This window comes from Moschus berezovskii, chromosome 23 (genome assembly GCF_049115385.1).
Source record: "Moschus berezovskii isolate FMDL1 chromosome 23, NW_MosBer_1.0, whole genome shotgun sequence".
In the NCBI taxonomy this organism is placed as follows: Eukaryota; Metazoa; Chordata; class Mammalia; order Artiodactyla; family Moschidae; genus Moschus; species Moschus berezovskii.
The window spans coordinates 13,389,560-13,461,648 of NC_142482.1; positions in this window are offsets into that span (position 1 = coordinate 13,389,560).

A 72,089-nucleotide genomic window follows, 5' to 3' on the forward strand; every position below is an offset into this window, starting at 1 on the left:
TAAAGTCTGTCACTGTTTGCAATGTTTCCCCATCTATTTGCCATGAAGTGATAGGACTGGATGCCATGATCTTAGTTTTTTGAATGTTGAGTTTTAAGCCAGCTTTTTCACTCTCCTCTTTCACTTTCATTAAGAGGCTGTTTAGTTCCTTTTTGTTTTCTGCCATTAGGTGGCAGAAACCTCATCTGCATATCTGAGGTTATTGACATTTTTCCTGCTTGTGCTTCATCCAACCCGGCATTTCACATGATAGACTCTGTACTGTGGTGCTGGAGAAGATGCTTGAGAGTCCCTTGGACTGCAAGTAGATCAAACTAGTCAATCTTAAAGGAAATCAATCCCAAATGCTCATTGGAAGGACTGATGTTGAAGTTCTAATATTTTGGCCACCTGATGCAAACAGCCAACTCATTGGGAAGGACACTGATGCTGGGAAAGATTGAAGACAGAAGGAGAAGATGACAGCAGGAGATGAGATGGTTGGATGGCATCATGGATACAATGGATATGAACTTGGGCAAACTCTGGGAGATGGTGAAGAACAGGGAAGCCTTGCATGTTGCAGTCCATGGGATCATGAAGAGTGGGACATGACTTGATGACTGAACAACCCTACATTCAAGTTAAACAAGCAGGGTGAAAATATACAAACTTGATGGACATTTTTTTTTTTATATACAAATTTTGAACAAGTTCTTTGTTCCATGTACAGTTCTTACTGTTACTTCTTGACCTGCATGCAGGTTTCTCAGGAGGCAGGTAAGGTGGTTTTGTATCCCCATCTCTTTAAGAATGTTCCACAGTTTGTTGTGATCCACAAAGTTAAAGGCTTTAGCATAGTCAATGAAGCAGAAGTAGATGGTTTTTTTCTGAAATCCCCTTGCTTTTTCTATGATCCAAAATATTATCCAATTGATTTCTGGTTCCTCTGCCTTTTCTAAATCTAGCTGGTACATCTGGAAGTTCTAGGTTCAGGTACTCTTAAAGCCTGGCTTGAAGGATTTTGAGCATTTCCTTGTTAGCATGTGAAATGAGTGCAATTGTGTGGTCGTTTGAACATTCTTTAACATTGCCTTTCTTTGGGATTGGAATGAAAACTGACATTTTCCAGTCCTGTGGTTACTGCTGAGTTTCCCACATTTTCTGGCGCATTGAATGCAGCACTTTAACAGCATCGTCTTTTAGGATTTTAAATACTTCTTTTAAAAAGTCATTTGATCTCTCTCCTCCTATTTTAAAAGTTTCATTAATTTTCTTGGCTACTGGGAAATAATTGATTGAAGCTCAAGATGTCAGGATTTGCTGACTTTTCATCCAAACTATTGAAGAACTGGTTTATGATGTCCTTCCATGGTTGCCTTTTTTTTGTAATTATATATATATAAAGAAAAAAATCCTTTACACTGCTTAGTAACAAAAATATGAAATTTTAAGATATGAGCAAGTTAAATAATCTCCCCCCACCATCAGATTTACTGAAATATCTCTCCAGCAAGTCTTTCATTTTTACATTCACTTTTTGGTTGACCTCTTCCCACCTCTTGAATCTGCATTTGTCTTAATATAAAAATTTCTATATTTTGCAAAAGTAAGAACTTCAGTACTCAAAAAAGAGTCCAAGAACCTGTTTTTAAAGGGATACACTGAGAAATAGTTTTATTAAGAAAATTCACACGTGCAGTGAAAGTTACCTCCAACTGTGACCCAGATGTTATGGATTATGTTACCATGTACAACAGAAGCTGAGTCATCTATCACTGTGTTAGCCTTCTCTGTTTACCCAGAGGGTTGTGTTGCTGAATCTAGAGACTTTAATCTCTCTGTGTTAAGAATGATATCCACTACCTTTTAACAGATAAATTAGCATTCCTTCAGAACATCTTAGGAAAATAGGACTAAATGCTCAGGGATTATTAAGCAAGATGAAAGTCTGTTAGATACACGGGCATCTATGAACTAACTCATTAATACAACATTCAGAATGTACTTCTTTCTCTCTTTTTTTTTTCTCCAGCAGTTTTGAAGTTAAACAATATAACAGTGCTCTTAAATTAGGACTGTGGGTCATGAATTATCAATATATTTATCATGAACTGTTAAAGGTTTTTCTAAGACACTATGATTATAGTAACTTTAATGATATAAAAGATACTGTCTCCCCGTTTAAAGTAATTTTTAAAATGATAACGGTTATAAGCCACCAATGGAAATTCCCTCTGGATTTAAAATGATGAGAAGATTTCATTTATTCATAGATTTAAAATGATGAGAAGATTTCATTTATTCATAGAGCAGCAAAAAATTTTTTTTTTCATTTTCCTCACTCCCTCCCACACTACCCTTCCTTTCTTTCTTCTTTCCTTCCTTCCTTTTTTCTTTCTTCCCTTTTCTTCTTCCTGATCTTCTTCTACCTCATCCTTATCTTTCTCTTCTTTATCATCCTCTTCCTCTTATATTTCCTATTTCTTTTCATTTTTCTTTTAATTCTACTAACATCATGACAAAATTAATTTTGTAATGGAATCAGCACAGGAGTGATATTACCAAAATACCCATCCCCCCAATATAATTATAAAATTATGATGGACATCACAAACTTGAAAATTGTGAAATGAGGACTTGTGATTACTGTGCTAAAATGTAACTGTGAGTTACTGATATTTTTGGAAAATATAGACATTTCTCGGAGTTGCTTTTAATATTAAGCAAGCTATAACAGGGGATAAAGTATTTCCAGAAAACTGGAAAGGATAATACTATTTTACCTCAGTAGGAAGAGGGCTGGGGAAAATCAGATGGTTCTGCAGTGGGATCTCAGTGGGCCTGTCAGCTGGTTAATTACTGCCACATTGGAGAATAGAAAGGACAGGAGAGTGTGAGAACCAAAGAACTTTAGTTGAAAGGTATTTCTTGGCTTTGGGAAACAAGGTATGAAATATCTGTACCATGAAATCCAATTAACCCCATATATGTATGGTAATTCCTAGTAAAAGGAGTGTTAATTTATTACTTTAAATCTGAAACAATCAAGAACATGTCAACTGCTAAATGCAAGAAACCATCTGTGAGGTATGAGGTTAGAATTTAAATACTAAGTAAAATTTAAAGGTCTCATCATAAGAAATTTGTAACTAGGTATGGTGATAGATGTTAACTAAATTTATTTTGGTGATCATTTTTCAATACATACAAGTATCTAATCTTGTGTTGTAAACTGTATGTTGCATACCAATTATATCTCAAAAAAGCAAAATACTAATTCTCATGATATTCACATAGTGTTATAGTGAAATAACCACTATTACCAAATCCTTTTTTTCCCCAAAAAAAGAAAATTTTGCGTAAAATATTTACAAAATAAGAGGGATGTTAAAAGAAAATTTTCAAAAATAGATAAATCATAATTATCACACACATAAAAATAAACATGCTAAACTTTTAACTTAACTCAGCAATGACTAAACTAGTAATGTGTAACAACTGATTAAAAGGAGAACCCAAACAATAGGCATTATTAATCTAGAATATTAAAATGAATGGGCAAATGTCCACAGTTGAGGATGGAAGTCAATTTTTTCTATGCTGTACAGAATTGCATGTCTTCAGGAAAGTATTATTTTGCATTGTCTAATAACTCCCATATAAACATAAACAGAAAATGCACCAAACAATGCATAATTTTCCAATGAAACACAATTTTTCCTTATACTCTAATGTTTTTGTCAGTACAGTTGTTTCATAATATATGTGATAAATAAGTAGATTAATGAGAAAAATTATGAATAGAAGAATAAGGGAATGAATGAATAATAAAAGTTAAATGAACTAATAAGGGTCTCTGGAAAGTGTCCATATATTTTTCTGTTAGCCAATCATCTGATTTCACTCTTTTGCTTCCATTTCATGTTTGTTCTCAATCTTTTTTATTTTCCAATCATATGTTTTCTTCCTGTACTTCTTTATAACAACTACTTTTATTTCTGAATGATTCAATGGCTGAGGGTAAAAATATGAAATCACCTAAAACTTCAAAATATATACAGTAAAAATGAAATCTTAAAAGAGATAGTGTTCCCACACTCTTTTTTCCTTATGCTAGTTTTTATTCTTTTTTATATGCATTTATCATTCATTCATTTACTTTGGCTACATTGGGTCTTAGTTATGGCATGTGGGATTTTTATTGCATCATGCAGCAATCAAGTTTAGTTGTTTTGCAGCATATGAAATCTTTGTTCCCCAACCATTGATCAAACTCATGTCCCTTGTATTGCAAGGTGAATTCCTAACCACTGGATCACCAGGGAAGTCTCAGTTTTTCTCTTTTAATTAAGCATATTTTCTGTTCTCTAAATACTTTTAAAGTTCTCTTTTTACTATTGAAATGCTATGTCAGGAAACCTAAGTTTAAAATAACTTAATGTTAGAATGAAGAGTAACAAGCTAAGAGTATTACAGGAACAGTAGAAGAAACCTGGATCCTTGTGTTACTTATCTATAGATTTAATTTATATGAAATAGAAACAATGGGCCTTTTAGATTGACATGTATATGCTGCTACATTTAAAATAAAGAACCAAAGATGGCAGAGGAGTAGGTGGAATTTGAGTACACCTCTCTCCATGGATGCATCAGGAATAAATCTTCCAATGCAGAAAATCTTACAGAATACCACCTGAGAGCTGGCAGGAGTCCCTGACCTCCAGAAAGTAATATATAGATCCATGCAAAAGTTGGTAAGATAAAGGAAGCAAGGGAAAAAGAGGAGGAGAGTGAGAATGGACCTACACACAAGGTGGAGGAGCTGAAGCAGGGGTGAAAGCCTCACATCAGGGGCAATTTGTTGGGACAAAAGGGAAGCATTTGAGGCTGTCAGAGAGTGAAGCAGCAGATCTGTGACAGTCTCAATGGAATGAGAACCATACAATCTGTGCTATAGCCCTATGTACCTCAGACAAGTTCACCAGAATGTGCAGTGACTGGGAGCTGGAGCATAGGGACAGGAGAGCAGTTCCAAGGTAAGGACTGCTGTTGGCTGCAAGGAGGTGGTACAAGGGGTCAGGAGGGATGAGAATATGGTGGGGAATGCCTTTGGAGGAAAGAAAGGCAGCCATGGAGGCAGGGCACTACTGCTGAGCCATGCACAGGAGGTGGAACCATCTCTGTAGACTTTCTCTCCCCACACACCAGCATCAGCAACTGACCAAAAGAGAAAACCCCAGAGAAGGTGGTCCTTTAAGTGCATAATGCACTGAGCAACAGAGAAGGACTAGTCAAGCAAGCCCTTTGAACACCAGCTGCCAGAGGCTAGAAAAAGATTCTAATATTGTCTTATCTCCTGTACCCAAGACTGCTGTCTTTCCTGCATACCTAGCACCACCAGACTACCCACAATCCAAGCAGCCACACCACATCCACACTCAGTCTTCACTGGGGCAGAGCTGTCAGAGACCAGAAAGAGTCCTAATAATTCCATATTTCCTGTGCCCAAGGCCTCTGGTTTCCCTGTCCACCTCATGTCACCAGGGTCTATGTAATCCATGCCACCTCCACACACGTTCTCACTGCGGCAGACCCAAGTCCTCCAAGGCAACCTCGGGAGCAAACTCCTGTGGATGACCCACATGCAGGTGGGGATAAAACTGCAACTGAGTTCCATGGATGGAGTGGGTAAAGAAGAAAATTTAAAACCTTTCCACCAGCTGTACAAGCCAGAGATTAAATCAACATGACCAACTAGGTAGACTCTGTGTCTGTGGAATATATAAAAGGATAATGCATGTTCTCACAAAATAAAATGCCCTAGTTTTGACAGCTGTGGACGTTGGAGGCAAGTGCACTCAGGAGTAGGGCCAGATTAGTGTCTGAACTGTCCCCACAGGAGGTCCAGAGACCACACAACCCTCAGTGTTGGAGGGCCTCTGAGGGAGACAGAGATGTTCTGTGGCTCACAGTGGAGGAAAGAATGCTGACAAGTGATACCTGAGAAAAACATTCATTATTATTCTTATATTTGATTCATTCTGTATTTGCTTCTGGATTTTTTCCTCTTTTTCTCTGTGCTGCTATAGTTATTGTTTTATTATTACTGTCTTACTATCTCTATTTAAGCTTTTGAAATCTTTCTCTTTTTTTAAATCACACTTTTTATTTCCTTTATATACTTCTATACCTTCATTGGCTTTATGATGTTCCGTTCTTGCTTTCTTTTTTGATGTTATTTTTGCTGTAGCTATTTTTTAATATACAAAAATCTTTTATACACTTCTATTTGCCTTTGCTTTTCTATTTTTTCTTTCTTTCTTCTCACCATGTTTGCTAGTTTGTTTTGTTTTCTTTGCTTGATTCTTCAGTTGGCAATCTGTTTTGGTCTTATTTTCTGGTTTTTTGTGTGTGTATTCTTTGTTTCTATTTGTCTGAATTTTGCATTTACCATTTGTCTAGGGCTTGCTTTTTGTTTCTTGGGGTTTTCTGTTTGTTTAAATCTCCTTTATTACCATAACAAACGGTTTGTGCAAAGTTTGTTCCCTGATCAGAAAGCTGGCCTGAACCTCTGGAGTGGGATTGCTGAGTCCAGGACACTAGACAGCCGGAAAATTCCTGACCCAAAGGAATATTAATTAGTGAGAACTCCCATGAAGGTCTCCACCTGTATCCAAGACCCAGCATCAACCAACTGCTGCAGCACCCTGTGCAGACCTCACCCAAACAACAAGCAAGGCAAAAACACAAACCTAATCACCAGCAGATAGGCTTCTCACAGACACCCCAAAACATACTATCTTACATAATCCTACCCATCAGAAGGGAAAAAAAAAAAAAAAAAACTTACCTCTTCCCTCCAGAACACAGGTACAAGTTCATCCTGACACGAAGCCTACACAAGCCACTGGGCCAAACTTGCCCACAAAGAGAAGAGAGCAAAAGCAAGAGGAACTACAACCCTACAATCTGGAGAAAGGAGACCTCAGTCACAATACTTTAGATAAAATTAAAAGTCAGAGAAATATTGTGCAAATGAAGAAACAAGGTAAATAATCACAAGACCAAATACATGAAGAAACAATAGGCAAACTACCTGAAAAATAATTTAAGGTAATGATAATAAAGATGATCCAAAATCTCAGAAACAGAATGGAAAAAATGCAAGAATCATTTAACATATTTAACAAAGACCTAGAAGAAACAAAGAAGAAACAAACAATAAGGAACAGTACAATTAAAAATATTCTAGAAGGAATCAATATCAGAATAACTGAGGCAGAAGAATAAATAAGTGAGCTGGAAGATAGAATTGTGGAAATAACTGCTGGAGAGCAGGCTAATGAAAAAGAATGAAAAGAACTGAATATAGTCTCAGAGACTTCTGGGACAATATTATAAGCACCAACATTCAAGTTATAGGCGTCTCAGAAGAAGAAGAGACAAGAAAGAGAAAAAAATTGAAGAGATTATAGCTGAAAACATCTCTAACATGGGAAAGAAAAGAGTCTATCAAGTCCAAGAAGCACAGAAAGTCCCACACAGGATAAAGCAAGAAGAAACATGATGAGACACATAAGAATAAAACTAACAAAAATTAAACACAATTAAAAAAATTAAAAGATGCAAAGGAAAGGTAACAGGCAACATACAAGAGAAACCCCATATGGTCAACCACGGATGTTTCAGCAGAAACATTGCTGGCCAAAAGATAATGGCAGGATATATTTAAAGTAATGAAAGGGAAAAAACTACTATCAAGATTATCCAGCAAAAATTTCATTCAAAATTGATGGAAAGATTAAAATCTTTACAGACAAGCAAAAGTTAAGAGAAGTTAGCACCTTCATGCAAGCTTTACAAAAATGCTAAACGGACACCTATAGCCATGAAACACAAGAGAAAGGAAAGACATTCAGAAACAAACCTAAAACAATTAAGAAAATACCAATAAGAATATATATAATTATTTGAATGTAAATGGATTAAACCCTCAAACAACAATACACAGACTGACTGAATGTGTACAAAAACAAGACCTGTGTATAGACTGTCTAAAAGCACCTCAGTTCAGACCTAGAGACATGCAGAATGAAAATGAGAAGATGGAAAAAGATATTCTATGCAAATGAAAATCAAAAGAAAGTCAAAGTAGCAATTCTCATATCAGACAAAATATACCTTAAAATAAGGAAAACTGCAAGATATAAGGAAGGACACTGCATAATGATCAAGAGATCAATCTAAGAAGAAAATAAAATAATTATAAATATTTATGCACCCAACAATGAAGGCACACACTAGCTGACATGAAAGGGGAAAATGACAGCAACACAGTAATAATACAGGATTTTACTACCCCACTTATCGACAGATCATCGAAACAGAAAATTAATATAGAAACACAAGCCTTAAATAACACATTAGATCAGATGAACCTAATTGATATCTTTAGGACATTCCACACAAATACAGAAGAATACACCTTCTTCTCAAAAGCACATGGAATATTCTCCACGATATTTTATTTTGGGTCAAAAATCAAGCCTTGGTAAATTAAAAAAAAAAAAAAACTGAAATTGTATCAAGCATCTATTCTGACCACGACACTATGAAACTAGATCTCAATGAAGCAAAAAAATAAAAGCCTGTAAGAAAATATAAACACGGAGATCAAACAATACATTTCTAAATAACTGACAGTTTACTGAAGAAATCAAAGAGGGGATCAAAAAAAAACCCTAGAAACAAATAATGAAATATGATGTCTCAAAACATATGGGAAGGAAACCATAAATGTCAAAGAAGAAATGAAGAAGGAATGAAGGAAACAATATCAACGATCTATTTAATTAAAAGTTGGTTCTTTGGGAAGATAAATGAAATTGAAATACCATTGGCCAGAGTCATCAAGGAAAAAAGGAAGAGGATCAAAATCAACAAAATTAAAAAATAAAATGAAAAAGGAGAGGCTACAATGGACAATGCAGAAATACAAAGGGTCATAAGAGACTATTATAAGTATATGCCAACAAAATGAACAACTTGAAAGAAATGGAAGATTCTTTAAAAAGTTCAATCTTCCAAGACTCAACCAGGAAAAATAGAAATTATGAATAAGCCAATCATAAGTACTGAAATTGAAACTGTGATCAAAAAAATCTCCCCATAAAACAAAGTCCAGGGCCATATAACTTCACAGGTGAATTCTATCAAATGCTAAGAAAGAGCTAAAGCTTATCCTTCTCAAACTCTTCCAAAAAATTGCAGAGGAAGGAACACTTCCATAGTTTCTATGAGACCACCATCACTCTGATAGCAAAACTAGACAAAGACATTACAAAATAAGAAAATCAGAGGTTAAAATCCCTGATGAACATAGATGCAAAAATCCTCATCAAAATTCTAGCAAGCAAATCCAACAACACATTAAACAATCATACACAATAATCAGGTCAGATTTTTCGAAAAGGTGCAAGGATTCTTCAATGTACATAAGTCAAACAGTATGATACACCATATTAACAAATTAGAAGACAAAAATCATATGATAATTTAATAGATGCTAAAAAGCTTTCACAAAACCTAGCACCTATTTATGATAAAAATAAAGCTTTTTATAAAAGAGACATAGAAGGAAAAGATCTCAACATAATAAAGGACTTATATGACAAATCCACATCAAAAATTCTTAACTTGAAAAACTGAAAGCATTTCCTTTAAGATCAGGAATAGGTGAAGTGTGCCCACCCTTGCCACTATCATTCAACCTAGTTTTGGAAGTCTTAGCCATGGCAATCACAGAAGAACAATAAATAAAAGGGATCCAGATCAGAAAAGAAATTAATTTCTCACTGCAGGCAGCATAGTATTACACATAGAAAATCCTAAAGACACCATAAGAAAATTGCTAGAGCTAATCAGTATTGAGTAAAGTGGCAGGATACAAAAACAATACACAGAAATTCCTTGCATTCCTATACACTAACAACAAATATTAGAGAAATTGAGGACTTAATCCCATTTATCATTGCAAAAAATAAAAGAAGGATGAAATACCAAGGAGTAAACCTATTTAAGGAGACAAAAGAGCATATCTGACAAACTATAAGACATTGGTGAAAGAAATCAAAGACAGCATAAACAGATGGAGAGATATGCCATGGTCTTGGATTGTAAGAATCAATATCATGAAAATGATTATACTACCCAAAGCAATTCACAGATTCAGTGCAATCCCTATTAAATTCCCAATGACACTTTTCACAGAAATAGAAAGAAGCTTCACATTTTGTATGGAAACACAAGATATCCCAAATAGCCATTGTAATCTTGAGAAAGAAAAATGAAACCAGAGGAATCAACCTTCCTGACTTCAGATTATACTACAAAGCTACAGTCATCAAGACAGTATGGTATTGGAACAAAAACAGAAAGCCCAGAGACAAACCCATGCACCTATGGGCACATAATATTTGACAAAGGAGGCAAAACTATACAATGAAGAAAAGATAGTCTATTCAGTAAGTGGTACTGTGAAAACTGGACAGCTATGTGTAAAAGAATGAAACTATAAAACTCCCTAACATTATACACAAACATAAACTCAAAGTTGATTAAAGATATAAATGTAAGAACAGAAAATATAAAACTCAAAAAGACAACCCTCAGAATGGAAGAAAATGTTTACAAACCCAGCTCCTGATAAGAGATTAACCCCAAAATACAAACAGCACATGCAACTCAATCTGATAAACAAACAACCCAATCAAAAAATAGGCAGACCTAAACAGAAATTTCTCCAAAGAATATATACAGATGCTCAACATCACTTATTATTAGGGAAATGAACATAAAAATTACAGTGAAATATCACCTCACATTGGTCAGAATGGCCATCATCAAAATATCTACAAACCTTAAATGCTAGAGAGGATGTGGAAGAAAGGGAATTCTCTTGCACAGTTGGTGGTGTAAATTGATACAGCTATTATGGAGAACAATATGGAGATTTCTTCAAAAACTAGGAATAAAACTACCATATGACAGAGTGACACCACTACTGGGCATATACCCTGAGAAAATTGCACTTCTAAAAGACATGTACCCTAAGTTCATTGCAGCACTATCTATAATAGCCAGTACATAGAAACAACCTAAATGCCCATTGGCAGACAAATGGATAAAGAAGTTGTGGTACATATATAAAGTGGAGTTTTAATCTACTATAAAAGTGAATGAATTTGAATTAGTTCTAGTGAGGTGGATGGACCTAGAAGCTATTATACAGTGGGAAGTAAGTTAGAGAAAAACAAATATCATATATTAATGCATCTATATGGAATCTCGAAAAATGGTACTGCTGAACTTACCTGCAGGGCAGTTATAGAGACACAGACATAGAGAACAGACTTATGGACACATTCCATAAGTCTGGAAGGAGAGGGTGGGACAAAATGAGAGTAGCATTGAAAAATATACATTAGTGTATGTAAAATAGATAGCCTGTGGGAGTTTGATGTATGAGGCAGAGAGCTCAACCCAGTACTCTGTGACAATCTAGAGGGAGTTGAAGGTAAAACAGAGGTTCAAGAGGGAGGGAGGGAGGGAACAGAGGTATACCTATGGCTGATTCATATTGAAGTATGGCAGAAAACAACACAACATTGTAAATCAATTATCCTTCAGTTAAAAATAAATAAATACTTTAATGTTCAAATAGCAAATCAAATTCGAATTTATTTAAAAGTTTCTGTTGGCTTTCTAAAAATATGAATGGAAGAGAGAATTGCAATTGGGAGAGAATTGCAATTAATGAAAGAAAAACAAAGACTATAAACAGATGTCAACTGTTTACTTCCATTTTCTAAGAGATACAGCATGATGATTTATGTACACACACACACACTGTGATGTAATTATCAAATTCAAGTTAATTAACACATCGAACACTTCATATATTTACCGTTTTATTTTGTGTTGAGAAAAGTTAAGGTACATCCCCTTGACTAATTTCAGATATAAAATCCAGTATTATTAATAAAAATCACCTGCTGTACTTTTCTTGTTGTTCAGTCACTAAGTCACGTCTAATTCTTTGAGACCTCATGGATTGTAGCAAGCCAGGCTCATCTATCCTCAACTATCTCCCTGAGTTTGCTCAAATTCATGCCCATTGACTTGTAATGCTATCTAATGCATCCTCTACTATCCTTTCTTCTTTTCCTACAGTTTTCACCAGCTTCAGAGTATTTTCAAATGAGTCAGCTCTTCATATCTGGTGGCCAAAGTATCGGAGTTTCAGTTTCATAGACAGTCTTTCCAATGAATATTCAGGGTTGATTTCCTTTAATATTGACTGGTTTGATCTTGTGGTCCAAGGAACTCTTGAGACTCTTCTCCAGTACCACAACTTGAAAGTATCAGTTCTTCAGTGCTCAGCCTTTTTTATGATCAAGCTCTCATATTCATACATTATTACTGGAAAAACCATAGCTCTGACTATACGGACCTTTGTAGACAATGTGATGCCTCTGCTTCTTAATATGCTGTCTAGATTTCTCATAGCCTTCCTCCCAAGGATCAAGCATGTTTTAATTTCATGACTGCAGTCACTGTCTGAAGTTATTTTGGAGCCCAAGCAGAGAAAATCTGTCACTGCTTCCAATTTTTATCTACTATTTGTCGTGAAGTGATGGGACAAGATGCCATAATCTTAGATTTTTTTTAAATGTTGAGCTTTAAAACAGATTTTGCAGTCTTCTCTTTCACCCCCATCAAGAGGCTCTTTAGTTACTCTTCACTTTCTGCCATTAGAGTGGTATCATCTGCATATCTAAGGTTGTTGATACCTCTCCCAATAATCTTGATTCCAGTTTGTGATTCATCCAGCTGGGCATTTCACATGATGTATTCTACATATATGTTAAATATGCAGGGTTACAATATACAGCATTGCCCTTTCCCAATTTGGAACCAGCCCATTGTTCCATGTCTGGTTCTGTTACTTCTTGACCTGCATACAGGTTTCTCAGGAGATAGGTAAGTTGATCTGGTACTCCCATCTCCTTAAGAATTTTCCAGTTTGTTGACATGTACACAGTAATGTTTTCATGTACTCAATGAAGTGGAAGTAGATGTTTTTCTGGAATTACCTTACTTTCTTCATGATGCAATGAGTGTTGGCAATTTGACCTCCGGTTCTTCTACATTTTTTATTCCAGCTTGTACAATCAGAAGTTCTCAGTTCACATACTGATGAAGCCTTGCTTGAAGGATTTTGAGAATAAATTTACTGACATGTGAAATGAGCACAATTGTCTGGTAGTTTGAGCATTCTTTGGCACTGCTCTTCTTTGGGATTTGGATTAAAACTGACCTTTTTCCAGGCCTGTGGCCACTGTTGAGTTTTCCAAACTTGCTGACATGTTGAGTGAAGCACTGTCATAGCATATTTTAGGATTTGTAAAAGCTCAGCTGGAATTCTATCACCTCACCTAGCTTTGTTCATTGTAATGCTTCCTAAGGCCCACTTCAATTCACACTCCAGGATGTCCTGTTCTAGGCGAGTGACCATACCATCATGGTTATCTGGATCATTGTAATCTATCCTTACTACTTCTATCCTTTGTCATGCCCACCCTTGCATGAAATGTTCTCTTGATATCTCCAGTTTTATTGAAGAGATCTCTGGTCTTTCTCATTCTACTGTTTTCCTCTATTTTTTGCAGTGTTCATTGAAAAAGGCATTCTTATCTCTTCTTGCTTTTCTCTGAAATTCACCGTTCAGTTGGGTGCATCTTTTCCTCTCTCTCTTGCCTTTTGCTTCTCTTCTTTTCCTCATCTATTTGAAAAGCCTCTTCAGATAACCACTTTGCCTGCTTGCATTTCTTTTCCTTGGAGAATATTTTGGTTACTGACTCCTATATATGTTATGAACCTCTGTCCGTAGTTCTTCAAGCACTCTGTCTACATGATCTTAATCCACTGAATCTGTTAATAACTTTCACTGTATAAGAGTTTGATTTAGATCGTACTTGAATGGCCCGGTGGCTTTTCCTAATTTCTTTAATTTAAGCCTGAATGTTGCAATAAGGAGCTATCTGAGCCACAGTCAGCTTCAGGCCTTGTTTTTAGTGACTGTAAAGAACTTCTCCATCTTCTGTTAGCCTTTGCCCTGCTTTATTTTGTATTCCAAGGCCAAACTTGCTTGTTACTCCAGGTATTTCTTGACTGTCTACTTTTGCCTTCCCCTGTGATGAAAAGGGTGCCTTTATTTTTGATGTTAGTTTTAGGTCTTCATAGACCAGTCAACTTCAGTTTCTTCAGCATCAGTGGCTGAGGCATAGACTTGTATCACTGTGATGAATTTTAAGACTTTTTTTTCTGCATTAAGCTGGAAACCACCATTGTAGTTTTCACAGAAATTGAATTTGTTGTGTAGATCATTTTGGGTAGCATAGACATTTTCAAAATATTGTCAAATCCTTTTTCCACATTTGTTGAGATGTTTGCTATTATTCAATCACTAAGTTTTGTCCAACTCTGCAACTGCATGGACTGTAGCACATTAGGCTTCCAGTCCTTCACTATCTCCCAGACTTTGCTCAAATTCATGTTAATCGACTTGGTGATGCTATCTAACCATCTCATCCTCTGCTATCCTCTTCTCCTTCTGCCTTTGATCTTTCCCAGCATCAGGGTCCTTTCCAATGAGTTTGCTCTTAACATCAGGTGGCCAAAGTATTGGAGATTCAACTTCAGCGTCAGTTCTTCTAATGAATATTCAGGATTGATTTCCTTTAGGATTGATTGGTTTGATCTCCGTTTGGTTCAAGACTCTCAAGAATCTTCTCTAGCACCACAATGTAAAAGCATTGATTTTTCAGGACTCAGCCTTTATGGTCCAACTCTCAACTCCTTACATGAATACTGGAAAACCCATAGCTTTAGCCAAAGCTAGAGTATGGACATGTGGACCTTTTTCGGTAAAGTGATGTCTCTACTTTATAATATGCTGTCTAGATTTCCCTTCCAAGAAGGGAAATATTCATATTTTTCCTTCCAAGAAGCAAATGTCATTTAATATTGTTGCTGCAGTCACCATCCTCAGTGATTTTGGAGCCCAAGAAAATAGAATCTGTCACTGCTTCTACTTTTCCCCTTCTATTTTCCATGAAGTAATGGGACTGGATGCCATAATCTCACTTTCTTGAAGGTTGAGTTTTAAGGCAGCTTTTTCACTCTCCTCTTTCACCCTCATTAAGAGGCTCTTTACTTTCTCTTGACTTTCTGACATTAAAGTGGTATCTGCATATCTAAGGTTATTGATATTCTCCAAGAAATCTTGACTCCAGCTGAGGATTTACTAGCCAGGCTTTTCACATGATGTACTCGGCATTCAAGGGAACATTTCATGCAAAGATGGGCTCGATAAAGGACAGAAATGGTATGGACCTAAGAGAAGCAGAAGATATTAAGAAGAGGTGGCAAGAATACACAGAAGAACTGTACAAAAAAGATCTTCATGACCAAGATAGTCACGATAACGTGATCACTGACCTAGAGCCAGACATCTTGAAATGTGAAGTCAAGTGGGCCTTAGAAAGCATCACTCTGAACAAAGCTAGTGGAGGTGATGGAATTCCAATTGAGCTCTTTCAAATCTTGAAAGATGATGCTGTGAAAGTGCTGCACTCAATATGCCAGTAAATTTGGAAAAATCATCAGTGGCCACAGGACTGGCAAAGGTGTCTTCATTCCAATCCCAAAGAAAGGCAATCCCAAAGCATGCTCAAACTACCGCACAATTGCACTCATCTCACATGCTAGTAAAGTCATGCTCAAAATTCTCCAAGCCAGGCTTCAGCAATATGTGAACCATGAACTCCCAGATGTTCAAGCAGGTTTTAGAAAAGGCAGAGGCACCAGAGATCAAATTGTCAACATCTGCTGGATCATGGAGAAAGCAAGAGAGTTCCAGAAAGACATCTATGTCTGCTTCATTGACTATGCCAAAGCCTTTTACTGTGTGGATCACAATAAACTGTGGAACATTCTGAAAGAGATGGGAATACCAGACCAGCTGACCTGCCTCTTGAGAAACCTGTATGCAGGTCAGGAAGCAACAGTCAGAACTGGACATGGAACAACAGACTAGTTCCAAATAGGAAAAGGAGTACGTCAAGGCTGTATATTGTCACCTTGCTTATTTAACTTATATGCAGAGTACATCATGAGGAACGCTGGGCTGGAAGAAGCACAAGTTGGAATCAAAATTGCTGCGAGAAATATCAATAACCTCAGATATGCAGATGACACCACCCTTATGGCAGAAAGTGAAGAGGAACTCAAAAGCCTCTTGATGAAAGTGAAAGAGGAGAGTGAAAAGGTTGGCTTGAAGCTCAACATTCAGAAAACAAAGATTATGGTATCTGGTCCCATCACTTCATGGGAAATAGATGGGGAAACAGTGGAAACAGTGTCAGACTTTATTTTTCGGGGCTCCAAAGTCACTGGAGATGCTGATTGCAGCCATGAAATTAAAAGACGCTTACTCCTTGGAAGGAAAGTTATGACCAACCTTGATAATATATTAAAAAGCAGAGACATTACTTTGCCAACCAAGGTCCGTCTAGTCAAGGATATGGTTTTTCCCATGGTCATGTATGGATGTGAGAGTTGGACTGTGAAGAAAGCTGATCACCAAAGAATTGATGCTTTTGAACTGTGGTGTTGGAGAAGACTCTTGAGAGTCCCTTGGACTGCAAGGAGATCCAACCAGTCCATTCTAAAGGAGATCAATCCTGGGTGTTCATTGGAAGGACTGATGCTAAAGCTGAAACTGCAATACTTTGGCCACCTCATGCGACGAATTGACTCACTGGAAGACTCTGATGATGGGAAAGGTTGGGGGCGGGAGGAGAAGGGGATGACAGAGAATGAGATGGCTGGATGGCATCACCGACTCTGTGGACATGAGTTTGATTGAACTCCGTGAGTTGGTGATGGACAGGAAGGCCTGGCGTGCTGTGATTCATGGGGTCGCAGAGAGTCTGACACGACTGAGCGACTGAACTGAACTGAACTGACTCGGCATTCAAGTTAAATAAGCAGGGTGAAAAATACACAGCTTGTCACATTCCTTTCCGATTTTGGAACCAGTCAGTTGTTCCATGTAAAGTTCTAACTGTGCTTCTTGACCTGCATGCAGGTTTCTCAGGAGACAGGTAAGATGGTCTGGTATTCCCATCTCTTTAAGAATTTTCCAGTTTGTTATGATCCACATAATCGAAGACTTTCACATAGTCAACAAAGCAGAAGTAGATGTTTTTCTGGAATTTCTTTTTTTTTCTCTTTGATCCAACAGATGTTGGAAATTTTGATCTCTGGTTACTCTGTCTTTTGTAAACCCAACTTGTACATCTGGAATTTCTCAGTTCATGTATTGCTGAAACCTAGCCTGAAGGATTTTGAGCATAAACTTATTTGCATGTGAAATGAACACAATTGTCCAGTAGTTTGAACATTCTTGGTACTGCCCTTCTTTTGCATTGTAATGAAAATTGACCTTTACCTGTCCTGTCGACACTGCTGAGCTATCCAGAATTTTGGCATATTAAGTGCAGCACTTTAATAGCATCATCTTTTTAGAATTTGAAATAGCTCACCTGGAACTCCTTCACCTCACCTAGATTTGTTCACAGTAATGTTTCTTAAGCCCCACTTGATGTCACACTCCAGGATGTCTTGCTCTAGGTGAGTGGCCACACCATAAATGGTTATCCAAGTCATTTGAGACCATTTTTTGTATAGTTCTTCTGTGTAGTTTTGTCACTTCTTAATCTCTTCTACCTCAATTAGGTCCTTACCACTTCTATCCTTTATCATGCCCATCCTTGCACGAAATGTTCCCTTGATATCTCCAATTTCTTGAAGAGATCTCTATTCTTCCCCATTCTATTGTTCTACCTTTTTGCATTATTCTTTGAAGAAGGCCTTCTTGCCTGTGCTGTTCTCTGGAACTTTACTTTGCTTTTCCCTTGTCTTCTTTCCTCAGCTATTGTAAAGCCTTCTCAGACAACCACTTTGCCTTCTTGCATTTCTTTTTCTTTGGGATAGTTTTGGTCACTGCCTCCTGTATAGTGTTATGAACCTCCATTCAAAGTTCCTCAGATACTCTGTCTACCAGATCTAATCCTTTGAATCTATTCCTCACTTCAACTGTATAAGGTATTTGATTTATGTCATACCTGAATGGCCTATTGGTTTTTCCAACTTTCTTCAATTTAAGCCTGAATTTTACAATAAAGAGCTCATGATCTGAGCCACAATCATCCTTTTCAGGTCCACTGTATAGAACTTTATCTTCAGCTGCAAAAGTATAATCAATCTGACTTCAGTATTGACCATCTGGTGATGTCCATGTGTAGAGTTATCTCTTGTGTTATTGGAAAGTGTGTTTGCTATGACTAATGTGTTCTCTTGACCAAACTCTTTTCTTGCTTCATTTTCTATTCCAAGGCCAAACTTGCCTGTTACTCCAGATATCTCTTGACTTTTTACTTTTGCTTTCCAATGCCCTATGATGAAAATGGTGTCATTTTTTATGTTAGTTTTAGAAGGTGTTGTAGGTTTTCATAGAGCCTGTTGACTTCAGCTTCTTTGGCATCAGTGATTGGGGCATACAGTTGTATCGCTGTGATGTTGAATGGTTTGCTGGACAGAGATCATCCTGTCATTTTTGAAGTTGCACCCAACTTCAAACCCAATTTTGGACTCTTCTGTTGACTACAAGGGTTAATCCATTTCTTCTAAGGGATTCTTGCACACAGTAGTAGACATAAGGGTAAACTAAATTAAATTTGTCCATTCCCATCCATTTTAGTTCACTGATTCCTAAGATATTGATGTTCAATCTTGTCACTTCTTGCTTGAACACATCTATTTTACTTTGATTCATGGACCTAACATTCCAAATTTCTGTACAATATTGTTCTTTACAGCATTGGGCTGTATTTTCACCTCCAGATACAACCATTACTGAGCTTCATTTCTGCTCTGGCCCAGCTATTTCGTTCTTTCTGGGGATATTATTAATTACCTTCTCTTTCCCAGTAGTATATTGAACACATTTAGACCAGGGGAGGTCATCTTTCAGCGTCATATCTTTTTGCTTTTTCATGCTGTACATTAAGTTCTCACTGCAAGAAAAATGGAGTGATTTGCCATTCCCTCCTTCAGTGGGCCACATTTTGTCAGAACTCTCCAATATGACTCATCTATCTTGGGTAGCCTTGAAACAGCATTGCTCATAGCTTTATTAAATTATACAAGCCCCTTTCCCATGACAAGGCTATGGTCCATGAAGGGGACATTGAGATGATCATATGTTTTTTATTCTCTTAATGTAATGTGACATTTAGTGATATGTGTATTTTGAGCCACCCCCTTATCACAGAGGTAAATTGCAAGTGATCATGGTGTAAGATGCTTTCAATATACTGCTGAATTTGATTTGCTAGCATTTTTTTGACATTATTTGAATTTAGGTTCATCAGGGATATTGGCCTGTAACTTTCTTTTCTCCTAGTGTCCTTATCTGGCCTTGGTATGTGGACAGAATTTGTTTTGTAAAATTAATTTGGAAGAGTTATCTCCTCTTCAATCTTTACAAGTATTTCAAGAAGATCACTCATTCGCGTCCAACTCTTTGTGACCTTATGGACTGCAGCACGCCAGGCTTCCCTGTCCATCACCAACTTCTGGAGCCTGCTCAAACTTATATCCATCAATTTGGTGATGTCCTACAACCATCTAATCCTCTATCATCCCCTTCTCCCTTCCTTCAATTTTCCCAGCATCAGGGTCTTTTCCACTGAGTCAGTTCTTCCCATCAGGTGGCCAAAGTATTGGAGCTTCAGCTTCAGCAGCAGTTCTTCCCATGAATATTCAGGACTGATTTTCTTTAGGATTAACTTGCTTGATCTCCTTGCAGTCAAGGGACTCTCAAGAGTCTTCTCCAACATCACAGTTTAAAAGCATCAATTATTCAGTGCTCAACTCAATCCCCTTACATGCTATTGATATTTCACATTTTATCTTTCTTTATAATTGTCTTGGATGATTGCTTGTTTCCAGGGAATCATTTCTTCTATATTTTCCAATTTATTGGCATATAATTGTTGATAGTAGTATCTTATGATTATTTGTATTTCTGTGATATCAGTTTTATTTCTGACTTCACTTATCTGAATCTCCTGTTTTTTTCTCTTGATTAGTCTTGTTAAAGGTTTGCCCATTTTGCTCATTAAAAAAAAAAACAAACAACTCACAATTCTTATTGTTGTTCTTTTAATTTTTTTTTTCCTATTTCATTTACTCTTGCTCTATATTTATTTCATTCATCCTGTTAACTTAATGCTTAGTTTTTTGTTATTATTTTCTGGTTCCTTGAGTTGTCAAGTTCAGTCATCTATTTCAAATCTTACTTCAAAAAAAATAAAATCTATTTTCCATGTTCCTAGCTCTCCAGACTATTCAGCCATGATGATCTTGTCAGTGTTCTGGGTGGGGAAAGAAAGAACTGGGCGTCTTGGGCTGCATCTATGTTCATTTTCTGCTATGGAAGAAATCACAAGCCAAAGAAGTCTCTCTTGATATTGAAATTTACTGTCTTAGATAATGGATGATGCTGGTAAAGTGAAACAGTTCTTCCTATTCTCTTTAATTACATTTGTTTTGTTCTTTGATTTTTTTGCACTCTATTGACATGCTGGACCCCCAGATTCGCACACAGTTATTCTCATCTGCCAGTGGTTGCAAAATTGTTGTTTCCCTGGGATGAAGTCTGAAAACTCCTATTTTGACATATTGATGTCATCCAAGTGTGGATTTTTAAAAAATTGAAATAGTTGACTAGCTAAGTGTTTCTATTTTATTTTATTTATTTATTTATTATTTTACAATATTATATTGGTTGGTTTTGCCATGCATTGACATGAATTCGCCCCGGGTTTACATAAGTTCCCCCTCCTGAACCCCCCTCCCACCTCCCTCTCCCTTTATCCTCCCTCTGGGTCATCCCCGCATGCCAGCCCCGAGCATCCTATAACATGCATTGACCCTGAACTAGCAATTTGTTTCACATATGACAACATACGTGTTTCAATGTCATTCTCCCAAATCATCCCACCCTCACCCTCTCCCACAGAGTCCCAAAGACTGATATATACATCTGTGTCTCTTTTGCTGTCTCGTATACAGGGTTATCATTTCCATCTTTCTAAATTCCATATATATGCATTAGTATACTGTATTGGTGTTTTTCTTTCTGGCTTAATTCACTCTGTATAATAGGCTCCAGTTTCATCCACCTCATTAGAACTGATTCAAATATATTCTTTTTAATGGCTGAATAATACTCCATTGTGTATATGTACCAAAGCTTTCTTATCCATTCTTCTGCAGATGGACATCTAGGTTGCTTCCATGTCCTGGCTATTATAAACAGTACTGCAAGGAACATTGGAGTACATGTGTCTCTTTCAATTCTGGTTTCCTCGGTGTGTATGCCCAGGAGTGTGATTGCTGGATCATATGGCAGTTCTGTTTCCAATTTTTTGAGGAATCTCCACACTGTTCTCCTTAGTGGCTGTACTAGTTTGCATTCCCACCAACAGTGTAAGAGGGTTCCTTTCTCTCCACATCCTCTCCAGCATTTATTGCATGTAGACTTTTGCATTGCAGCCATTCTGACTGGTGTGAAATGGTATCTCATTGGGGTTTTGGTTTGCATCTCTCTGATTATGAGGGATGTTGAGCATTTTTTCATGTGTTTGTTAGCCATCTTTATGTCTTCTTTGGAGAAATGTCTGTTTAATTCTTTGGCCCATTTTTTGATTGGGTCATTTATTTTTCTGGAATTGAGCTGCAGGAGCTGCTTGTATATTTTGGAAATTAATCCTTTATCAGTTGCTTCATTTGCTATTATTTTCTCCCATTCTGAAGGCTGCCTTTTCACCTTGCTTATAGTTTCCTTTGCTGTGCAGAAGCTTTTGATTTTAATTAGGTCCCATTTGTTTATTTGTGCTTTTATTTCCAATATTCTGGGAGGTGGGTCATGGAGGATCCTGCTGTGATTTTTGTTGGAGAGTGTTTTGCCTACATTCTCCTCTAGGAGTTTTATAGTTTCTGGTCTTACATTTAGCTCTCTAATCCATTTTGAGTTTATTTTGGTGTATGGTGTTAGGAAGTGTTCTAGTTTCATTCTTTTACAAGTGGCTGACCAGTTTTCCCAGCACCACTTGTTAAAGAGACTGTCTTTTCTCCATTTTATATTCTTGCCTCCTTTGTCAAAGATGAGGTGTCCATAGGTGCATGGATTTATCTCTGGGCTTTCTATTTTGTTCCATTGATCTATATTTCTGTCTTTATGCCAGTACCATACTGTCTTGATGACTGTGGCTTTGTAGTAGAGCCTGAAGTCCGGCAGGTTAATTCCCCCAGTTCCATTTTTCTTCCTCAAGATTGCTTTGGCTATTCGAGGTTTTTTGTATTTCCATACAAATTGTGAGATTATTTGTTCTAGTTCTGTGAAAAATATCGTTGGTAACTTGATAGGGATTGCATTGAATGTATAAATTACTTTGGGTAGTATACTCATTTTTACAATATTTATTCTTCCAATCCATGAGCATGGTATATTTCTCCATCTATTAGTGTCCTCTTTGATTGCTTTCAGTAGTGTTTTATAGTTTTCTATGTACAAGTCTTTTGTTTCCTTAAGTAGATATATTCCTAAGTATTTAATTCTTTTCGTTGCAACAGTGAATGGAATAGTTTCCTTAATTTCTCTTTCTATTTTCTCATTATTAGTGTATCGGAATGCAAGGGATTTCTGTGTGTTGATTTTATATCCTGCAACGTTACTGTAATCATTGATTAGCTCTAGTAGTTTTCTGGTAGAGTCTCTAGGGTTTTCTGTGTAGAGGATCATGTCATCAGCGAACAGTGAAAGTTTTACTTCTTCTTTTCCAATTTGGATTCCATTTATGTCTTTTTCTGCTCTGATTGTTGTGGCCAAACTTCCAGAACTATGTTGAATAGTAGTGGTGAGAGTGGGCACCCTTGTCTTGTTCCTGACTTTAGGGGAAATGCTTTCAGTTTTTCACCATTGAGGATAATGTTTGCTGTGGGTTTGTCATATATAGCTTTTATTATGTTGAGGTATGTCCCTTCTATTTCCACTTTCTGGAGCGTTTTTATCATAAATGGATGTTGAATTTTGTCGAAGGCTTTCTCTGGATCTATTGAGATAATCATATGATTTTTATTTTTCAGTTTGTTAATGTGGTGTATTACGTTGATTGATTTGCAGATATTGAAGAATCCTTGAATTCCTGGGATAAAGCCCACTTGGTCATGATGTATGATCTTCTTAATATGTTGTTGGATTCTGATTGCTAGAATTTTGTTAAGGATTTTTGCGTCTATGTTCATCAGTGATATTGGCCTGTAGTTTTCTTTTTTTGTGGGGTCTTTACCAGGTTTTGGGATTAGGGTGATGGTGGCCTCACAGAATGAGTTTGGAAGTTTCCCTTCCTCAGCAATTTTCTGGAAGAGTTTGAGTAGAATAGGTGTTAGCTCTTCTCTAAATTTTTGGTAGAATTTGGCTGTGAAGCCGTCTGGACCTGGGCTTTTGTTTGCTGGAAGATTCCTGATTACAGCCTCTAGTTCCATGCTTGTGATGGGTCTGTTCAGATTTTCTATTTCTTCCTGGTTCAGTTTTGGAAAGTTGTACTTTTCTAGGAATTTGTCCATTTCTTCCAGGTTATTCATTTTATTGCCATATAATTGCTGATAGTATTCTCTAATAATCCTTTGTATTTCTGTGTTGTCAGTTGTGATCTCTCCATTTTCATTTCTAATTTTATTGATTTGGCTAAAACAAAGGCTGTGAAAAGAGACAAAGAAGGAAACTACATAATGATCAAAGGATCAATCCAAGATGAAGATATAACAATTATAAATATTTATTCACCCAACATAGGAGCACAGCAATATGTAAGATAATTACTAACAAGTATGAAAGGGGAAATTAACAATAATGCAATAATAGTGGGAGATTTTAATACCCCACTTACATCTATGGATAGATCAACTAAACACAATTAGTTGTGTTAATTAGTTAACACAATTAGTTAACACAAAATTAACAAGGAAACACAATCTTTAAATGATACAATAGACCAGTTAGACCTAATAGATATCTATAGGACATTTCACCCTGAAACAATGAATTTCACCTTTTTCTCAAGCGCACACGGAACATTTTCCAGGATAGATCACATCCTGGGCCATAAATCTAGCCTTGGTAAATTCAAAAAAGTTGAAATCATTCCATGCATCTTTTCTGACCACAATGCAGTAAGATTAGATCTCAATTACAGGAGAAAAACTATTAAAAATGCCAACATATGGAGGCTGAACAACACGCTGCTGAATAATGAACAAATCATAGAAGAAATCAAAAGAGAAATCAAAATATGCATAGAAATGAAAGAAAATGAAAACACAACAACTGGGACACTGTAAAAGCAGTGCTAAGGGGGAAGTTCATAGCAATACAGGCACACATCAAGAAACAAGAAATAAGTCAACTAAATAACCTAACTCTACATCTAAAGCAACTAGAAAAGGAAGAAACGAAGAACCCCAGGGTCAGTAGAAGGAAAGAAATTGTAAAAATTATGGCAGAGATAAATGCAAAAGAAACAAAAGAGACCATAGCAAAAATCAACAAAGCCAAAAGCTGGTTCTTTTAGAAGGTAAATAAAATTGACAAACCACTAGCCAGACTTAGCTAAGTGTTTCTATATGAATTATGTGAATCCCCTGTTTCTCTTTAGAGGCATACATATTAACCACAGTAATTATTTGTGTTATCTTGCCTGTTAAGTGGTAAAGTAGCTTTAAGTATTGAGATGAATTCACAAGATGGTATTTAGATACACATTTGCAGATTATCCTCTTTCCATAAAAAATCCATTTTTGTGTACATAGTAGTGAAAGATAATTTTTCCCAACCTACCTTTGGTCACTTCTGTTATTCACAGTTTTAAACAAAATTAGCACTGTGTTTTGTTAGTAGCAATTGAGGGTTGGTGTTGACTTGTGCTGCCATCCTCCACTTGCGATGAGAGTAATTAAAAATATATATACAGATATTTAATACATGGTTCATTCCACTGCACTGTAATTACTTTTTGAATTCTTATTTTTAGAATTTGTTATTATACATCATTTAAATTTTTCATTAATTTTGAATGAAAGCATATCATATTTTCCCCTACTTTCTTCTCTGAGGGACAGATTGACATGTATTTGTTATAAATGCAATCATTCAGAGACTATTTGGGGGAAGATATATGCTCAATATACTGGCAAAAATGAAGACAATATCTTCCAGAAGAGAACCTATATATTTTTAGAGCACCCAATTTTTATAAACTCTGAAAATAAACCTTCATAAAATATCATCTGGGATCAGGTTTTTAGAACTTGGAGTCTCGTTTTGCTTCTTGATCTTTTTAATGTTGTTCAGTCCTATCCAGTTTAATGAGTTTGGCTGTGATGGAAATGCACAAATTAAGGATACAGTTAGTTTTCTCTCATAGTCAGTGAAAAACACTGAGGTATGAAAGCAACATGAGAAGTCAGAGTTACTTAAAAATATATATTACTAAAGAAATGTCCTTGTATATTTGAAAAGTATTCATCTTCTCTCTTATCCACCCACATTTTCAGAAGGAATTAAAATGCAGCTGTGGGAGGAAAGTTTTATATTTATTAAAAAAAATTAACCCTAGTATTCAGCAATTATGTAGGTATAATAGTAAGATTATACACATTTCAAACAAATTAATATGTTCAACACAGGTTTCAGTTAATTCATTAAAAAATTTCACTTAACTGTATTATTGATAGATGGCCTTCAGGTAGTAGGTAGGCTACATGGGAAACACAAATCATTAGAGTGCATAAAATCTTAGTGACATGTCTACTAGCTTAGAGTTTGTGCTGATTGATATCTTGTAGGTACCTGGTAGATCAGATAACCTATTATAGGTACCTGGTAGATCAGATAACCTAAAACATACATACAAATCAGTAAGACTGGGGCTAGTTTGATATCAGACAGGATAAGAATATTAGAAAAGTTAATGCATCTCTTTGAGGATAAACCAAAGAATCAGCTTAATCATAATTATATGATTTATCATGCATATTATTTTAATGGTGAATGCAACACAGTAAAAAAGACAAAAGTAGTACCCTACTTAAAGTACATGTAGATCACTAGTTTCAAGTTCTATCAATAAAGAGGTGAATCTGCCCTAGGTAATTAGCCTCCAATTAAAATAAATAAATTTAAAAAATAAAAATAAATAAAATTTTTAAAAAAGTATAGTTACTATATAATATTTAAAAAAGGAATAAAGAGGTAAAATTTGGGTTTAAATAATCACTTTAAAACTTAATAGATGTATGGTTATTTTTAATTTGCAAAAGTTCCCTGAATTTGTTTCTTCATTTTTGAAATGTAGACAATACTGAATTTTTAAACTTATTGTGAGAACAAATAATATATGTAAAAGTGTTTGGTGCATGCTTACACTCGATCCAAATGATACTCTTTATAACTACATAGAGGTGTCTTCTTTCCATAAATTTGCTGATTAAAACAGTATGTCCTTTATGGCAATCTTGAAAATCTATTCTATAGCATAGTCAGGGTCATTTCCATATTTTATTCTCATTCTCTCTACCTATAAGGCTATAAAAGTCTATGATAAGGCTAAGTAACTTTCATAATTCCAACTTTCCCTTTTGTTGTCTGTATATTTTTATAATTCACAGCCTGAAAGCAAGATAGAAAACAAAAAATGAAAGGAATCTTCTGAAAGAACTCTCACTGTACTGTTTTATGAATACTTCATCTCTATATTTATTTATTTTTTATTGGAGGCAAATTGCTTTGCATTAATATATTGGTTGGTTTTGCCATACATTGACACGAATCTGCCCCCGGTGTACATGTGTTCCCCCTCTTGAACCCCCCTCCCACCTCCCTCTTCCCCATATCCTCCCTCCAGGTCATCTCCATGCACCAGCCCCAAGCATCCTATATCATGCGTCGAACCTGGACTAGTGATTCATTTCACGTATGATAATATACATGCTACAATGCCATTCTCTCAAATCATCCCACCTTCACCCTCTCCCACAGAGTCCAAAAGACTGTTCTATACACCTATGTCTCTTTTGCTGTCTCATATACAGGGTTAAGGTTACCGTCTTTCTAAATTCCATATATATGAATTAGTATGCTGTATTGATGTTTTTCTTTCAGGCTGACTTCACTCTGTATAATAGGCTCCAATTTCATCCACTTCATTAGAACTGACTCAAATGCATTCTTTTTGATGGCTGAAAAATACTCCATTGTGTATATGCACCAAAGCTTTCTTATCCATTTGTCTGCAGATGGACATCTAGGTTGCTTCCATGTCTTCGCTATTATAAACAGTGCTGCAATGAACATTGGAGTACATGTGTTTCTTTCAATTCTGGTTTCCTCGGTGTGTATGCCCAGGAATGCGATTGCTGGATCATATGGCAATCTTGAGGAAGAAGAATGGAACTGGGGGAATTAACCTGCCGGGCTTCAGGCTCTACTACAAAGCCACAGTCATCAAGACAGTATGGTACTGGCATAAAGACAGAAATATAGATCAATGGAACAAAATAGAAAGCCCAGAGATAAATCCACGCACCTATGGACACCTCATCTTTGACAAAGGAGGCAAGAATATAAAATGGAGAAAAGACAGTCTCCTCAACAAGTGGTGCTGGGAAAACTGGTCAGCCACTTGTAAAAGAATGAAACTAGATCACTTCCTAACACCATACACAAAAATAAACTCAAAATGGATTAAAGATCTAATAAGACCAGAAATGATAAAACTCCTAGAGGAGAACACAGGCAAAACACCCTCCGACATAAATCACAGCAGGATCCTCCATGACCCACCTCCCAGAATATTGGAAATAAAAACACAAATAAACAAATGGGTACCTAATTAAAATCAAAAGCTTCTGCACAGCAAAGGAAACTATAAGCAAGGTGAAAAGGCAGCCTTCAGAATGGGAGCAATTAATAGCAAATGAAACAACTGACAAAGAATTAATATCCAAAATATACAAGCAGCTCCTGCAGCTCAATTCCAGAAAAATAAACGACCCAATCAAAAAATGGGCCAAAGAACTAAACAGACATTTCTCCAAAGAAGACATATAGATGGCTAACAAACACATGAAGAAATGCTCAACATCCCTCATAATCAGAGAAATGCAAATCAAAACCACAATGAGATACCATTTCACACCAGTCAGAATGGCTGCAATGCAAAAGTCTACATGCAATAAATGCTGGAGAGGGTGTGGAGAAAAGGGTACCCTCTTACACTGTTGGTGGGAATGCAAACTAGTACAGCTATTATGGAGAACAATGTGGAGATTCCTCAAAATACTTCATCTCTTTAATGATTGCCTGATTTATTTACTTTTGTCAGGGTTCCTAACAGAGATAGATTACCCTTCATTCCTCCTTGGTATCCATAATTTAAAGCCTAATTCTTAGTTCACTGTGACCTTCCTCTTTTCTGCATGTTATTACCTACATGGAACACTTTAGTGAACACTATCATCTGTGGTTTGATATATTCAAGGGTTGAAAGAAAAAAATAAAACCAGCAAACAATAATATTATACCCAGGCTTCCCTGGTGGCTCAGAGGTTAAATCGTCTGCCTCCAATGCGGGAGACCGGGGTTCGATCCCTGGGTCGGGAAGATCCCCTGGACAAGGAAACGGTAACCCACTCCAGTATGCTTGCCTGGAGAATCCCATGGACGGAGAAGCCTTGTAGGCTACAGTCCACAGGGTCGCATAGAATCGGACACGACTGAGCGACGGAACGGAACGGAAAGCTGCCCTTCAAAAATGAAAGGGAGAAAAAGATTTTTGCAGACAAAGATTGAGGAATTTCATCACCACTAGACCTATCATACAAGAAATACTAAATGGTAGTGCTTCAAGCTGAAATGAAAGCAAAAACACGAAAAAACTGTAAAAGTATAAAACTCATTGGTAAATGTAAACAGACAGTCAAATTTTGAGTGCTTTAATACACTAATGGTGGTGTGTAAATTACATTTAACTCAGCACAAAAAATTAAAAGTGTTAGAAATAACTAATAGCTATAACTATAATAATTTGCTATTGTTTATAGTATATTAAAAGCTATTATTTTTGACACCAATAACCTAAAAATTGTGGGGGAGAAGTAAAATATACAGTTTTTAAATTGTGACTAAAGATAAGTTGCTGTCGGTTTAAAATAGACTGTTATGTTTTGTGTAAACCTAAAGGTAACCACAGACTTCCCTAGTGGCTCAGATGGTAAAGAATCCAACTGCAATGCAGGATACCTGGGTTTGATCCCTAGACTGAGAAGATCCCCTGGAGGAGGGCTTGACAAACCACTCCAGTATCCTTGCCTGGGGAATTCCCATGGGCAGAGGAGCCTGGTGGGCTATATAGTCCATGGAGTTGCAAAGAGTCGGACATGACTGAGCGACTAAACACAGCACATGGTAGCCACAAAGAAGAAATTTCAGTTATATACAGAAAAAAAAAAATGAGAGAGAGAGAGAAAGAAATACATATATACCACTTCAAAAAAATCAGCAAATCATAAAAGATGATAGCAAGAGAGGAATAAAGAAATAAGACATTATAAAGCATCAGAAAACAACAGAATGGCAATAGTAAATCATTACCTATCTTATTTAACATTACTTTAAATGTTATTAGTTTGAATTCCCCAATCAAAATATGAATTAAGAAGCAGGATACAACAATATGGTGCCTAGAAGAGACTCACCCGTACTTTAAGGACAAAAAGACTGAAAGTGAAGGGATGGAAAAAGATATTTCATGTAAATGGTTGCCAAAAGGTATCGGGGTCACTATATTTATATTACATAAAATAGACTTTCATTCAAAAATCTGTTACAAGACACAAAGAAGTCACTATAAAATGATAAAGTGATCAATTAATCAAGAGAATATTTTAACAAGTGTAAGTGTATATACACACAACATCAACCTAAATATGTAGAGCAAATATTAACAGAACAAAAGGAAGAAATAGACAGCAATACAATAATAGTAGGGAGCTACTTCAACATTCACTTTCAAAAAAGGATAGATCATCCAAAGAGAAAATCAATAAGGAAACTGCAAGCTTGAATAACACCACAGAACAAATGAACCTACAGACATATACAGAAAATTCCACCAGAAGCAGCTGAATATACTTTCTTCTAAAGTGCATATGAAACATTTCCCATGAGAGATCATATGCTATGCTGCAAAGTAAGTCCTAACAAATTTGAGAATATTTAATCTATACTCCAATAGTGTGAAACTGAAGATCAATAATAGGAGGAAAATTGACAAATGTATGGGATTAAATGGCACACTTCTACACAATCAATGGGATAAAGAAGAAATCAAAATATAAATCAAAAGTATCTTGAGAGAAAAAAAAACTAGAAACAAAACACACTGAAATGTATGGGATGCAGCTAAAGTTGATCTTAGAGGGAAGCTTATAGTTGTAAATGCCTATGTTATGAAAAAACAAAGATGAGAAATATATAATCTAAATTTACACATAGAAAAAGAAGAACAAACTAAGCACAAAGTTATCAAGAGGAAAGAAATAACAAATATTAGAGCAAAAATAAATGAAATGGAGACTAAAAAACAATAGAAAAAAATCATTGACAGTTTTTGCAGCGATAACAATATTGCCAACCCTTTAGCTAAGCTACCAAGAGAGAGATCAGATAGATGACATCAGAACTGAAAGATGAGACATCACTGCTGATACCATAGAAATATAAAGGATCATAATAAATTACTATCAACAACTGTATGCCAATAAATTGGAAAACCTAGAAGAAATGAATTCCTGGAACCATACAAGCTCCTCAGACTGAATTACGAAGGAAGAGAAACCGTGAACAGATCAATAATGAATAAGGAGATTGCCAAGGCATGAAAAAAACCTACATTTTTTCAGTGGATGAATGGAAAAGGAAAACGTGGCATATACATAGATATACATGTATTTAGCTTTTGTAAAAGAAGGAAGTCCTGCTTTTAGTAACAACTTGGATGAAACTGGAGGACTTTATCCAAAGTGAAATAAGCTAGGCAGAGAAAGACAAAGGTTGAATGATTTCACTTATGTGTGGAATCTTAAATTTTCAAATGCAATTAAAAAAAAAAAAAAGAGTAAAATGGTGATTGCCAGGGGCTGGGAGATTGGATGAAGGAAGAAATTTTGAGCAAATGGTACAGAATTTCTATTATGCAGAATAAATGAGTTCTAAATGTCTGGTGCATATCATGTTGACTATAGCTAATAATATAGCACTGCATGCTTGAAATTTACTAAGGGAGTAGATCTTAAATGTTCTAAGTAACAAAAAAAGGCAACAATGGTGAAGTGATGTCTATGATAGTTAACTTGATTGTGGTAAACGTACAAGTATATCAAAACATCACGTTTTACACTTTAATATATGTTGATTCTTACCAGTCAATTGTACTTAAAGCTGGGTAAATAATACAATGAAACACAATAACAGTATAATACTTGGGCAATATAATCAAACAGATTTAGCTAATTAAAAGATATATTCTTACTTGGGTATGTACTTCAGTTCTCACTTTACTTTTGAGAGTAAGCAAAACATATTTTAAGAAAAATAAACTTTTTATTTTTGCTGTGAATGTGAATGGCATTTTATTTTTACTCTTGAGTTTCAGATAATTATTCATGAATTAAATTGAAGGATGATCTTCTGCTTGGAAGACTTTATAAGATACAATTTTGTGATTTACAAGTAACGAGATTTATGTGATCACTATAGCTTGTAATTTTAATAGGTAATTAAACTCACACATTTAGTTTAACAAAAGATAATGAGATTAAACAATGCTCCATCTCCTTCCAGTGGTATAATGACAATTACTTTTTTCTCCCTGGTTGCTTTAACATCCCCAAAATGATTTTTCAATTATATACACATACATACATATATATGTGTGTGTGTGTGTGTGTGTGTGTGTGTGTGAGAGAGAGAGAGAAATAACATGGGTTAAATTAGATTTCCCCTTAATTAAAATAATACAGTTTCAGTAGAGTTCAACTTAAAGATTTCTTACAAACCTATTTTTGGTTAGAATAAATAGTATCTCTTTTGATAAAACTTAACCATATATTCATGTCAGAAATTCTTCCAGGGTCTCTAGTGTTTGTCATCATAAGATAGCCCTATAGACTAAGTATATAGCTCTCTATCCATTTCTTTACTGCTGAATGAAAAACCTGGACAGATCCAGTGCTGCAGGAATCCTTGACATAACTGACAGAAGGGCTCTCTTGTACAAACTTTACAGGTGTTAGGTTTGAGCTTCAATTCAAAGAGTCGAGAGCATTCTGTGAGTGACAGAAAAACAACTTTACAGAAATGTGGTGTCTGCTCACACACTTTTTGTAGCTATATGTTGGTAAGAAAGGAAAAGCACTCTACATGTCTGTACAGTATCCCTGAAGTGCTTCTCCTTGGTGGGGGGAAGGGGAAAGAGTAGATGATACATTACAAGGTAGGGGTAAGAGAGGGAGAGTGATGTGTGCTCTTTTCCTCCCACATAAAAATATGGTATGTATCCCTAAGTGGCTTCCTACCTACAAAGTTTCCGATCTTTCATAGATGCAGTAAATAATGGTAGTGAAGGACATTCTTTTCTTTCTTCTCAACTCCTCATAAATGACTTTGCTTTTGCAGAAAGTACACAGATAGCTGACTTCCTGCTAACAGTCATCCTAAGGCTCCATTTACAAGAGCTTGCCCTTTCAAGGGTGAATACTTTTTCATTGAATATATGAATTGGATGGAATACTCTTTTGCATAGAGCTAATTCCCAGAAATATTTAATTTATACAACCACAAAATGATCCTTTGAGGGACATTCTCTTTTGGATAAAATGGTGAACATGAGGCAACAAAAGAAAAATGACAGCTGCCCAACTTTGTGTGCATTTATTATTTGATAAAAACACCAGTACCATTTATTTTGGGTCCTGAGCATTTATAGATAAATGATTTAATTGACTTCATTTTCGCTATCAACAACATTGATGCAAATATACTAATGGTGTTGAATAGCTCCTTCTAGTGTTTAACCAGGGAGAAAACTCTTATTTGGCCAAAGCCAAGAAGACAAGACCCAGATAATCACGATGGTGTAATCACTCACCAAGAGCCAGACATCCTGGAATATGAAGTCAAGTGGGACTTAGGAAGCATCATTCCAAACAAAGCTAGTGGAGATGATGGAATTCCAGTTGAGCCATTTCAAAGACCAAAAGATGATGTTGTGAAACTGCTGCACTCAATATGTCAAAAAATTTGGAAAACTCAGCAGTGGCCACAGGACTGGAAAAGGGTCAAGTTTCATTCCAACCACAAAGAAAGGCAATGTAAAAGAATGTTCAAGCTACCACACAACTGCACTCTTCTCACATGCTAGTAAAGTAATGATCAAAATTCTCCAAGCAAGGCTTCAACAACACGTGAACCGTGAAATTCCAGATGTTCAGGCTGGATTTAGAAAAGGCAGAGGAACCAGAGATAAAATTGTCAACAGCTGTTGGATCATCAGAAAAGCAAAAGAGTTCCAGAAAAACATCTACTTCTGCTTTATTGACTATGCCAAAGACTTTAACTACGTAGATCACAACAAACTGTGAAAAATTCTTCACTAGATGGGTATATCAGACCACCCAACCTGCCTCCTGAGAAATCTGTATTCAGGTCAAGAAGCAAAAGTTAGAACTATGTATGGAACAGCAGACTGGTTCCCAATCGGGAAAGGAGTATGTCAAGGTTGTATATTGTCACACCACTTATTTAACTTACATGCAGAGTACATCATGTGAAATGCCAGGCTGGATGAAGCACAGGCTGGAATCAAGATTGCTGGGAGAAGCATCAATAACCTCAGATATGCAGATGACACCACCCTTATGGTAGAAAGCAAAGAAAAACTAAAGAGCCTCTTGATGAAAGTGAAAGAGGAGAGTGAAAAAGTTGGCTTAAAACTCAGCATTCAGAAAACTAAAATCATGGCATCACTTCATGGTCCCATCACTTCATTGCAAATAGATGGGGAGACAATGCAAACAGTGACAGACTTTCTTTTGTGGGGAGTCCAAAATCACTGCAGATGGTGAATGCAGTCATGAAATTAAAAGACAAAAGAAAAAGCAACCTAGACATCATATTAAAAAGCAGACGCATTACTTTGCCAACAAAGGTCCATCTAGTCAAAGCTATGGTTTTTCCAGTAGTCATGTGTGGATATGAGAGTTGGACTATAAAGAAAGTTGAGCAGCAAAGAATTGATGTTTTTGAACTGTGGTTTTGGAGAAGACTCTTCAGAGTCCCTTGGATTGTAAGGAGATCCAACCAGTCTAAAGGAAAGCAGTCCTGAATATTCATTGGAAGGACTCATGTTCAAGCTGAAATTCCAATTCTTTGGCCACCTAATGTGAAGAACTGACCCATTGGAAAAGACCTTGCTGCTGGGAAAGATTGAAGGCTAGAGGAGAAGGGGATGGCAGAGGATAGGATGGTTGGATGGCATCACCGACTCGATGGACATGACTTTGAGCAAGCCCCAGGAGCTGGTGATGGACAGGGAAGCGTGTCATGCTGCAGTCCATGGGGTCGCAAAGAGTTGGACAGGACTAAGTGACTGAACTGATGTGAACAAAGTAGATAAAAAAGTAAGTAAGAAACTGTCTCAGGTGCCTCAGAGCTAAGGCGAGAATAAATGGAATTGTTTTCATTGGAATGTCTTCATAATTTGGCCATATTATGGAGGGTATCATTGGAAATCTCTGTCTTTCCTGGAAACCACTAAGAGGCTCTGAGTTAGCACTGGGCTCCTTGTTACCAGTTGTATTATGACAAATAAACTATTCAGTCAGCTACTGTGAGATTCAAATCAACTCCTCAGTGATCCAGTCCTACCTTGTACTTTCCTAACTACACTCAAACAGAAGATAAGAGAGTCGGGAAGATGGAAAATCATGAAAGAGAAAAGAAACCAAGGAAAACTCAAAAAAGGATTTAAGAAGAGATATGAAGAGTTTCAATGTGGTTATTTCTTCTTTTTTACCTCTTCATTAGTTTTTCACAAATGAAGTATTGTCACAAAGGTCATAACATCCATTTTGTGTTTATTGAAATGTATATATGGTCAGTATGTTTATTTTTTGTGACTTGTATATCTATATTTAAGATCAATTTTATGTTCTCTATATTCAATGCTAAACATTAGCTCATTTAATCATCTATCAGTTTTATCAGTTAAATATTACTCCAACTTTATAGAAGAAGAAATTAATATAGGTTGTATCATTTTCTCATGCAACTCATACATTAAGATTGGAGCCTGAATCTGTTAGATGCCGAAGCCCCTGCTCTTTCCACCATACAATGCTTCTTCTTTCAAGTGTCAAGATTTATGCATAAAGTTTCCTTTAAAATCATGCAATGGTTGCTGGGAGATTTTCCCCACCTTTTTTCACTTTCCACTCCTTTATTTACTTTAAAGCACCAGATACACTCAGTGATAAGGCTACTAATTTTGATGACAGTTGACATATATTCTGCATTTTCATTCTGTTAATGTGAACTGTTTCAATTTGTAACAAAATTTTGATTTGATATCAAGGACCATGATGTTTTCAATGTTTTTCCTATATAATAAAAGAAAAGAAAAAATGATTACTTTATAGAAAGCTGACTCTGGATTCATTTGATATCATTTCCATGCAGAGACCTTCAGAGATTTCAAATGATGAGGTTAAGTTTATAAGCTTTGCCCCAGTCTGGCCTTGAGGATTGGAATTCCTACTTTGCTACTAATAACCATGTGACACCCACAGCTTGTTCCTGGTCTGCAAAGTTAGCATAATGACTATACTAACATTTTAGTATAGTAAATTAAGTGACTTGAGATTAAAGTGTTTAAGCAATACCTGGAAACATGATAAAACCACACTAAGTATTTATATTAGAAATAGAGACACAGTCATAAAATAAGTTGCCAAGTGCACAGAGCTGAATAAATGTCGAAGCTTGGATTTGGAAAAAAATATGATGCTGTATCTAGGCTGTGAAGCTGAATTATTGCTCAGCATGTTTAGCAGAACACAAGACCATTTTGGAGTTTCACTCCTTTATTTAAACATAAACAGTTTTTATTGTTTTATTTTCTATCACTGAAGAAGTTCACTCATGTTCAAAATGGCTGAAATAGAATCCAGCTTGAAATGCAGATATTTCAAGGTCACTGGAGACATCGCCTACATCTTAGTAGTTGAGCTCTTTAAAAAATGCCCCTCCCCCTCACACAAGCAATCAGTGGTTGAGGTAAATACGCAATGAAAGTTCAGCTAATCTGTAGGACACATTCAGAATAAATCTGTATTGAAAGCAGATTCAAGAGTGCTTCAAATAGCAACAACTTTTGAACAAATGTGTACACTGATGCTGTGCATCTCTGGCCAGAGGATGAGATGGTTGGATGGCATCACTGACTCGAAGGACATGAGTTTGAGCAAGTTCAGGGAGATGGTGAATGACAAGGAAGCCTGGAGTGCTGTAGTCCATGGGGTCACAAAGGGTTGGACATGACTGAGTGACTGAACAGCGAAAGTTTAAATAGACTTTTCTGAAACGTATTATAGAGATGCAAGTTCAAATTTGTAGATATGTACATTTCCTATAATAAACAATTCCTTTTCTGGCCTTCCACTGGCCAATTTCATCTAAAGTTAGATTTGATACCAATGAGAACTATACAGTATTTTCATTTTCAGTTTACTTCAGATCTAATGCATCTTTTCTGTAATTTATATTTTTTGAATTCACAAAAAATATGGGTTAGGTAAGTGAAATCCACACAGAGAAAAATTATTTGAGGGAAAAAAATCCTCCCACAGAAACATGTTATATTTGAATTATTTTCAAAAAATTTTGAAAATTGATATCTCAACACCTTGAATGTAAAGTCAAATGGGCCTTAGGAAGGATTACTATGAACAAAGTTAGTGATGATGGAATTCCAGTCGAGCTATTTAAAATCCTAAAAGATGATACTGTTAAAGTGCTGCACTCAATATGTCAACAAATATGGAATAACACAGCAATGGCCACCGGACTTGAAAAGGTCAGTTTTAATCCCAGTTCCAAAGAAGGGCAGTGGCAAAGAATGTTCAAACAGGTTGATTCCTCCAGTTCCATTCTTCTTTCTCAAGATTATTTTGGCTATTCGAGGTTTTTTGTATTTCTATACAAATTGTGAAATTATTTGTTCTAGCTCTGTGGAAAACACCGTTGGTAGCTTGATAGGGATTGCATTGAATCTATAGATTCCTTTGGGTAGTATACTCATTTTCACTATATTGATTCTTCCGATCCATGAACACAGTATATTTCTCCATCTATTACTGTCCTCTCTGATTTCTTTCACCAGTATTTTATAGTTTTCTATATATAGGTCTTTTGTTTCTTTAGTAGATATATTCCTAAGTATTTTATTCTTTTCCTTGCAACGGTGAATGGAATTGTTTCCTTAATTTATCTTTCTATTTTCTCATTATTAGTGTATAGGAATGCAAGGGATTTCTGTGTGTTGATTTTATATCCTGCAACTTTACTATATTCACTGATTAGCTATAGTAATTTTCTGGTGGAGTCTTTAGTGTTTTCTGTGTAGAGGATCATGTCATCTGCAAACAGTGAGAGTTTTACTTCTTCTTTTCCAATTTGGATTCCTTTTATGTCTTTTTCTGCTGTGATTGCTGTGACCAAAACTTCCAAAACTATGTTGAATAGTAGTGGTGAGAGTGGGCACCCTTGTCTTGTTCCTGACTTTAGGGGAAACACTTCAATTTTTCACCATTGAGGATAATGTTTGCTGTGGGTTTGTCATATAAAGCTTTTATTATGTTGAGGTATGTTCCTTCTATTCCCGCCTTCTGGAGGGTTTTTATCACAAACGGATGTTGAATTTTGTCAAAGGCTTTCTCTGCATCTATTGAGATAATCATATGATTTTTATTTTTCATTTTGTTAATGTGGTGTATTACATTGATTTGTGGATATTGAAGAATCCTTGCATTTCTGGGATAAAGCCCACCTGGTCATGATGTATGATCTTTTTAATGTGTTGTTGGATTCTGATTGCTAGAATTTTGTTAAGGAATTTTGCATCTATTTTCATCAGTGATATTGGGCTGTAGCTCTCTTTTTTTGTGGCATCTTTGTCAGGTTTTGATATTAGGGTGATGGTGGCTTCATAGAATGAGTTTGAAAGCTTACTTTCCTCTGCAATTTTCTGGAAGAGTTTGAGTAGGATAGGTGTTAGCTCTTCTCTAAATTTTTGGTAGAATTCAGCTGTGAAGCCGTCTGGACCTGGGCTTTTGTTTGATGGAAAATTTCTGATATGGAATTTAGAAAGATGGTAATGACAACCCTGTATACAAGACAGCAAAAGAGACACAGATGTATAGAACAGTCTTTTGGACTCTGTGGGAGAGGGCGAAAGTGGGATAATTTGGGAGAATGGCATTGAAAATGTATATTATCATATGTGAAACGAATCACCAGTCCAGGTTCAATGCATGATACAGGATGCTAGGGGCTGGGGCATTGGGATGACCCAAAGGGATACTATGGGGAGGGAGGAGGGAGGTGTGTTAAAGATGAGGAACACATGTACACCTGGGGCAGATTCATGTCAATCTATGGCAAAACCAATACAATATTGTAAAGTAAAAAAAAAAAAGAACCATACAGTTGTACCCATTTCACATGCTAACAAGGTTATGCTCAAAATCTTTCAAGCTAGGCTTTAGCAGTACATGAACTGAGAGCTTTCAGATGTATAAGCTGAGTTTAAAAAAGGTAGAGGAACAAGAGATCAAACTGCCAAAATTTATCCGATTCTGGAGAAAGCAAGGGAATTCCAGAGAAACAGCTCATGCTTCATTGACTATGCTAAAGCCTTTTGATTGTGTGGATCCCGACAAGCTGTGGAAAATTCTTAAAGACATAAGACTAGACTGCCTTACCTTGAGAAACCTGCAGGGGGTTAAGAAACAATAGTTAGAACCAGACATGGAACAATTGACTGGTTCCAAATTGGGAAAGGAGTACGACAAGCTTGTGAGTTGTCACCCTGCTTTTTTAACTTCTATCAGAGTACATCATGTGAAGTGCCAGACTGGATGAATCAAAACTGGAATCAAGATTTTTGGGAAAGGAACATACAAAAGGGCAAGAATAGTCTATTCAATAAGTGGTGCTTGGAAAACTGGACAGCTACATGCTAAAGAATGAAATTAGAACACTTCCCAACACCATACACAAAAATAAACTCAAAATGGATTAAAAACATCAATATAAGACCAGAAACTAGAAAACAATTAGAGGAAATTATAGGCAGGACACACTATGACATAAAATGCAGCAAGATCCTCTAGTATCCTCCTCCTAGAATAATGGAAATAAAAACAAAAATAAAAATCTGGGATCTAATTAAACTTAACTTTTGTACAGCAAAGGAAACTATAAACAAGGTGAAAATACACCCTCAGAATGGGAGGAAATAATAGCAAAAGAAACAACTGAGAAAGGATTAATATCCAAAACAAACAACCCAATCAAAAATTGGACAGGAGACCTAAACAGACATTTCTCCAAAGAACATATACAGATGGCCAATAAACATGAAAAGATGCTCAACATCACTCATTTTTAGAGAAATGCAAATCAAAATTACAATGAGACCTCACACTGGTCAGAATGGTCATCCTCTACAAGCAGGAAGTGCTGGAGAGGATGTAGAGTAAAGGGAACCCTCTATGAAAGACAGTATGGGATGAAGAAGCTATGGTACATATACAATGGAATATTATTCAGCCATAAAGTCAGTTCTAATGGGGTGGATGAACTTAGAGACTATTATGCAGAGTGAAGTAAGTCAGAAAAAGAAAAACAAATAACATATACATATATATGGAATCTAGAAAACGCACTGATGAAATTATTTGCAGGGCAACAAAGAAGAAACAGACATATAGAACAGACTTATGGACGGGGGCAGGGAGGAAGGAGAGGGTGGAAGGTATGCAGAGTAACATGGAAATGTATTTTACCATATGTAAAATATACAGACAATGGGAAATTTGCTGTGTGACTTAGGGAACTAAAACCAGGGGCTTGTAACAACCTAGAGGGGTGGGACAGAAAGGGAGATGGGAGAGAGATACAAAAGGGAGAGGGCATAGGCATACCTATAGCTGATTCATGTTCATGTTTGGCAGAAACCAACACAAGACTGTAAAGAAATTATCCCTCAAATAAAAATATATAAATGTATAAGAGAAAAGATTGCTGGGAGAAATATCAACAGCCTCAGATATGCAGATGATACCACTGCAAAGAAAAACTTAAGAACCTCTTGATGAGAGTGAAAGAGGAAAAAATGAAAAAGATGGCTTGAAACTCAACATTCAACATTCCCAAAACTAAGATCATGGCCTCCAGTACCATCACTTCATGGCAAATAGAAGGGAGTAAAATGGAAGTGGCAGCATATTTTATTTTATTGGGCTAAAAAATCACTGTGGACACTGACTGAGCCATGAAATTAAAAGATGCTTGCTCCTTGGGAAGAAAACACTAGACAACCTATTAAAAAGCAGACATCACTTTGCTGACAAAGGTCTATATAGTTAAAGCTATGATTTTCTCAGTAGTCATGTATGGATGTGATAGTTGGACCATAAAGAAGGCTGAGTGCTGAAGAAGTGATTTTTTGGAACTGTGGTGTTGGAGAAGACTCCTGAGAGTCCTTTGGACTGCAAGAAGATCAAACCAGTCAGTCCTAGTTGATTTATAGTGCTGAGTTTGTTTCAGATACAGCAAAGTGATTCAGTTACACATTTACATGTATCCATTCCTTTTAAAATTATTTTCCCATTCAAGTTGTTACAGAATATTGAACAAAGTTCCCTGTGATTGTTGGCTATCTATTTTAAACACATCTGCGTGTACTTGTCAGTCCCAAACTCCTTAACCATCCCTCTTCGTCAACCCTTCCTCCCTGGTAACCATAAGTTCATTCCATAAATCCATTAGTTTTTTTCTTCTTTATAAATAATTTAATCTGTTTTATTAATTTTTAGATTCATATAAGCCATGTCTGGCTTCTCAGGAAGTGCTAGAGGTAAAGAACATGCCTGCCAATAGAGAAGACGTAAGAAATGTGGGTTCAATCCATGGGTTGGGAAGGTCCCCTGGAGGAGGACATGGCAACCCACTCCAGTATTCTTGCCTGGAGAATCCCATGGACAGAGGAGCCTGGCAGGCTACAGTTTGTGGGGTCCCAGAGAGTCGGATACAACTAAAGCGACTTGGCACACATGAACGCATAAGTAAAATCGTATTATTATTGCCTTTAATGGGAGGAAGGAAAATATCAGGAGGACAAAAACAAACTAATATTCCTCCAACTTATCCCACTCCCTGGTTTGGAAGGGGAACTCAGACACAAGTGAAAGAGGACAGTATATTAGTCGCTCAGTCTGCCGACTCTTTGAAACCTCATAGACTGTAGCCTGTCAGGCTCCTCTGTTCATGCAATTCTCCAGGTAAGAAGACTGGAGTGGGGTGCTATTCCCTTGTCCAAGGGATCTTCCCAACCCAGGAATTAAACTTCTATCTCCCACACTGCAGGCAGATTCTTGACCACTGAACCACAAGTTTGAACTAGGACAAGACTACTCTAAAGCTCTCTGTGCAACACTCTTCTTGTTTTGTTGTTAGTGAGGGATGATTGCTGAAAGCCAAGCAAAACCTTGCAAGTGGAAATATTACAAGGAACTTACATATGCTTTTGCAGGAACTTGATCTCTTAAGGAGTATGTGATACTTACCATAAAAATACTACAATACACAATATCTGTTCATTCATTAATCTATTCATCAAGTAAATATGCTATGAATGTATTATGTTAAGTACAAAAATACTCAAAGTTGAAATTATCTGTAGAATAAGCTCCTTAAAGGAAGGCAGCCTCTAGAACAAGTGATCCTCAATGATCACCACCTCCTGGTAGCTGTGCTATGTGTAACCCCTGGTCTTTACTTATGCTGGATGCACTGACTTGCCTCTAATGAACATAATTTGTCTGAGGGGATGGGAAGACACTTACAGGTGAGGCTGGAAATGGACTGTGGTCTCTGTTTTGGGCACTGTCTCACTCTCTGTTCACTCTCCCTGAAGGAATACAGCTGTCTTTTCAAAAAATACCTGAGCAGGAATGTGGTAAACCTGATGGTGGATGGTGGATCCTCCCTGAAGTTGACTTATAGAAGGACCCACAGTCCCACCTACAGCTTGACCACCTGAGACATAAAACAGAGACACTCAGTTTGTTGTGTCTGAATTTCTGACCCCCAAATATGAGATGATAAATATGCGTTAACCTGCTAGGTTTGGGAGAAAAATATTAAACAGCAATTCCATCTAAGACACCTTGGCTTATACCAACAGAGTTCTAAGCTCTCAAAATAGTTTGTTAAATTTAAAAAAAAAAATGAGGAGGAAAAACTTGAAGATTACTGAAGTATAAATATAAAAAATTAAAAATATAAAAAAAATTAAAAATACAAAATGATTACAATGCATGATGTCTCAATATTGGCACTTTTTATTCAGGCAAGCAATTTTTTTAAGCCATACTTTCTTATCATTGGACACATGCAGAGAACAATTAAATAAACATGAATTATGGAGAAATATATTTCTATATTGATATGTAATATTTTTTTCTAAATTTAAATCTTTATATCTCAGAACATTCTACAAGAACTTGATTTGGTCTTAGCTTGAGACCAAGCGGCCTGTTTTGTTACAGGAGATTAGACGGTGTCACACTTTGATAGTAAACAACTAGTCCTTCAGCAATCTTGATTCCAGCCTGTGCTTCATCCAGCACAGCATTCCACATAATGTACTCTGCATATAAGTTAAATAAGCGGTGTGACAATATACAGCCTTGATGTACTCCTTTCGATGTTTGGAAACAAGTCTGTTGTTTCATGCATAGTTCTAACTGTTGCTTCTTGGCCTAAACACAGATTTCTCAGGAGGCAGGTAAGGTGGTCTGTTACGCCCATCTCATGAAGAATTTTCCACAGTTTGTTGTGATCCACACCATCGAAGGCTTTGGCATAGTCAATAAAGCAGAAGTAGATGTTTTTCTAGAAATCTCTTGCTTTTTGGATGACACAACGGATGTTGGCAATTTGATCTCTGTTTCCTCTGTCTTTTCTAAATCCACCCTGAACATCTGGAAGTTCATGGTTTATGTACTGTTAACGCCTTAGAATTCTGAGCATCACTTTCCTAGCGTGTGAGATGAGTGCAATTGTGTTGTAGTTTGAACATTCTTTGGCATTGCCTTTCTTTGAGATTGGAATGAAAACTGACTATTTTCAGTCCTGTGGCCACTGCTGAGTTTTCCAAATTTGCTGCCATATTGAGTGCAGCACTTTCACAGCATCATCCTTTAGGATTTTAAACAGCTCAATTGGAATTCCATCACCCCCACTAGCTTTGCTCACAGTGATACTTCACATTGCCCACTTGACTTCACATTCCAGGATGTCTGACTCTAGGTGAGTGATCACACCATTGTGATTATCGGGGTCATGAAGATCTTCTTTGTACAGTTCTTCTCTGTATTCTTGGCACTTCTTATTATCTTCTCCTTCTGTTAGGTCCACACCATTCCTTACCTTTATTGAGCCTATCTTTGCATGAAATGTTCCCTTGGTATCTCTAATTGTCTTGAAGAAATCTCTATTCTTTCCCATTCTATTGCTTTCCTCTATTTCTTTGTATTGATAACTGAGGAAGGCTCTCTGGTCTCTCCTTGCTAATCTTTGAAACTCTGAATTCTAATGAGTATATCTTTGATTTTTTCCTTTACCTTTAGCTTCTCTTCTTTTCACAGCTATTTGTATGGCCTCCTCAGACAACCATTTTGCCTTTTTGCATTTATTTTTCTTGAGGATGGTCTTCATCCTTGCCTCCTGTACAATGACACGAACCTCCATCCATAGTTCTTCAGGCACTCTGTCTATCAGATGTAATCCCTTGAATCTACTTGTCACTGTATAATCATAAGGAATTTGATGTAGGTCATACCTGGATGGTATAGATTCCTGAGAGAAATATCAATAACCTCAGATATGCAGATGAGCAGAAAGCAAATAACTAAAGAGTCTATTGATGAAAAGTGAAAGAGGAGAGTGAAAAAGTTGGCTTAAAACTCATTCAAAAAACTAAGATCACGGCATCTGATCACATCACTTCATGGCAAAAAGATGGGGAAACAATGCAAACAGTAACAGACTTTATTTTGAGGTTTTTCCAAAATGTCTGCAGATGGTGACTGCAGTTATGAAATTAAAAGATGCTTGCTTCTTGGAAGAAAAGCTATGACCAACCTAAACAGCATATTAAAAAGCAGAGACATGAATTTCCCAACAAAGGTTCATCTAGTCAAAGCTATGGTTTTTCCAGTAGCCATGTATGGATGTGAGAGTTGGACCATAAAGAAAGCTGAGTGCTGGAATCCAAATTGGAAAAGAAGAAGTAAAAATTTCACTGTTTGCTGATGACATGACCCTTTACACCAAAAACCCTAAAGACTCTACCAGAAAACTACTAGAGCTAATCAATGAGTACAGTAAAGTTGCAGGATATAAAATCAACACACAGAAATCCCTTGCATTCCTATATGCTAATAATGCCAAAATAGAAAGAGAAATTAAGGAAACTTCCATTCACTGTTGCAACGAAAAGAATAAAATACTTAGGAATATATCTACCTAAAGAAACAAAAGACTTGTACATAGAAAACTACAAAACACTGGTGAAAGTAATCAAAGAGGACACTCATAGATGGAGAAATATACTGTGTTCATGGATTGGAAGAATAAATATTGTGAAAATTAATATACTACCCAAAGTAACTTATACATTCAATGCAATTCCTATCAAACTACCAACGATATTTTTCACAGAGCTAGAACAAATAATCTCACAATTTATATGGAAATACAAAAAACCTCGAATAGCCAAAGCAATCTTGAGGAAGAAGAATGGAACAGGGGGAATTAACCTGCCGGGCTTCAGGCTCTACTACAAAGCCACAGTCATCAAGACAGTATGGTACTGGCATAAAGACAGAAATATAGATCAATGGAACAAAATAGAAAGCCCAGAGATAAATCCACACACCTATGGACACCTTATCTTTGACAAAGGAGGCAAGAATGTAAAATGGATACAGTCTCTTTAACAAGTGGTGCTGGGAAAACTGGTCAGCCACTTGTAAAAGAATGAAACTAGAACACTTCCTAACACCATACCCAAAAATAAACTCAAAATGGATTAAAGATCTAAATGTAAGACCAGAAACTATAAAACTCCTAGAGGAGAACATAGGCAAAACTCCCTCCGACATAAATCACAGCAGGATCCTCCATGACCCACCTCCCAGAATATTGGAAATAAAAGCACAAATAAACAAATGGGGACCTAATTAAAATCAAAAGCTTCTGCACAGCAAAGGAAACTATAAGCAAGGTGAAAAGGCAGCCTTCAGAATGGGAGTAATTAATAGCAAATGAAGCAACAAAGAATTACTCTCCAAAATATACAAGCAGCTCCTGCAGCTCAATTCCAGAAAAATAAACGACCCAATCAAAAAATGGACCAAAATTGCTAAACAGACATTTCTCCAAAGAAGACATACAGATGGCTAACAAACACATGAAGAAATGCTCAACATCCCTCATAATCAGAGAAATGCAAATCAAACCCACAATGAGATACCATTTCACACCAGTCAGATTGGCTGCTATCCAAAAGTCTACATGGAATAAATGCTGGAAAGGGTGTGGAGAGAAGGGAACCCTCTTACACTGTTGGTGGGAATGCAAACTAGTACAGTCACTATGGAGAACAGTACTAAGATTCCTCAAAAAACTGGAAACAGAACTGCCATATGATCCAGCAATCACACTCCTGGGTGTACACACTGAGGAAACCAGAATTGAAAGAGACACATGTACTCTAATGTTCCTTGCAGCACTGTTTATAATAGCCAGGACATGGAAGCAACCTAGATGTCCATCTGCAGACGAATGGATAAGAAAGCTTTGGTACATATACACAATGGAGTATTACTCAGCCATTAAAAAGAATGCATTTGAATCAGTTCTAATGAGGTGGATGAAACTGGAGCCTATTATACAGAGTAAAGTAAGCCAGAAAGAGAAACACCAATACAGTATACTAACGCATATATATGGAATTTAGAAAGATGGAAATGATAACCCTGTATACGAGACAGCAAAATAGACACAGGTGTATAGAACAGTCTTTGGGACTCGTGGGAGAGGGTGAGGGTGGGATGGTTTGGGAGAATGGCATTGAAACATGTATATTATCATATGTGAAACAAATCACCAGTCCAGGTTCGACACATGATACAGGATGCTCAGGGCTGGTGCACAGGGATGACCCAGAAGGAGGATAAGGGGAGGAGGGAGGTGGAAGTGAGGTTCAGGAAGGGAAACTCATGTACTCCTGGGGTGGATTCATGTCAGTGTATGGCAAAATCAACCAATATAATATTGTAAAATAATTAGCCTCCAATAAAAAAATAAATAAAAGAAAGCTGAGTGCTGAAGAACTGATGCTTTTGAACTGTGGTGTTGGAGGAGATCCTTGAGAGTCCCTTGGACTGCAAGAACATCCAACCAGTCCATCCTAAAGGAGATCTGTTCTGAATATTCATTGGAAGGACTGATGCTCAAGCTGAAACTCTAATACTTTGGCCAACTGATGTGAGGAACTGACTCATTTAAAAAGACCATGGTTCTGGGAAAGATTAAAGGTGGGAGAAGGGAATGACAGAGGATGAGATGGTTGAATGGCATCACCGACTCGATGGACATGAGTCAGGAGTTGTTGGTGGACAGAGAGGCCTGGCATACTGTAGTCCATGGGGTCACAACGAGTTGGACATGACTGAGTGGCTGAACTGAACTGAACTAAGCATAAATATAAAATATTTTTTGGAAGGAAGAATTCTAAGCCAAAGGGAAAAAATGAGAAAAACATGCATGTTTTATATTTATATTTTTAAGACTTTATAAAGTCATTTAAAATTAAAATAATAAAGTAGGCCAATTATCTGAAAAAGTTATCTTAAACCTCACTCAAAAAGTTAAAAGTGTCCAAGTAGCAATCAAGAAGCATGCATAAAATATTATCAGATAAGTTACAACATAAGAATTGGAAATAAGCATTATTTACTAGCAATCACAGAATTATAAACTAAAAGAAGATATCCTTTTGCACTTTGGGAAAAGAGAATAAAAAAAGAGAAAATATCAGCTCTGGTAATGTTATAGTGAAACTGATATTCACATACAGTTAACAAAAGTTTATTTTGGTTCAAGCTTTGGGAAAAGTTATTAAAATATATTTATGTAATACTATTTATGTTAATATAACAGTTTAACATATTTGTATAAAAATCATTCATAACATTTGACCAAGTAAGTGTCTTATCCATAATTATGAAGTCCCCGAATCTCTAAGAAACTTTTTTTTTTCTTAAATCATTTGCCACAAAACCAAACCTATTTAGTGTAATAGTGTACATAGTCTACTACAAAAAGAGAAATGTGTTTGATAAGGAAGGCTGGTATCTTAGACTTTAATGAGAGTGTCATTAATATAGATTATAAACAAAACTGCAAAATTCCTCAATTCTGAGCACACCTGGCCCAAGAATCTCAAATGAGCATTGATGACCTGTGATTCCATTTCAGACAGTGTACCTTAGGTAATTATTATGAAATGCAGATAAAATCTTACATACTTTCAACTTAATTCTAGCAATGTGTATATAGTTTAGTAATGGATAGGAGAAAATATCTAATAAGACATTGCAAATAAGCTATATAATAGGTAAAATACACACCTTGTGAAATGTTTATCAGATACAAAATATGGATTGACAAAGTGAATAGTGACATAATATATCAGAAAAGTTTCAGCTACTTTTTTTTCCTTTATTTTTTTTATTTTTTCAAAAACAATTTTAGGAATCTTTACTTAAAAACAACCTTATCTTAAAATGGAGTAACTTTGGTTTTACAAGCAGCAAGCAAAGTACAGAAGCAAAAATGCATTACAGGTGCATTAAGTTCTACATTAGGTCACAGCGTCTAATCTGAAATCACACCCATAATATAATTTTTCAGGATATCTGGGAAATAGTTATTTCCCAGGATGTCTGAACCATAGCTACTCTATTTTGACTTTTAATTGTAAAAAAAATAAATAATTTTTTTTAATAGCCAAAGTAGATTTCACCATTAATGACATCAGTGTTTTTCTAGGTATGAGAAGATGCAAGAATTGGAACTCATAAAACAAAACCTTTTTCTGAAAAGATCTAACTATCTGAAGGCCTGTTCTGCCAGTTTTGTTTTTTTTTTTTCAGAGCACAGAGTGCCACATTCCTGACTTTCACCCTGAACTTCTTTCAGGGGGTGTTGAAGGTCAGCAGCTTGCAATGGTCATGATGTAATCTTTGTAGAGCCACCGGGCAAGTACCAACTTCCAGTCAGCAGGGTCCCTTCATAGCCACATATCTGACCATGTGACACCATTTCACGGCCACTGTGTCCCACGGTGCTGGAAAGGCTCATTCCCAGGTCTAGGGAAGTGATGGGCCACTCAATGTGCTAAAATTGGACCGGGCCTTTCAAGTAGCAAAAGTCTCTGGACCACTGTCTTACTAGCCTCCTGGTCCAGGAAAATATTCCCTCTTGTTGCTTTTTCCCATACCCAGAGTCACATTATTACAATTATTGAACTCATATGGAACTGTCAGTTCAGCATTATATCACAGGCTCAGTGAAACAAGTGACAGAAAATAATATAGCAGTTATTAGTAAAATAAGAATTATAAGTCAAGAACTTTCATTAGATAAAGCCTGGTATACCCCAAGTCACCTGACTTCATTCGTTAAATGATTATAGTCTGGTGTTAATCTCCTGGTTGTACATTATGGAGCATCCGACCTTTATCTGAAGATTGGTTACTGAGATAAGCCTTAGAAACTAACCTAGAGTGTTCTTTTTAATAACTTAATTAACTCTTTTAGCAGTATCACGTAACAAGAAACTGTCTCAGCAGTGAGTCTTAGTAAACACTAGACATTAACAAAACTAGAAACTTAATTTAACAATTTACAAAACTTAATATTCCGTGATTTTTCGTTATGGAGTCCCTGTAGCCATGGAGGCTTTAACCCATCAAATAAAAAATGAGGTTTGTCAGGGAACTGGGAAAAGCCAAGCAGCCATATTGGATTTCCCATAGCCCTGACTCTGATTTCCAGCTATTGTTTTTAATTTTCCAATTTAGAAGCAGACTGTTGCCATGGTTTAAGGACATTAGGATGGCACAAGTCTAACAGAGTTTTTGTATAAGCTGAATGAACTTTTACATGTCTACAAACCTGACAATTGGATTAATTTCTAAAACTAGCATAGGATCAGGCCTATGGTAGAAAAGCATTTGATGTATATGCAGAGGGCTAAGAAGTCAAGAAAACATTAGAAATGATCATACGAATCAGGTCCAGCATCTTAGGCAAGCTCTCTACCTCTGAGGTCGTCTTCTCATCCTGGTGTAGTGTTTAGTTTCTTCTGAAAATAAAAAAAAAAAAAAACTAAATAAAGTTAAGTTTGAGACTTCATAAAAGTCTCAGCAAAAAAAAAAGGGGGGGGTTATGGTTATATAAATAATCAGGTCAAGTTTATTGAGAACAGGTCTATTTTTTAAACAAGTCTTAATTTGGTTATATTTGGTAAAAATGAGGGTGATTTTAGGGAGAAAAGGATGTTTCAATAAATGTTAAATCCCAGTTTGTTAATGGAAGTCTACCAATAGAGGTAGTAAGACTCATTTCTTGGATAGTTCCTTGCTGTTATGTGATATTAATGTAAAATTTAATTGAATTCTTAAAGAACACTTTAAGATTGTTTCTGAAACTTATCTCAGTGATCTATCTTTGGATGAAGATCAGATGCCTTGTGACCTGCAACCAGGACTGAAAAAAAAAAAAAAAGGACATAATTTAAAGGACTGTCAGCTACTTTTTAAAAAGTGACTTAAATATAATTTTAAAATTTTTACATATAGAAGTACAAAGTAAGCAATTTGGACATGGTTTTATGGCCCCCTGATTTTCAATTCCTGTTTTTTTGTTTTGTTTTGATTTTTTTTTATCTGTTCTACTGCTTTTATTGTGTTGCTTCATATCCAAAGTGGCTACCTGAGCATCAGCCACTACATTAATATTCCAATGAGTAGGAACTGAGCATCAGACTGGTTCCCAATCGGGAAAGGAGTACGTCAAGGCTGTATATTGTCACACTGCTTATTTAACTTATATGCAGAGTATATCACATGAAATGCCGAGCTGGATGAAGCAAGAGCTGGAATCAAGATTGCTGGGAGAAATATCAATAACCTCAAATATGCAGATGACACTACCCTCATGGCAGAAATTGAAGAAGAATTAAAGAGCCTCTTGATGAAAGTGAAAAAGGAGAGTGAAAAAGTTGGCTTAAAACTCAACATTCAGAAAAACTAAGATCCTGGCATCCGGTCCCATCACTTCATGGCAAATAGATGAAGAAACAATGAGAGACTTTATTTTTTTGAGAGGCTCCAGAATCACTGCAGATGGTGACTGCAGCCATGAAATTAAAAGATGCTTGCTCCTTGGAAGAAAACCTATGACCAACCTAGACAGCATATTAAAAAGAAGACACGTTACTTTGCCAACAAATGTTCATCTAGTCAAAGCTATGGTTTTACCAGTGGTCATGTATGAATGCAAGAGTCGGACTATAAAGAAATCTGAGTGCTGAAGAATTGAGGCTTTTGAACTGTGGTGTTGGGGAAGGTTCTTGACAGTCCCTTGGACTGCAAGGAGATCCAACCAGTCAATCCTAAAGGAAATCAATCCTAAATATTCATTGGAAGGACTGATGCTGAAACGGAAACTCCAATACTTTGGCCACCTGAAGAGCAGAACTGACTCATTGGAAAAGACCCTGATTCTAGGAAAGATTGAAGTCAGGAGGAGAAAGGGACAACAGAGGATGAGATGGTTCGATGGCATCACTGACTCGATGACATGAGTTTGAGCAAACTCTGAGAGTTGGTGATGGACAGGGAAGCCTGGAGTGTTGCATTTCATGAGGTAGCAAAGAGTCAGAGATGGCTGAGCGACTGAAGTGAACTGAAATTATCTCCTCCAAGATGGTTAAGAATTGCAATGGGGAAGCTAGCAGCTTTAGCGTGGAGCTAATGATCAAAAGTTTTCTTAACCAGTTGGACAGTGTTCAGACACATTATGATCATGTGTCCCAGAAACAATACACTGAGAATGGTGTGATGTCTCTGTGACACTCATGACAAATGCACAACTTCAATCCAATGACAAGAAAGCATCATCAGACAACCCATGCTGAGGGACATTCTGTGGAATAACTGGCCAGACCTCTTTAAAAGTTTGAGAAGCAAGGGAGAATAAAAGACTTTCACAGATTCAAGGAGACTTGACTTCTGCAGGCAACATGAGATTCTGGGTCAGATAATGGAACAGAAGAACTTTGATGGTAATTCTGCTGAGATCTGCAAAAGGTCTATCAGTTCAGTTCAGTTCAGTCACTCAGTCGTGTCCAACTCTTTGCGACCGCATGAATCGCAGCACGCCAGGCCTCCCTGTCCATCACCAACTCCCGGAGTTCACTCAAACTCACCTCCATCGAGTCGGTGATGCCATCCAGCCATCTCATTCTCTGTCATCCCCTTATCCTCCCTCCCCCAATCCCTCCCAGCATCAAAGTCTTTTCCAGTGAGTCAACTCATCGCATGAGGTGGCCAAAGTATTGGAGCTTGAGCTTTAGTATCAGTCCTTCCAATGAACACCCAGGACTGATTTCCTTTAGAATGGACTGGTTGGATCTCCTTGCAGTCCAAGGGACTCTCAAGAGTCTTCTCCAACACCACAGTTCAAAAGCATCAATTCTTCGGTGATCAGGTTTCTTCACAGTCCAGCTCTCACATCCATACATGACCACTGGAAAAACCATAGCCTTGACTAGATGGACCTTTGTTGGCAAAGTAATGTCTCTGCTTTTTAATATGCTTCTTCCAGCCCAGCGTTTCTCATGATGTACTCTGCATATACGTTAAATAAGCAAAGTGACAATATCCAGCCTTGACATACTCCTTTTCCTATTTGGAACCCGTCTGTTGTTCCATGTCCAGTTCTAACTGTTGCTTCCTGACCTGCATACAGGTTTCTCAAGAGGCAGGTCAGTTGGTTTGGTATTCCCGTCTCTTTTAGAATTTTCCACAGTTTATTGTGATCCACACAGTCAAAGGCTTTCGAATAGTCAATAAAGCAGAAATAGATGTTTTTATGGAACTCTCTTGCTTTTTCCATGATCCAGCAGATGTTAGCAATTTGATCTGATTCCTCTGCGATTTCTAAAACCAGCTTGAATATCTAGAAGTTCATGGTTCACGTATTGCTGAAGCCTTGCTTGCAAAATTTTGAACATGACTTTACTAGCGTGTGAGATGAGTGCAATCATCGGTAGTTTGAGCATTCTTTGCCGTTGCGTTATTGTACCAATATTAATTTTTGCTAACTAACTTACCACAGTTATATATGATGCTGATATTGGGGGAAGCTTGGTTAGGGTGTATGGCAGCCCTCTGTCAAATATTTTCACTCAGTCTATAACTCTATTTCAATAAGAAATTTTTTTAAAAAAAATCACTAGAAAATGTAATGAGAGAAGTCCCTGGTGGTCCACTGCTTAGGACTCAGTGCTTTCACTGCCATGGCCCTGGGTTCAGTCTCTGATTGGAGAAATAAGATCTCACAAGCTGCAAAGCATGGTCAAATAAATAAATACGCAAATCACTCTCATTCATTAAAAACAAAACTCAAGTCTAAAAAAAAAGCAATGGCGACTTACGTAAGACTGAAGAGTATAAGGAAACAGCACTTAATACATTGTTTAAATCGAGAATTTTGTGTTTTTTTGTTTTGTTTTTTTAATGTTTTATTGTAATTTTTTATTTTTATTGGAGGCTAATTATTTTACAATATTATATTGGTTGGTTTTGCCATACATTGACATGAATCCGCCCTGGGTGTACATGAGTTCCCCCTCCCGAACCCCTCTTCCACCTCCCTCCTCCCCTTATCCTCCCTCTGGGTCATCCCCGCATACTAGCCCTGAGCAAGAATCTGACCTGCAGGCAATTGAGAATGGACAATTTAAACGACCTGTAACACAAACATCCTTACCAGTGTAAATCTTCACCTTCTATTGAAGACCTAGGAGAGTCAAGACCAATCTATGACCAAGTGAAATTATCCTGATGGGACTGACTCTGGCCTGCAGGAGCACACTTACCTTCACAAATCCCACCTTGTCCTTCAAACTCCCTAAACTCATATGTTTTTATTCTCTGCTGGCAATTCTGCCATCTTGGTTGGGTTTTGTTGCTATATCTTGCAAACTATCTTTTCCGTCTAACAGTTATGCCTTATTTCCCATCCCTGACCCATGACTATTGCCTTCAGTTTGGCTTCTCAGTCCACTATTTTTACTTTTCCATAGATAACCACACCAAGAGGGGACCTTGAACTGATAGCAGAGAAGAGTGTGTGAGTTCTTCTCATCATAATCCAAAGCTGATACCATATGCTATGGAGATTCAGAAATTAGAGAAATTGATAAGTAATAATAGGATTTAAGCAGAAGAAATTTAAAGCTAAGGAAAGAAGAAGGGCAAAAGTAAAAACAAACCACAAAAGGGTCCTGAAAAACTAAAACATTCTTGATTAGAAAAGAGCAAAGCCAAAGGTATAACATTTCCTGACTTTATACTACAAAGCTACAGTCATCAAAATAGTATAGTACTGGCAGAAACGCAGACACATAGATCAATGAAACAGAATAGAGCCCAGAAATAAACCCAGGCATCTATGGGCAATTAATGCATGACAAAGGAGGGAAGAATATACAAAAGAGAAAAGATAGCCTTTTCAATAAGTAGTACTGGGAAAACAGGACAGTTCAGTTCAGTTCAGTGCAGTTCAGTTGCTCAGTCATGTCTGACTCTCCGCCACCCCATGAATCACAGCACGCCAGGCCTCCTTGTCCATCACCAACTCACGGAGTTCACTCAAACTCACGTCCGCAGAGTCGGTGATGCCATCCAGCCATCTCATTCTCTGTCGTCCCCTTCTCCTCCCACCCCCAACCCTTCCCAGCATCAGAGTCTTTTCCAGTGAGTCAACTCGTCGCATGAGGTGGACAAAGTATTGCAGTTTCAGCTTCAGCGTCAGTCCTTCCAGTGAACACCCAGGATTGATCTCCTTTAGAATGGACTGGTTGGATCTCCTTGCAGTCCAAGGGACTCTCAAGAGTCTTCTCCAACACCACAGTTCAAAAGCATCAATTCTTCGGCGATCACCTTTCTTAACAGTCCAACTCTCACATCCATACATGACCATGGGAAAAATAATAGCCTTGACTAGACGGACATTGGTTGGCAAAGTAATGTCTCTGCTTTTCAGTATATTATCAAGGTTGGTCATAACTTTCCTTCCAAGGAGTAAGCATCTTTTAATTTCATGGCTGCAATCAGCATCTGCAATGATTTTGGAGCCCAAAAAAATAAAGTCTGACACTGTTTCCACTGTTTTTCCATCTATCTCCCATGAAGTGATGGGACCAGATGCCATGATCTTTGTTTTCTGAATGTTGAGCTTCAAGCCAACCTTTTCACTCTCCTCTTTCACTTTCAACAAGAGGCTTTTGAGTTCCTCTTCACTTTCTGCCATAAGGGTGGTGTCATCTGCATATCTGAGGTTATTGATATTTCTCCCATCAATCTTGATTCCAGCTTGTGCTTCTTCCAGCCCAGAGTTCCTCATGATATACTCTGCATATAAGTTAAATAAGCAAGGTGACAATATACAGCCTTGACGTACTCCTTTTCCTATTTGGAACCAGTCTGTTGTTCCATGTACAGTTCTGACTGTTGCTTCCTGACCTGCATACACGTTTCTCAAGAGGCAGGTCAGCTGGTCTGGGATTCCCATGTCTTTCAGAATGTTCCACAGTTTATTGTGATCCACACAGTCAAAGGCTTTGGCATAGTCAATGAAGCAGAAATAGATGTTTTTCTGGAACTCTCTTGCTTTCTCCATGATCCAGCGGATGTTGGCTATTTGATCTCTGGTGCCTCTGCCTTTTCTAAAACCTGCTTGAACATCTGGGAGTTCACGGTTCACATATTGCTGAAGCCTGGCTTGGAGAATTTTGAGCATGACTTTACTAGCGTGTGAGATGAGTGCAATTGTGCAGTAGTTTGAGCATTCTTTGGCATTGCCTTTCTTTGGGATTGGAATGAAGACTGATCTTTTCCAGTCCTGTGGCCACTGCTGAGTTTTCCAAATTTGCTGGCATATTGAGTGCAGCACTTTCACAGCATCACCTAAATTTAACACTGAAACCATGCAAGTCTTAGAAGAGGACATAGGCAGAACACTCTTTGACATAAATCATAGCAATATTTTTTAGATATTTTCTAAGGCCAAAGGAAAAAAAAATAAATGAATGGGGCTTAATTAAAATGAAAAACCTTTGCACAGAAAAGGAGACTATCAACAAAGTGAAGACAGTCTATGGAATGAGAGAAAATATTTGCTAATGATATGACCAAAAGGGGTTTAGCATCCAATATATATAAACAGCTCATAAAACATCAAATAAACAACTCAATGTAAAACTAGGCAGAAGACCTGAATATATATTTTTCCAATGGGTTCCAAACAGACACATGAAAAAATGCTCAACATTGCTAAGTATCAAGGAGAGACAAGTCAGATATCACACCACACCTGTCAAAATGACTATCATCAAAATGTTTATAAACAACAAATATTGGCAAGATTGTAGAAAAAAGAGAAACCTAGTGAACTGTGTGATTGTAAATAGGTGCAGCCACTAAAACATGATGGAAATTCCTTAAAAAAAAAACTAAATTAGAGCTACCATATGTTTCATCAATTCAACTCCTGGGTATATATCCTCAAAAGATGAAAGTATTAATTTGAAAAGACATGCACCTCAGTGTTCATTGCAGCACTATTCACAATGCGTCCAATAACAGATGAATGAATAAAGAAGCTGTAGTACATATATACGATGGATATTATTCAGCCATAAAGAATAATGAAATTATGTCATTTGTAACAATGTGGATGGACTTAGAAGGTATTATGCTTAGTGAACTAAGTCAGACAAAGCAAGTCAAATAGTCTGCATTATCAGTTACACAAAATCTAAAGAATAAAAATAAAAGTGTATAACAAATCAGAGTCTCCCAGATATAGAGAACAAATCGTAAGTACTAGGAAGCAAAAGGGTAGGGGAAAAGCAAGACAGTAGGATGGAATTATTAGACACAAACTACTATGAGTAAGATCTTCCCTGGTGGCTCAATGGTAAACAATCTGCCGCAATGTAGGAGCCACACAAGATGTGGGTTTGATCCCTGGATCAGGCAGATCCTCCGAAGGAGGTCATGGCAACCCACTCCAGTATTTTCGCCTGGAGAATCTCATGGACAGAGGAGCCTGCAAGGTTACAGTCCATAGGGCTGTGAAGAGTCAGACAGAACTGAAGTGACTTAGCACACACTATGTATAAAATAAATAAGCAACAAGGATATATTTTACAGCACAGGAATATACAGCAATTGTTTTGTAATGACTTGAGGAAAACCTGTAAAATAAGTTGTACAACTTGAAACTCAATATTGTAACTTGACTATACTTCATTTTTTAAAATGTAATAAAAGTCTTGAGCTGCATAACCATTATTGTGAAATTTGAAGTTAAAGCAATATTTTTCCCCAATGGAATTACATCTAGTAAAAGGGGTTACAATAAAAATAAACTAAAACTTCTTTGTGACTAAATTTAAAATAAATTCCTGAGATAGTCATGGAAAGCAATAATCAATGAGCAATTTTGTTCTTCACTCATTAGCACACTAGACATATTTAAAGTATAAACAGGGAAATATACTATAAAATTGCTGGTTAAAGGTTAGGCTAACAAATCTTTCGATTTACTAGGTTTGAATGCTAAAATTTATATTTATTAATCTAGTAGTGACTAAGAATAAACTTGCTTTAATTGTGTCACAATAAACAGAAAAATCAATTGTTAACAATGGCAGTGAATCTTTATTTATAAATATACTGACAGGGAAAATTTTTTCACCACCAAAGAATTGCTAAATCAACAGAAAGTTATTCTAGAAAATTTCAAATGAAAACAAAATAATCATACTTGACAGATTAGCCAAAGAAAAAACATTCACATTAACTTCAGTTAAAGAAAATGAAGTTTTCCCAGTGAGAAAATCAATGCTCAAAGTCATTAATCGAGACAAAAATTATTTATTTTCCTCTGATATTCATTAAATGGGAAGTTTTCTAGACTGAAACTCATTTAGAGATTAACTTTTGAATAAATATCTATTGATACACCTAATAAAGTACTTTCACAAGGTATTGAATTTAAATATTCCACTAAAATAAGTGTAGGAATAGTTGACTGCAGGCCATATCTGAGTCAATATTACTACCTATGGCTTCAGATATATTAAAAGAGAACAAAGAGGTTATTATGCATGCAGAATTAGATTCTTACATGTGACTCCTGCTAGCTATCTTCTTCTGTTTGATCTTGTCCTTACAAGCCTGCAGTCATCAACTCTCAGTCAGACAGTTCTTTAATGTGAAAACTGAAATAGGCTGAAAAGATTATTTCCAAAAGCAGGTAACACAGAATTGTGCCCCTCAGGGCCATACAATACAATTCAGGGAGAGTTGTATTGCCACTTAAATTGTGGACATATGGAATGAGATCAAAACAGGCCAGCAGGCATGGTGGGATGGTTGCCAAGAAGGTCTTATAGAAAAGTGTTCATTGTCACCTTCACTTCATGGAGATAAAAGCTTAACAAGGAACAAGTGATTTGTCCTGGTGATTATTACAGAAGCTAAGGTGAGCTTCTGGAGGAAAGCTATAACAAGAGAAGACTGGGAGTTTTAAGTGACACATTGCTAATTTGGAGACTTTCCTCCCTCCTAAATTTCATTAGTGATGACACCATGTGAGAGATGTGTTGTGCAAGAAGTTGTAGGTGGATGAATACAGTACACTAGATACTCAATTACCTTCAGCACTAACATGGGCTGGTCCACACAGAGATTGTCTTCAATAGAGATACACCAGCCCTGTTTATTTTCTAATAACACTTAAATGTTCCCACAGCCTTGAAAACAGTGAAGGGCCATTCTGCCAACAGCAATGAAGTATTTTCTGCAGCAATTTTCTTTAAAACAATTGTTTCTTTATAAATGTTAGGACCTACACCCTGTCTCTATTCATCTCTATTCATCCTTTTGAAAACATTTAAATATTAATTTAAGAATATTTTTTAATTTGAGGAGATTTTATGGATATTAAATGTGTTGACTGAAAACAATTAGACAATCATTTATTTCTCCAGAAAAAAAATGGGTTTATTTATATTAGCAAAGAATTGCTGTTTGGAGTCTACAACCATAGTGAGCTGCCTGCATGTCTTCTTCCACAAGGAGAGGCACATTATTTTAAAGAGAGGGAAAGGGAATTGCATAGCTATAGTAAACAAAGAGTCCATTGGGACTGAGCTTGACTGAGGTTGTGTCCTATTCACTGAGTTTTCCCAGGCATGAAGAGACTGTCTTCCTCCTCTTGGACTCTGCTACCATCATGGGTAAAAGAGCGCTCCCTTCTGGTTATTCAACTCTATTTTAATTGCAAGTGTGAAGTCAAAGTGTTAGTAGCTCAGTCATGTCTAACTCTGTGATCCCATGGACTATAGCCAACCAAGATCCTCTCTCCATGGAATTCTCCAGGTAAGAATACTGGATTGGGTTGTTATTCCTTTCTCCAGGGGATCTTCCTGACTCAGGGATTGAACTCAGGTCTCCTGCATTGCAGGCAGATTCTTTACCATCTGAGCCACAAAGAAAGCATTTTCACAATTTTTATGATGAAAGACAATTTAAGATGTTAAATACAAAGAGGTCACACAAAAATTGAAAAAGACAAATAAACTTGACATTTTAGGGAAAGAGTAAACATACTGAGTCCCTTTGACTTCAAGGAGATCCAACCAGTCCATTCTAAAGGAGATCAGTCCTGGGTGTTCATTGGAAGGACTGATGCTAAAGCTGAAACTCCAATACTTTGGCCACCTCATGCGACAATCTGACTCACTGGAAAAGACTCTAATGCTGGGAGGGATTGGGGGCAGGAGGAGAAGGGGACGACAGAGAATGAGATGACTGGATGGCATCACCGACTCGATGGAGGTGAGCCTGAGTGAACTCTGGGAGTTGGAGATGGATGGGGAGGCCTGGTGTGCTGTGATTCATGGGGTCGCAAAGAGTCAGACACGACTGAGCGACTGAACTGAACTGAATCATACTGACTGATAAGGAGGAAGGAAGGACACCCAGGGTGTGTCTAGACTGACTCCTCCATCGGCTTTCTGTGTGTTACAGTGCTTCCTGCATGTTACAAAGCCATCTTGATGTTCATGGCTTTTTTGTATACTTTCCACATTATTTCTTTATATTTGCTCAGGCTTCATGAGAAGGATTTATCCATTCACCTATTTGTCTGAGTCAATCATGAAAAGTTTCTCAGAACACTCTTCTACATTTTTCTAGAAGTTTTACAGGTCCTGGGGAGATGAAGTTACATCCCAGAAGGCTGATGGAGGAGTCAGTCTAGACACACCCTAAGCCTTCCTTCCTCCTTATCAGTATGATTACTCTTTGTGGTTCTACATGCAGAACATTTGCATCCTTGTCCCCAAAGTCTGGTATTGAAACCCTAAACCCCAAGATGATAGTATCAGGACTAAAACCTTTGGGAAGTTATGTCATGAATGTGGAGACCTTACGAATGGGAGTGATATCTTTATAAAAGACCCAGCAGGGAGCCCCTCATCCTACTGCCCTGTGAGGACATAGAGAGAAGATACCATCTGTGGCCAGGAAGAGGATCTCATCAGAACCCCACCATGCAGACCCTGGGACCTGGGACTTTCAGCCTCCAGAATTGTGAGAGATAAATTTCTGCTGTTTACAAGCTACCCAGTCTCTGGAACTTTTTAATAGCAGCCTAAACAAGCAAAGACATGTAGTAAGAACATTAACACAAGATTTGACATCTCAAAAAATTTTAAGTGTAAAGTATAGTGTCACTAGCTACAGACACTATTCAATGGTGATGATTTCACAAGTGTACACATTTTTAAATTGCTTTTATTTAAAATTTTTATTGACATTACAATATTGTGTTGGTTTCAGATGCACAGCAAAGTGAATCTATTACACATATACATATATCCACTCTTTTTTAGATTTTTTCCCTGCATAGGTCATTACAGAGTACTGAGTACAGTTCACTGTGGTATATCATAGATCATTATTAGTTATTTATTTTATATATAGTAGTATGTACATGTCATTTCCAACCTCCCAATTTATCCACGCCTCCCTTGAGTTCTTATTCCCAAACTCATCAAGTTGTACACATTCAATGGATGCAGCTATTTATAAGTCAAGGACATGTTTTGTTTTATTACATGACAGAAATGAAAGAAAATAGAAACAACTGAGCTAATAAGTGCACACTACAAAAATGGCAGAGAGAAAAACAATGATAAATATTTTAAAATAAATTAATTATCAAAGTTTTTGAATTTCAGTAATATAAAGGCAACAAATGTCAACTTGATTATTAGAAGCCCTGTAACTGCTGTTTAAAATATTATTGATGGCAAAATACAACCAATCAAAGATGAATTAAAAGAAAGAATTCACAAAAGAACAACCATGGTAAAACAACTAAAGAAGAACATAAAATATGACTGGAATATAAAATGAATCTTACTTGAGAGCATAAAGTATTCTAATTGAAATGTGATAAAATATCAGTGTATTTAATCTAGCTCTACTGTGTATATTGGAGGAAGAATACACCTTGACCTGATTGAGTTTTATCCCATAAAAGCAAAAATTTTTGAACAATAAGAAATTATGAACATAATTAGCAAGAGTTACCAATGAAAGTAGAAAAAACATTTTAAAAAGACTAATCATATTTAAAAAATTAAAATCACTAAGAGTTTAGTTAGGAAAATTCTCTAATTTGATAAATGATACCTAACAGAAACCTCAACAGCCATCATAACTATGGTAAAACCATAGAATCTTACCACTGCATTCAAAAAGACTTCTATTTTTTTATCATTTGGATTTTCATAATAAAGATAAATAAGTTATGTAATTTAAAACAAATTTTTAAACATGTGATTTTAAAATTATTGTGGAATAAAAATAATGAAAATATACTGACATTAACATTAGTTGCTTTTCTTTATATATACTTACACACAATTTGTTGACTAGTTAGTCTAACTTATTGAAAAACAAATTTCTAATAACTGTAAGAAAATATTTTCACTATTTAAAACAAGCAATATAAAATAATTTAATTAAAAATAGCCATATTAAACTGTATATTTTTGAAAAGCTTAAAATTGACAATAAATTAATTCATGTTTATCAATTAATAGTAAATATTACTATGTGCATTATATGCTAATATGTGGAGGAGAGAAGAAATTGGGGCATATAAGACACAGATATAAAACTGAGGCATAGAGAGATTACACAGCATGTATGAAGATACATAGCACATACCAACTATGCTCATGCATTCACAAAGGTAAGAATTGTGTGCTTATTATCAACTATTTGTGTACTTAAAGAAGTCATTTAACCATTCAATATGATTTTTTTTAATGTAAACTAAAAAAAGTTTGGATTTATGGTAGCTAATACCTCTAAGTACTTACTTTAAAAGTTAACTGAATAAGAAAAAATACCCATATGGGTAGTTTTGTTCTTAATACAGACAAATAGATGAGCTTTTTCCTTCTAATTAAAATGGCAGTTAATTTTTTATATGTAGAAGCAAGTCTGAAATAGAAGCACAAACATGCACTCAGACATGCACTGAGTAACTTGCAGTCATTTTAATATTTATGAGCTTTTGTTCCAAAGGATATCTGTTAACCAATATGTGGAGTCTTGCCCTAGGCCAGAGGCACAAGACCTTGCACCAAGGAGTGGAGTAAGCACCTTGCACAGAAGTAGAGCCCAGAACGAAAGTCCCATTCAAAACTGACTGAATCCCTTTGTTCAGTTCAGTTCAGTTCAGTGGCTCAGTCTTGTCTGACGCTTTGCGATCCCATGAATCACAGAACGCCAGGCCTCCCTGTCCATCAACAACTCCCGGAGTTCACTCAAACTCATGTCCATCGAGCTGGTGATGTCATCCAGCCATCTCATTCTCTGTCATCCCCATCTCCTCCCCACCCCCAATTCCTCCCAGCATCAGAGTCTTTTCCAGAGAGTCAACTCCGCATGAGATGTCCAAAGTATTGGAGTTTCAGCTTTAGCATCAGTCATTCCAATGAACACCCAGCATCGATCTCCTTTAGAATGGACTGGTTGGATCTCCTTGCAGTCCAAGGGACTCTCAAGAGTCTTCTCCAACACCACAGTTCAAAAGTATCAATTCTTCGGCGATCAGCTTTCTTCACAGTCCAAATCTCCCATCCATACATGACCATGGGAAAAACCATAGCCTTGACTAGACGGACCTTGGTTGGCAAAGTAATGTCTCTGCTTTTTAATATACTATCTAGGTTAGTCATAACTTTCCTTCCAAGGAGCAAGCATCTTTTAATTTCATGGCTGCAATCAGCATCTGCAGTGATTTTGGTGCCCCAAAAAATAAAGTCTGACACTGTTTCCACTGTTTTTCCATCTATTTCCCATGAAGTGATGGGACCAGATGCCATGATCTTTGTTTTCTGAATGCTGAGCTTCAAGCCAACCTTTTCACTCTCCTCTTTCACTTTCATCAAGAGGCTTTTGAGTTCCTCTTCACTTTCTGCCATAAGGGTGGTGTCATCTGCATATCTGAGGTTATTGATATTTCTCCCGGCAATCTTGATTCCAGCTTGTGCTTCTTCCAGCCCAGTGTTCCTCATGATGTATTCTGCATATAAGTTAAATAAGCAAAGTGACAATATCCAGCCTTGACGTACTCCTTTTCCTATTTGGAACCAGTCTGTTGTTCCATGTACAGTTCTGACTGTTGCTTCCTGACCTGCATACACGTTTCTCAAGAGGCAGGTCAGCTGGTCTAGTATTCCCATCTCTTTCAGAATGTTCCACAGTTTATTGTGATCCACACAGTCAAAGGCTTTGGCATAGTCAATGAAGCAGAAATAGATGTCTTTCTGGAACTCTCTTGCTTTCTCCATGATGCAGAGGATTTTGGCAATTTGATCTCTGGTTCCTCTGCCTTTTCTAAGACCTGCTTGAACATCTGGGAGTTCACGATTCACATATTGCTGAAGCCTGGCTTGGAGAATTTTGAGCATAACTTTACTAGCGTGTGAGATGAGTGCAATTGTGCGGTAGTTTGAGCATGCTTTTGGATTGCCTTTTTTTGGGATTGGAATGAAGACTGACCTCTTCCAGTCCTGTGGCCACTGCTGAGTTTTCCAAATTTGCTGGCATATTAGTGCAGCACTTTCACAGCATCATCTTTCAAGTTTTGAAATAGCTCAACTGGAATTCCATCACTTCCACTAGCTTTGTTCAGAGTGATGCTTTCTAAGGCCCACTTGACTTCACATTCCAAGATGTCAGGCTCTAGGTCAGTGATCACGCCATCGTGATTATCTTGGTCCTGAAGATCTTCTGTACAGTTCTTCTGTGTATTCTTGCCACCTCTTATTAATATCGTCTGCTTCTGTTAGGTCCACGTTTTATCCTTTATCGAGCCCATCTTTACATGAAATGTTCCCTTGGAATCTAATTTTCTTGAAGAGATCTCTTGTTTTTCCTATTCTGTTGTTTTCCTCTATTTCTTTGCATTGATCACTGAGGAAGGCTTTCTCTCCTTGCTATTCTTTGGAACTATGCATTCAGATGCTCATATCTTTCCTTTTCTCCGTTGCTTTTCCCTTCTCTTCTTTTCACAGCTATTTATACGGCCTCCCCAGACAGCCATTTTGCTTTTTTCCATTTCTTTTCCATGGGGATGGTCTTGGTCCCTGTCTCCTATACAATGTCACGAACCTCTGTCCAGAGTTCATCAGGCACTCTATCTATCAGATCTAGTCCCTTAAATCTATTTCTCACTTCAACTGTATAATCATAAGAGATTTGATTTAGGTTATATCTGAATGGTCTAGTAGTTCGCCCTACTTTCTTCAATTTATGTCTGAATTTGGAAATAAGGAGTTCGTGATCTGAGCCACAGTCAGCTCCTGGTCTTGTTTTTGCTAACTCTATAGAGCTTCTCCATCTTTGGCTGCAAAGAATATAATCAATCTGATTTAGGTGTTGACCATCTGCTGATGTCCATGTGTAGAGTCTTCTCTTGTGTTGTTGGAAGAGGGTGTTTGCTATGACCAGTGCATTCTCTTGACAAAACTCTATTAGCCTTTGCCCTGCTTCATTCCGTGATCCAAGGCCAAATTTGCCTGTTACTCCAGGTGTTTCTTGACTTCGTTCTTTTGCATTCCAGTCCCCTATAATGAAAAGGACATCTTTTTGGGGTGTTAGTTCTAAAAGGTCTTGTAGGTCTTCATAGAACTATTCAACTTCGGCTTCTTCAGCGTTACTAGTTGGGGCATAGGCCTGGATTACTGTAATATTGAATGGTTTGCCTTGGAAACGAAAAGAAATCATTCTGTCGTTTTTAAGATTGCATCCAAGTACTGCATTTCGGACTCTTTTGTTGACCATGATGGCTACTCCATTTCTTCTAAGGGATTCCTGCCCACAGTAGTAGATATAACGTTCATCTGAGTTAAATTCACCCATTCCATTCCATTTGAGTTCACTGATTCCTAGAATGTCTATGTTCACTCTTGCCATCTCCTGTTTGACCACTTCCAATTTGCCTTGATTCATGGACCTAACATTCCAGGTTCCTATGCAATATTGCTCTTTACAGCATCGGACCTTGCTTCTATCACCAGTCACATCCAGAACTGGGTATTAGTTTTGCTTTGGCTCAATCTCTTCATTCCTTCTAGAGTTATTTCTCCACTGATCTCCAGGAGCTTACTGCGTACCTACCGACCTGGGGAATTCCTCATTCAGTATCCTATTGTTTTGCCCTTTGATACTGTTCATGGGGTTTTCAAGGCAAGTATACTGAAGTGGTTTGCCATTCCCTTCTCCAGTGGACCACTTTCGGCTGTGGTCCATGTGATCAGATCGACTAGCTTCCTGTGATTATGATTTCAGTGTGTCTGCCCTCTGATGCCCCATCGCAATACCTATCCTCTTATTTGGGTTTCTCTTACCTTGGGCGTGGGATATCTCTTCACAGCTACTCCAGCAAAGCGCAGCTGCTGCACCTTACCTCGGACGAGAGGTATCTCTTCAAGGCCACCCATCCTGACCTTGAAAGTGGAGTAACTCTTCTCGGCCCTACTGCGCCCGCACAGCCACCACCTATTGGACGTGGGATAGCTCCTCTCGGCCACGCTTCTTTGCGTGGATGGTTGCGCCGGGGCCGGCGTCTCTCGCGTCCCTTTGTTAGTATTGCCAAAAGCACCCCTTGATCATCACTAGCAGATTTCCTGACCCCGATATTGGGCAAAATTTTTCAAATGTATCAGTTAATAGTAGATATTATTATGTGAATTATGTGCTAATCTGTGAAGGAGAGAAGAAATTGGGGAATATAAGACAGATAAAAACCTGAGGCATAGAGAGATCGCACAGCATGCATGAAGATACAGTTCAGTTCAGTTCAGTGGCTCAGTCGTGACTGACGCTTTGCAACCCCATGAATCACAGCACGCCAGGCCTCCCTGTCCATCACCAACTCCCGGAGTTCACACAAACTCACCTCCATCGAGTCGGTGATGCCATCCAGACATCTCATTCTCTGTCGTCCCCGTCTCCTCCCACCCCTAATCCTTCCCAGCATCAGAGTCTTTTCCAGTGAGTCAACTCGTCGCATGAGGTGGCCAAAGTATTGGAGTTTCAGCTTTAACATCAGTCCTCCCAATGAACACCCAGGATTGATCTCCTTCAGAATGAACTGGTTGGATCTCCTTGCAGTCCAAGGGACTCTCAAGAGTCTTCTCCAGCACCACAGTTCAAAAGCATCAATTCTTCGGTGATCAGCTTTCTTCACAGTCCAACTCTCACATCCATACATGACCACGGGAAAAACCATTGCCTTGACTAGATAGACCTTTGTTGGCCAAGTAATGTCTCTGCTTTTTAATATACTATCTAGGTTGGTCATAACTTTTCTTCCAAGGAGTAAGCGTCTTTTAATTTCATGGCTGCAATCAGCATCTGCAGTGATTTTGGAGCCCCCCAAAATAAAGTCTGACACTGTTTCCACCATATGCTCATACATTCACAAAGGTAAGAATTGTCTGCTCACTCCAGTGCTCACCCTATAGTGCTCTAATCAGTCACCTGATGCCAACCTTCTAGCAGAAATTTCCTTTGTCTTGAGACTATAAAAACTGGCTACTAACCCATGAGAACCACTGACTCTCTCTTGAGCCTCCCCTCTGTTCTAACATCATCCTGTCATGTCAGGAGGCCAGCCGGCTGTGCTCCCAGTACCCCCAGTATCTCTTCTCTTTGTTTCTAATAAATTCACTTCCTTCTGAAATATTCTGTGCCTGGAAATTCTTTTCTAACCAGCCCTCAAACTACCACAACAATAAACATTAGATATATATATATATATATATTTAATATAAAGACAATGATCCTCATTTATTTTTCTACACACCGTACTAAAAACATCCCTCAACCAATAGTGAATTTCTTAAACCTCTTGGAGTTTATGCTACTTTTTTCCTTATCCTACTAGTTTCAGCTTTACTGGCTAATTTTTAATAGTGAAAACCATCATCACTAATGTATAACTTCCTTCTTCTTAGTCTGAAGTAATTTTAGGTGTGTGTGTGTGTTTTTTGCCATTTTTTAAAAAAATTTAATTGAAAGCTAATTACTTTATAACATTGTACTGGTTTTGCCATACATTGATGAATCCACCCTGGGTGTACATGTGTTCCCCATCTTGAAAAGTATTTATCCTAAAGTTTGAAGATTTCCATTTTCCGGGCTAGAGAATACAACTTTTTAATAGGAACACAGAAACCTGATGAGTCTTAGTCTCCTGGGGTTTATGCTCACTTTGATCCCCCAAGATTCCATGCCCCAAGAAATTTTTTAAATATATAAATGGGGAGTTCTTTATTTTCCATAGATGACAATTAACACACTAGGTGAATGTAACTAGGTCTTTTGAACCCTCCAGAGGAGGGAGAATGGGAAGAGGTCGCTCCTACCCCCACAAACACTAGGCTCTCTGCTCCAGTCACATCAGGTGAGGGAGGGTACATTCCAGCCAGTGACCAGGCAGCACCATGTCCACTGCCCTTCTTGCTGACATAGAAAGACTGGGTGGGGAAATCTGAACAAATACTCTCAAGATGATGGCTGGCTTCTGCTATTTATGTGCTTGTGGATGTATTGACATCAACAGTCTAATGTTGCTTTGATATGGTTGCCACAGAATGTATTCAACTTTTTTTTTTCTTTCACCCTGATCCTAGGATGTGAGTTAGAAAAACTGATGAACTGGAAACCATTAACTTATTTCCTTATTAGCATTTTCTCCTTAAGAACTTGCAATAATTGAAATGTATAATCCACAATCAATTCTTTCAGACATAATGCTGTTCTCAATGATTAAAGCAGTGGAAAAGTAATTCCAACCTATTAGTTATTGCTTCTTCCCTTCACTGTTCTGATTTCTCAGCCAGACAAGGCAGCTAAAATCCAGAATGATTTACAAGCACAGATTTGCTCTGTATTTTCTTTCTTTCTCAGTTTGCAGAGAAAAATGACTTACAAATGTCTCGGCAAGGGTGAAGGGACCAAGCTCTTTTCAGCTGGTCTGTTCCTGTGGTTGAGGACATGTGCGCTGTGTCTCCCTCCCACTATAGTCCACTGCATTGGAGACAGCGACCCTTAGACATCAAGCCTGGGGTCAGCACTCTCCTCCTAAGGTGCAAGTTGCCTTGGGGACTCCATCTGTTTTCACTCCCACAGTAGTATTTCCTAATCCCACTCAACACTTTTGGGTGCCTGCCTACACTGTCCAGTGTGAAAAGCAATTTAGTCTTAATTGGATGATAAAGTGAATGTTAATGTAGTATGTGATATTATATAGTTCATTCAAAAGCCTTCAAATATTCAGGATCTCCTCAGTGTCTAGAAAATTCCATACTTCTGTTACAAGACTCAGAAACCTCTCTATTTATGTTATGTTAATTTAATAAAAGGAGCAAAATGGTTTCACAGGTCAGAATCAGTGCCTTGAGAAATGACCTCCAAAAGGACACTGTCACACTTTCTTCCCAGGGGAGTCTGCCTAGGTGGGTAGTGGAAAACTGGACCCCCATGGAACACACCACTGTACTGTCATCTGCTTGGCATTCATGAAGCCAGAGAGTTGGACATTATCACAGAAAAATCCATAGTTCCAAATTTCACACAAGTGCATCAAATTGATAGAACCTAATTTTCAAAAAGGATCCAAGCTATGTGGTAGCACAGGAAACAGTAATTTAATTTTGCAGCATCTGTAGTTCATAAAGGCACAGTAGAAAGAGATTATTGCAGACTCACTGACATCAATTCACCTCCTGTAACTCCATCATTCAAACTCCTCCAACTCTGATCTTCAAGACCCTCTGTTATTTCACTTAAATGTTTATCTCCCACCCACTATACATTTATATGACTTTTTCTTAAAAAGCAACAGTCTCTAGTTTATTATGAATAGAAAGAAATTTCCAAATACATTGTTTATCCCAAAGATATTTTTTTATTTGAAGGGATTATCCATATTATTTTCTCCTCACAATGTATACACTGTAAGACTCTGATTTCCTTTTCTTATAATTTGGCTTCCATTCAATTGAAAATTTTAACCTGACAAAAATATCCAGTAAAATTTTTCTTTCCTCAGTTTAATTAACTTGGCCTACTGCCTTACAGGGGAAATACAAAGTTAAGATTGTTATAAGGATCTCAGTTTAAAATAAGCTCTATATTACAAGAGACAAGATCAGCAAATGTAACTGATCTCAATCTACAATCTACATTCTGCCTATGGCACTGTGATTCTTATTATACTATTTTTTAATTAAAATATTACAAGGATTGCACCCTATTCTATTCTTTTTAGCCTTGCTTTAAACTTTACAACAGTGCTTCACACTTTACAACAGAACATGGTGTGCCTCGATTGCACATACAAAAATTACATGTACAGTAAGAAAAGTTCCACTTTAATTTTAATTACACATATTAGTCAAAACCTATGTTAAACACTTAATAATTTATCTGCCCAATGTGAAGTTTCATGTGAAATAATTTGCAATGATGGTTTGTCTTACATAGCTTCAGCTGCAGATGAATATATCTCATAAATGCAATGAACTGGAATCCATTCCTTCATGGCCCAGAGCAGGTTCTATAGGCTCCCAGGGCCAGCTAGTTCCTTAAGGTTAAAGATGAAGTTTGCACAGATTCACTGCTCTGGTGTCATCATGCTTTCTTCTTGGCACAATACAGTTAACAAACTCCTGAGGATTGTGTAAAGTAAGCACATTGAAATAATGTATCACATCATCTACTGAGGAGAATGGTGTGAGGTCTTGCCTGTGAATGACAAAATATTTAGAATCTGGGTACGCAGGAATTTAAAAAGGGTTTGTTCAGGTCATTAGGTTCATTTTGCTGTGAAAGCCACTAGAGCTTCTGGAGGTCCTCTGTCAGGAACACTGGTTTCCTGAATATGCTGAAAATTTCCTATCTCTGTGCTTTTGATCAGCATTTTCTTTTTATTTGTTTAAAGATTTATTCTTTCCTTAGTGACAAAGTCTCATCCTCATTGCTTTGTGACAGTCTTATCTCCAGCAGATTTTTGACTTTTGAAGTCAAAGTCCCTTTTTGATCATCTCAGTCTATCTCGGGTAATTTTTTTTTTTTTTTTTTTTACTTTTTGGCATCATTTTTGACTCAAGATAATACTTTTTTATCAATTTATTTTTTACTGAAGGATAATTGCTTTACAGCTTTTGTTGCTTTCTGTCAAACCTCAACATGAATCAGCCATCAGTTCAGTTCAGTTCAGTTCAGTCACTCAGTCGTGTCTGACTCTTTGTGACCCCATGAATCAGAGGTACACATATATCCCCTCCCTTTTGAAACTTCCTCCCACCTTCTGTCCCATCCCATCTCTCTAGGTTGATACAGAGCCCCTTTTTGAGTTTCCTGAGCCATGCAGCAAATTCCCATTGGCTATCTATTTTACATATGGTAATGTAAGTTTCCATGTTACTCTTTCCATACATCTCACCCTCTCCTCCCCTCTCTCCATGTCCATAAGTCTATGTATTATGTTTGTTTCTCCATTGCTGCCCTGTAAATAAATTCTTCAGCCATTTTTCTAGATTCCATATATAAGCATTCAGTTCAGGCACTCAGTCATGTCGGACTCTTTGTGACCCCATGAATTGCAGCACTCCAGGCCTCCCTGTCCATCACCAACTCCCAGAGTTCACTCAAACTCTCCCTAAGAATCTGTGAGGCAAAAGTCCAGGATACATGTGTTCGGCCTAAAAACTCAGTTTTAATTTCAGATGAATAAATTAGGAAGGGTAGGGAGTGAGTGTGCTGGGATAAACAAAATAGAGCAGGAATCTAGTTTGGCTGCAGGTCAAAGCTTTTTCCTTTAAACAGCTTAACAGTAATGCTGCACAATCACTTTCAAACTTTGGAGTAGACAAATATGTTATTTATCAAAGTACTATAACCTCAACACTGCTCATGCATGTGAAAGTTTCTCATACATGTCTGTCTCTTTGTGACCCAATGGACCATACAGTCAATGGAATTATCTATGCCAGAATACTGGAGTGGGTAGCCTTTCCCTTCTCCAAGGGATCTTCCCAGAAGATCAAACTCCAGGGATCGAACCCAGGTCTCCCGCATTACAGGCAGAATCTTTACCAGCTGAGCCACAAGGGAAGCCCTGGTCATGTATAGAAACATCTATTAATATATGGTAGAATAAAAGGAAAATCTCGAAGCAAATTATAACTAATTTTCTGATATTTGGTGAGAGATTCTGTTCAAATTTTGAGAAACTAAATTTTATTATACCCAATAATTTTTTTTAAATACTAATTCATTTTCTATGAGCGTTACTCATAAAAATCAAATATTTATAAGCAAGAAGTTATTTTAAAATTTATAGAGCAAAAATATTTACAGGTGAGTAAAATGAAAGTATAAAAATAATATGTTACATGGAAAGATAAATATTTCGTTCTAGA